Genomic DNA, 70,782 nt, shown 5'->3' on the forward strand with positions numbered 1-70,782 from the left:
TCACCTTGTTTCCTCTCCCCCTCTAGCTGGGTGTCCCTCACTCCTCACCCCCTCTAGCTGGGTGTTCCTCACTCCTCAACCCCTCTAGATGGGTGTCCCTCACTCCTCACGTTGTTTCCTCTCCCTCTAGCTGGGGGTCCCTCACTCCTCACCTTGTTTCCTCTCCCTCTAGCTGGGTGTCCCTCACTCCTCACCTTGTTTCCTCCCCCTCTAGCTGGGTGCCCCTCACTCCTCACCTTGTTTCCTCTCCCCCTCTAGCTGTGTGTCACTCACTCCTCACCTTGTTTCCTCTCCCTCTAGCTGGGTGTCCCTCACTCCTCACCTTGTTTCCTCCCCCTCTAGCTGGGTGCCCCTCACTCCTCACCTTGTTTCCTCTCCCCCTCTAGCTGTGTGTCCCTTACTCCTCACCTTGTTTCCTCTCCCCCTCTAGCTGGGTGTCCCTCACTCCTCACCTTGTTTCCTCTCCCCCTCTAGCTGGGTGTCCCTCACACCTCACCTTGTTTCCTCTCCCTCTACTTGGGTGTCCCTCACTCCTCACCTTTTTTCCTCTCCCCTTCTAGCTGTGTGTCCCTCACACCTCACCTTGTTTCCTCCACCTCTAGTTGGGTGTCCCTCACTCCTCACCTTGTTTCATCACCCCCTCTAGCTGGGTGTCCCTCACTCCTCACCTTGTTTCCTCTCCCCCTCTAGCTGGATGTCCCTCACTACTCACCTTGTTTCCTTTCCCCCTCTAGCTGGGTGTCCCTCACTCCTCACCCCATCTAATTGGGTGTTCCTCTCTCCTTACCTTGTTCCCTCTCCCCCTCTAGCTGGGTGTCCCTCACTCCTCACCCCCTCTAGCTGGGTGTCCCTCACTCCTCACCTTGTCTCCTCTCCCCCTCTAGCTGGGTATCCCTTACCCCTCACCTTGTTTCCTCACCCCCTCTAGCTGGGGGTCCCTCACTCCTCACCTTGTTTCCTCTCCCTCTAGCTGGGTGTCCCTCACTCCTCACCTTGTTTCCTCCCCCTCTAGCTGGGTGTCCCTCACTCCTCACCTTGTTTCCTCTCCCCCTCTAGCTATGTGTCCCTCACTCCTCACCTTGTTTCCTCTCCCCCTCTAGCTGGGTGTCCCTCACTCCTCACCTTGTTTCCTCTCCCCCTCTAGCTGGGTGTCCCTCACTACTCACCTTGTTTCCTTTCCCCCTCTAGCTGGGTGTCCCTCACTCCTCACCCCATCTAATTGGGTGTTCCTCTCTCCTTACCTTGTTCCCTCTCCCCCTCTAGCTGGGTGTCCCTCACTCCTCACCCCCTCTAGCTGGGTGTCCCTCACTCCTCACCTTGTCTCCTCTCCCCCTCTAGCTGGGTATCCCTTACCCCTCACCTTGTTTCCTCACCCCCTCTAGCTGGGGGTCCCTCACTCCTCACCTTGTTTCCTCTCCCTCTAGCTGGGTGTCCCTCACTCCTCACCTTGTTTCCTCCCCCTCTAGCTGGGTGTCCCTCACACCTCACCTTGTTCCCTCCCCCTCTAGCTGGGTTTCCCTCACAACTCACCTTGTTTCCTCTCCCTCTAGCTGGGTGTCCTTCACTCCTCACCTTGTTTCCTCTCCCTCACTCCTCACCTTGTTTCCTCACCCCCTCTAGCTGGGTGTCCCTCACTCCTCACCTTGTTTCCTCCCCCTCTAGCTGGGTGTTCCTCACACCTCACCTTGTTTCCTCTCCCTCTAGCTGGGTGTCCCTCACTCCTCACCTTGTTTCCTCTCCCTCTAGCTGTGTGTCCCTCACTCCTCACCTTGTTTCCCCCCCCTCTAGCTGGGTGTCCCTCACACCTCACCTTGTTTCCTCCCCCCCTCTAGCTGGGTGTCCCTCACTCCTCACCTTGGTTCCTCTCCCCCTCTAGCTGGGTGTCCCTCACTCCTCACCTTGTTTCCTCTCCCCCTCTAGCTGGGTGTCCCTCACTCCTCACCCCATCTAGCTGGGTGTCCCTCTCTCCTCACCTTGTTTCCTCTCCCCCTCTAGCTGGGTGTCCCTCACTCCTCACCCCCTCTAGCTGGGTGTTCCTCACTCCTCAACCCCTCTAGATGGGTGTCCCTCACTCCTCACGTTGTTTCCTCTCCCTCTAGCTGGGGGTCCCTCACTCCTCACCTTGTTTCCTCTCCCTCTAGCTGGGTGTCCCTCACTCCTCACCTTGTTTCCTCCCCCTCTAGCTGGGTGTCCCTCACTCCTCACCTTGTTTCCTCTCCCCCTCTAGCTATGTGTCCCTCACTCCTCACCTTGTTTCCTCTCCCCCTCTAGCTGGGGGTCCCTCACTCCTCACCTTGTTTCCTCTCCCCCTCTAGCTGGGTGTCCCTCACACATCACCTTGTTTCTTCTCCCTCTAGCTGGGTGTCCCTCACTCCTCACCTTGATTCCTCTCCCTCTAGCTGGGTGTCCCTCACTCCTCACCTTGTTTCCTCCCCCTCTAGCTGGGTGTCCCTCACACCTCACCTTGTTCCCTCCCCCTCTAGCTGGGTTTCCCTCACAACTCACCTTGTTTCCTCTCCCTCTAGCTGGGTGTCCTTCACTCCTCACCTTGTTTCCTCTCCCCCTCTAGCTGGGTGTCCCTCACACCTCACCTTGTTTCCTCCCCCTCTAGTTGGGTGTCCCTCACTCCTCACCTTGTTTCCTCCCTCTCTAGCTGGGTGTTCCTCACACCTCACCTTGTTTCCTCTCCCTCTAGCTGGGTGTCCCTCACTCCTCACCTTGTTTCCTCTCCCTCTAGCTGTGTGTCCCTCACTCCTCACCTTGTTTCCCCCCCCTCTAGCTGGGTGTCCCTCACACCTCACCTTGTTTCCTCCCCCCCTCTAGCTGGGTGTCCCTCACTCCTCACCTTGTTTCCTCTCCCCCTCTAGCTGGGTGTCCCTCACTCCTCACCTTGTTTCCTCTCCCCCTCTAGCTGGGTTTCCCTCACTCCTCACCCCATCTAGCTGGGTGTCCCTCTCTCCTCACCTTGTTTCCTCTCCCCCTCTAGCTGGGTGTCCCTCACTCCTCACCCCCTCTAGCTGGGTGTTCCTCACTCCTCAACCCCTCTAGATGGGTGTCCCTCACTCCTCACGTTGTTTCCTCTCCCCCTCTAGCTGGGTATCCCTCACTCCTCACCTTGTTTCCTCTCCCTCTAGCTGGGTGTCCCTCACTCCTCACCTTGTCCCCCCCCCCCCTCTAGCTGTGTGTCCTTCACTCCTCACCTTGTCTCCTCTCCCCCTCTAGCTGGGTATCCCTCACCCCTCACCTTGTTTCCTCTCCCCCTCTAGCTGGGTGTCCCTCACTCCTCACCTTGTTTCCTCCCCGTCTAGCTGGGTGTCCCTCACTCCTCACCTTGTTTCCTCACCCCCTCTAGCTTGGTGTCCCTCACTACTCACCTTGTTTCCTCTCCCTCTAGCTGGGTGTCCCTCACTCCTCACCTTGTTTCCTCTCCCCCTCTATCTGGGTGTCCCTCACACCTCACCTTGTTTCCTCCCCCTCTAGTTGGGTGTCCCTCACTCCTCACCTTTTTTCCTCACCCCCTCTAGCTGGGTGTCCCTCACTCCTCACCTTTTTTCCTCACCCCCTCTAGCTGGGTGTCCCTCACTCCTCACCTTGTTTCCTCTCCCCTCTAGCTGGGTATCACTCACTCCTCACCTTGTTTCCTCACCCCCTCTAGCTGGGTGTCCCTCACTCCTCACCTTGTTTCCTCTCCCTCTAGCTGGGTGTCCCTCAATCCTCACCTTGTTCCCTCCCCCTCTAGCTGGGTGTCCCTCACTCCTCACCTTGTTTCCTCTCCCCCTCTAGCTGGGTATCCCTCACTCCTCACCTTGTTTCCTCCCCCTCTAGCTGGATGTCCCTCACTCCTCACCTTGTTTCCTCTCCCCCTCTAGCTGGGTGTCCCTCACTCCTCACCCCATCTAGCTGGGTGTCCCTCTCTCCTCACCTTGTTTCCTCTCCCCCTCTAGCTGGGTGTCCCTCACTCCTCACCCCCTCTAGCTGGGTGTCCCTCACTCCTCACCCCCTCTAGCTGGGTGTCCCTCAGTCCTCACCTTGTTTCCTCACCCCCTCTAGCTGGGGGTCCCTCACTCCTCACCTTGTTTCCTCTCCCTCTAGCTGGGTGTCCCTCACACCTCACCTTGTTTCCTCTCCCTCTAGCTGGGTGTCCCTCACTCCTCACCTTGATTCCTCTCCCTCTAGCTGGGTGTCCCTCACTCCTCACCTTGTTTCCTCCCCCTCTACCTGGGTGTCCCTCACACCTCACCTTGTATCCTCCCCCTCTAGCTGGGTTTCCCTAACACCTCACCTTGTTTCCTCTCCCTCTAGCTGGGTGTCCCTCACTCCTCACCTTGTTTCCTCTCCCTCTAGCTGGGTGTCCCTCACACCTCACCTTGTTTCCTCTCCCTCTAGCTGGGTGTCCCTCACTCCTCACCTTGTCTCCTCCCCCTCTAGCTGGGTGTCCCTCACTACTCACCTTGTTTCCTCTCCCTCTAGCTGGGTGTCCCTCACACATCACCTTGTTTCCTCTCCCTCTAGCTGGGTGTCCCTCACTCATCACCTTGTTTCCTCTCCCCCTCTAGCTGGGTGTCCCTCACTCCTCACCTTTTTTCCTCACCCCATCTAGCTGGGTGTCCCTCTCTCCTCACATTGTTTCCTCTCCCCCTCTAGCTGGGTGTCCCTCACTCCTCACCCCCTCTAGCTGGGTGTTCCTCACTCCTCACCCCCTCTAGCTGGGTGTCCCTCACTCCTCACCTTGTTTCCTCTCCCCCTCTAGCTGGGTATCCCTCACTCCTCACCTTGTTTCCTCACCCCCTCTAGCTGGGGGTCCCTCACTCCTCACCTTGTTTCCTCTCCCTCTAGCTGGGTGTCCCTCACTCCTCACCTTGTTTCCTCCCCCTCTAGCTGGGTGTCCCTCACTCCTCACCTTGTTTCCTCTCCCCCTCTAGCTGGTTGTCCCTCACACCTCACCTTGTTTCCTCTCCTTATAGCTGGGTGTCCCTCCTCACCTTCTTTCCTCTCCCTTTAGCTGGGTGTCCCTCACTCCTCACCTTGTTTCCTCCCCCTCTAGCTGGGTGTCCCTCACACCTCACCTTGTTTCCTCCCCCTCTAGCTGGGTGTCCCTCACACCTCACCTTGTTTCCTCTCCCTCTAGCTGGGTGTCCCTCACTCCTCACCTTGTTTCCTCTCCCTTTAGCTGGGTGTCCCTCACTCCTCACCTTGTTTCCTCCCCCTCTAGCTGGGTGTCCCCCACACCTCACCTTGTTTCCTCCCCCTCTAGATGGGTGTCCCTCACACCTCACCTTGTTTCCTCCCCCTCTAGCTGGGTGTCCCTCACACCTCACATTGTTTTCTCTCCCTCTAGGTGGGTGTCCCTCACTCCTCACCTTGTTTCCTCCCCCTCTAGCTGGGTGTCCCTCACACCTCACCTTGTTTCCTCCCCCTCTAGTTGGGCGTCCCTCACACCTCACCTTGTTTCCTCTCTCCCTCTAGCTGGGTGTCCCTCACACCTCACCTTGTTTCCTCCCCCTCTAGTTGGGTGTCCCTCACACCTCACCTTGTTTCCTCTCTCCCTCTAGTTGGGTGTCCCTCACACCTCACCTAGTTTCCTCTCTCCCTCTAGCTGGGTGTCCCTCACACCTCACCTTGTTTCCTCCCCCTCTAGATGGGTGTCCCTCACACCTCACCTTGTTTCCCCCCCCTCTAGCTGGGTGTCCCTCACACCTCACCTTGTTTCCTCCCCCCCTCTAGCTGGGTGTCCCTCACTCCTCACCTTGTTTCCTCTCCCCCTCTAGCTGGGTGTCCCTCACTCCTCACCTTGTTTCCTCTCCCCCTCTAGCTGGGTTTCCCTCACTCCTCACCCCATCTAGCTGGGTGTCCCTCTCTCCTCACCTTGTTTCCTCTCCCCCTCTAGCTGGGTGTCCCTCACTCCTCACCCCCTCTAGCTGGGTGTTCCTCACTCCTCAACCCCTCTAGATGGGTGTCCCTCACTCCTCACGTTGTTTCCTCTCCCCCTCTAGCTGGGTATCCCTCACTCCTCACCTTGTTTCCACTCCCTCTAGCTGGGTGTCCCTCACTCCTCACCTTGTCTCCCCCCCCCCCCCTCTAGCTGTGTGTCCTTCACTCCTCACCTTGTCTCCTCTCCCCCTCTAGCTGGGTATCCCTCACCCCTCACCTTGTTTCCTCTCCCCCTCTAGCTGGGTGTCCCTCACTCCTCACCTTGTTTCCTCCCCGTCTAGCTGGGTGTCCCTCACTCCTCACCTTGTTTCCTCACCCCCTCTAGCTTGGTGTCCCTCACTACTCACCTTGTTTCCTCTCCCTCTAGCTGGGTGTCCCTCACTCCTCACCTTGTTTCCTCTCCCCCTCTATCTGGGTGTCCCTCACACCTCACCTTGTTTCCTCCCCCTCTAGTTGGGTGTCCCTCACTCCTCACCTTTTTTCCTCACCCCCTCTAGCTGGGTGTCCCTCACTCCTCACCTTTTTTCCTCACCCCCTCTAGCTGGATGTCCCTCACTCCTCACCTTGTTTCCTCTCCCCTCTAGCTGGGTATCACTCACTCCTCACCTTGTTTCCTCACCCCCTCTAGCTGGGTGTCCCTCACTCCTCACCTTGTTTCCTCTCCCTCTAGCTGGGTGTCCCTCAATCCTCACCTTGTTCCCTCCCCCTCTAGCTGGGTGTCCCTCACTCCTCACCTTGTTTCCTCTCCCTCTAGCTGGGTGTCCCTCACTCCTCACATTGTTTCCTCCCCCTCTAGCTGGATGTCCCTCACTCCTCACCTTGTTTCCTTCCCCTCTAGCTGGGTGTCCCTCACTCCTCACCTTGTTTCCTCCCCCTCTAGCTGGGTGTCCCTCACACCTCACCTTGTTTCCTCTCCCTCTAGCTGGGTGTCCCTCACTCCTCACCTTGTTTCCTCCCCCTCTAGCTGTGTGTCCCTCACACCTCACCTTGTTTCCTCCCCTCTAGTTGGGTGTCCCTCACTCCTCACCTTGTTTCCTCTCCCCCTCTAGCTGGGTATCCCTCACTCCTCACCTTGTTTCCTCCCCCTCTAGCTGGATGTCCCTCACTCCTCACCTTGTTTCCTCTCCCCCTCTAGCTGGGTGTCCCTCACTCCTCACCCCATCTAGCTGGGTGTCCCTCTCTCCTCACCTTGTTTCCTCTCCCCCTCTAGCTGGGTGTCCTTCACTCCTCACCCCCTCTAGCTGGGTGTCCCTCACTCCTCACCCCCTCTAGCTGGGTGTCCCTCAGTCCTCACCTTGTTTCCTCACCCCCTCTAGCTGGGGGTCCCTCACTCCTCACCTTGTTTCCTCTCCCTCTAGCTGGGTGTCCCTCACTCCTCACCTTGTTTCCTCCCCCTCTAGCTGGGTGTCCCTCACTCCTCACCTTGTTTCCTCTCCCCCTCTAGTTGTGTGTCCCTCACTCCTCGCCTTGTTTCCTCTCCCCCTCTAGCTGGGTGTCCCTCACTCCTCACCTTGTTTCCTCTCCCCCTCTAGCTGGGTGTCCCTCACACCTCACCTTGTTTCCTCTCCCTCTAGCTGGGTGTCCCTCACTCCTCTCCTTGATTCCTCTCCCTCTAGCTGGGTGTCCCTCACTCCTCACCTTGTTTCCTCCCCCTCTACCTGGGTGTCCCTCACACCTCACCTTGTATCCTCCCCCTCTAGCTGGGTTTCCCTAACACCTCACCTTGTTTCCTCTCCCTCTAGCTGGGTGTCCCTCACTCCTCACCTTGTTTCCTCTCCCTCTAGCTGGGTGTCCCTCACACCTCACCTTGTTTCCTCTCCCTCTAGCTGGGTGTCCCTCACTCCTCACCTTGTCTCCTCCCCCTCTAGCTGGGTGTCCCTCACTACTCACCTTGTTTCCTCTCCCTCTAGCTGGGTGTCCCTCACACATCACCTTGTTTCCTCTCCCTCTAGCTGGGTGTCCCTCACTCATCACCTTGTTTCCTCTCCCCCTCTAGCTGGGTGTCCCTCACTCCTCACCTTTTTTCCTCACCCCATCTAGCTGGGTGTCCCTCTCTCCTCACATTGTTTCCTCTCCCCCTCTAGCTGGGTGTCCCTCACTCCTCACCCCCTCTAGCTGGGTGTTCCTCACTCCTCACCCCCTCTAGCTGGGTGTCCCTCACTCCTCACCTTGTTTCCTCTCCCCCTCTAGCTGGGTATCCCTCACTCCTCACCTTGTTTCCTCACCCCCTCTAGCTGGGGGTCCCTCACTCCTCACCTTGTTTCCTCTCCCTCTAGCTGGGTGTCCCTCACTCCTCACCTTGTTTCCTCCCCCTCTAGCTGGGTGTCCCTCACTCCTCACCTTGTTTCCTCTCCCCCTCTAGCTGGTTGTCCCTCACACCTCACCTTGTTTCCTCTCCTTATAGCTGGGTGTCCCTCCTCACCTTCTTTCCTCTCCCTTTAGCTGGGTGTCCCTCACTCCTCACCTTGTTTCCTCCCCCTCTAGCTGGGTGTCCCTCACACCTCACCTTGTTTCCTCCCCCTCTAGCTGGGTGTCCCTCACACCTCACCTTGTTTCCTCTCCCTCTAGCTGGGTGTCCCTCACTCCTCACCTTGTTTCCTCTCCCTTTAGCTGGGTGTCCCTCACTCCTCACCTTGTTTCCTCCCCCTCTAGCTGGGTGTCCCCCACACCTCACCTTGTTTCCTCCCCCTCTAGATGGGTGTCCCTCACACCTCACCTTGTTTCCTCCCCCTCTAGCTGGGTGTCCCTCACACCTCACATTGTTTTCTCTCCCTCTAGGTGGGTGTCCCTCACTCCTCACCTTGTTTCCTCCCCCTCTAGCTGGGTGTCCCTCACACCTCACCTTGTTTCCTCCCCCTCTAGTTGGGCGTCCCTCACACCTCACCTTGTTTCCTCTCTCCCTCTAGCTGGGTGTCCCTCACACCTCACCTTGTTTCCTCCCCCTCTAGTTGGGTGTCCCTCACACCTCACCTTGTTTCCTCTCTCCCTCTAGTTGGGTGTCCCTCACACCTCACCTTGTTTCCTCTCTCCCTCTAGCTGGGTGTCCCTCACACCTCACCTTGTTTCCTCCCCCTCTAGATGGGTGTCCCTCACACCTCACCTTGTTTCCTCCCCCTCTAGTTGGGTGTCCCTCACACCTCACCTTGTTTCCTCTCTCCCTCTAGTTGGGTGTCCCTCACTCCTCACCTTGTTTCCTCTCTCCCTCTAGCTGGGTGTCCCTCACTCCTATCTGATGATGAGTTACCAGTACAAGTTCCAGGATGAGGACCAGACCAAGATCAAGGGATCGATCAAGTACGCACACCCTATTATACTACTCACCCAATCCCCCCCTTCCACAAAATATGTAAATATTGGTCTATAAATTGTGCCTTCCTTTATTATACTTATGCTAAAATGTTTGTTCTATTCTACTGAGCCATTTACTTTCTGTTCATATTCTTATCTTTTCTTATTTCTTATTGTTGTTACATTGTGGAGAAGGCACCTGGAAGTAAGCATTTGGTTGAATGATGTATACCATGCGTATCCCGTACTAATAAAACGTGAAACTACATGTGAATAGGTAAGGTGGAAGTCTGGCCCTTATTGGTGTTGTTGTGTGTGTGTTTGTGTGTGTCAGGACTGGATGGTTTGGTACAGTGGTGGAGTATGGAGCAGAGAGGAAGATCAGTCGGCACAGTGTCCTGGCTGCTACTGTCAGTGTCGGAGTGCCACAGGGAGTCACCCTCAAAATCAGGTACTACAACACAAATACAGTCTGTGTAATACAGTGTGTATGTGCAACGTGTAATACAGTTTAGTACAGTGTATAATACACTGTGTGTGTGCGTGGGTTTGTGCATGCATGTGTGTGTGTATGAGTGGCATGTCTATCTGTGTCTTGGCTACTAAATATTTTGCTTAGGGGGTTCAGGTTTACCCCAAAATCAGGTGATAGTATTATTACTTTTCATAGTACAGTATGTACTGTAGTTTGTTTCCTTCTCTCCCTAGGTTGGCTCGTGCCAATCAGACCTATCTATTCCCGGTCCACCTGACAGACCAGCTGCTGCCCAGTGCAGTGTTCTACGCCACTGTGGGGCCTCTACTAGTCTACATGGCCATACACAGACTGGTCATTATACCATACACATGCTCCCAGAAACAACAGTGAGCTTCTCTCTCTCTCTCTCTCTCTCTCTCTCTCTCTCTCTCTCTCTCTCTCTCTCTCTCTCTCTCTCTCTCTCTCTCTCTCTCTCTCTCACTCACTCACTCACTCACTCACTCACTCACTCACTCACTCACTCACTCACTCACTCACTCACTCACTCACTCACTCACTCACTCACTCACTCACTCACTCACTCACTCACTCACTCACTCACTCACTCACTCTCTCACACACACACACACACACACACACACACACACACACACACACACACACACACACACACACACACACACACGCCCTCTGCAAATTTACTTGGCAGTAGTTATTAGACCCAGGAAAACTCTCACATCTTGTTCTGTCTGTCTGTCTCTGTCTGTCCTTGTCTGCCTGTCTCTGTCTGTCCCTGTCTGTCCTTGTTTGTCTGTACCTGTTCTTGTCTGTCTGTCTGTCTCTGTCTGTCCCTGCCTGTCTGTCTCTGTCTGTCATTGTCTGTCTGTCCCTGTCTGTCTCTTCTGCCTGTCCCTGCCTGTCCCTGTTTGTCTCTGTCTGTACCTGTCTGTCCCTGTCTGTTCCTGCCTGTCCCTGTTTGTCTCTGTCTGTACCTGTCTGTCTGCCTGTCCCTGCCTGTCTATGTCCATCCCTGTCTGTCCCTGCCTGTCTCTGTCTATTCATGTCTGTCCTTGTCTGTCTGTCCCTGTCTGTCTGTCTGTCTGTCTGTCCATCTGTCTGTGTGTCTGTGTCTCTGTCTTTTCATGTCTTTCACTGTCTGTCTGCATGGCTGTCCCTACCTGTCTCTGTCTCACCCTGTCTGTCCCTGCCTGTCCCTGTCTGTTCCTGTCTGTCCCTGCCTGTCCCTGTCTGTCCCTACCTGTCTCTGTCTCACCCTGTCTGTCCCTGTCTGTTCCTGTCTGTCCCTGTCTGTCCTTGTTTGTCTGTCCCTGCCTGTCTGTCTGTCCCTACCTGTCTCTGTCTCACCCTGTCTTTCCCTGTCTGTCCTTGTTTGTCCGTTCCTGTCTTTCTCTATCTGTCTGTCTCTGTCTGTCTCTTTCTGTCTCTGTCTGTCCCTGCCTGTCCCGGTATGTCCCTGTCTGTCATTGTCTGTCCCTGTCTGTCCCTGCCTGTCCCGGTATGTCTCGGCCTGTCCCTGTTTGACCCTTTCTGTCCCTGTCTGTCCAACAGAGATCTGGAGCTACAGAGGAAGAGCTCAGAAGTAGACATGGTCAAGAAGAAACAAGAGGCGGAGTCAGCCGTGAGGAACATCCATACATACTACACACAAATCAAATCAAATCAAATTGTATTTGGCGCATCTGACTAATACAATAGGTGTAGACCTGACAGTGAAATGCTAACTTACGAGCCCCTAACCAGCAATGCAGTTTAAAAAAAAAATACGGATAACAATAAGAAATAAAAAGTAACAAGTAATTAAAGAGCAGCAGTAAAATCACAATAGCGAGACTGTATACAGGGGGGTACCGGTACAGAGTCAATGTGCGGGGGCACCTGTTAGTTGAGGTAATATAGGTAGAGTTATTAAAGTGACTATGCAGATGATAACAACAGAGAGTAACAGTGGTGTAAAAGGGGGCAATACAAAAACATTTTTTACCTTTATTTAACTAGGCAAGTCAGTTAACAACAAATCAAATCAAATGTATTTATATAGCCCTTCTTACATCAGCTGATATCTCAGTGCTGTACAGAAACCCAGCCTAAAACCCCAAACAGCAAGCAATGCAGGTGTAGAAGCACGGTGGCTAGGAAAAACTCCCTAGAAAGGCCAAAACCTAGGAAGAAACCTAGAGAGGAACCAGGCTATGAGGGGTGGCCAGTCCTCTTCTGGCTGTGCCGGGTGGAGACTATAACAGAACATGGCCAAGATGTTCAAATGTTCATAAATGACCAGCATGGTCAAATAATAATAATCACAGTAGTTGTCGAGGGTGCAGCAAGTCAGCACCTCAGGAGTAAATGTCAGTTGGCTTTTCATAGCCGATCATTAAGAGTATCTCTACCGCTCCTGCGGTCTCTAGAGAGTTGAAAACAGCAGGTCTGGGACAGGTAGCACGTCCGGTGAACAGGTCAGGGTTCCATAGCCGCAGGCAGAACAGTTGAAACTGGAGCAGCAGCACGGCCAGGTGGACTGGGGACAGCAAGGAGTCATCATGCCAGGCAGTCCTGAGGCATGGTCCTAGGGCTCAGGTCCTCCGAGAGAGAGAAAGAAAGAGAGAAAGAGAGAATTAGAGAGAGCATACTTAAATTCACACAGGACACCGGATAAGACAGGAGAAGTACTCCAGATATAACAAACTGACCCTAGCCCCCCAACACATAAACTACTGCAGCATAAATACTGGAGGCTGAGACAGGAGGGGTCAAGAGACACTGTGGCCCCATCCGATGATACCCCCGGACAGGGCCAAACAGGAAGGATATAACCCCACCCACTTTGCCAAAGCACAGCCCCCACACCACTAGAGGGATATCTTCAACCACCAACTTGCCATCCTGAGACAAGGCCGAGTATAGCCCACAAAGATCTTCGCCACGGCACAACCCAAGGGGGGGGGGGCGCCAACCCAGACAGGAAGATCACGTCAGTGACTCAACCCACTCAAGTGACGCACCCCTCCTAGGGACGGCATGAAAGAGCACCAGTAAGCCAGTGACTCAGCCCCTGTAATAGGGTTAGAGGCAGAGAATCCCAGTGGAGAGAGGGGAACCGGCCAGGCAGAGACAGCAAGGGCGGTTCGTTGCTCCAGAGCCTTTCCGTTCACCTTCACACTCCTGGGCCAGACTACACTCAATCATATGACCCACTGAAGAGATCTGAGTCTTCAGTAAAGACTTAAAAGTTGAGACCGAGTCTGCGTCTCTCACATGGATGGGTAGGCAGACCATTCCATAAAAATGGAGATCTATAGGAGAAAGCCCTGCCTCCAGCTGTTTGCTTAGAAATTCTAGGGACAATTAGGAGGCCTGCGTCTTGTGACCGTAGCGTACGTGTAGGTATGTACGGCAGGACCAAATCGGAAAGATAGGTAGGAGCAAGCCCATGTAATGTTTTGTAGGTTAGCAGTAAAACCTTGAAATCAGCCCTTGCTTTAACAGGAAGCCAGTGTAGGGAGGCTAGCACTGGAGTAATATGATCACATTTCTTGGTTCTAGTCAGGATTCTAGCAGCCGTATTTAGCACTAACTGAAGTTTATTTTGTGCTTTATCCGGGTAGCTGGAAAGTAGACCATTGCAGTAGTCTAACCTAAAAGTAACAAAAGCATGGATACATTTTTCTGCATCATTTTTGGACAGCAAGTTTCTGATTTTTGCAATGTTACGTAGTTGTAAAAAAGCTGTCCTTGAAACAGTCTTGATATGTTCGTCAAAAGAGAGATCAGGGTCCAGAGTAACGCCGAGGTCCTTCACAGTTTTATTTGAGACGACTTTACAACCATCAAGATTAATTGTCAGATTCAACAGAAGATCTCTTTGTTTCTTGGGACCTAGAACAAGAATCTCTGTTTTGTCCGAGTTTAAAAGTAGAAACTTTTCAGCCATCCACTTCCTTATGTCTGAAACACAGGCTTCTAGCGAGGGCAATTTTGGGGCTTCACCATGTTTCATTGAAATGTACAGCTGTGTGTCATCCGCATAGCAGTGAAAGTTAACATTATGTTTTCGAATGACATCCCCAAGAAGTAAAATATATAGTGAAAACAATAGTGGTCCTAAAACGGAACCTTGAGGAACACCGAAATGTACAGTTGATTTGTCAGAGGACAAACCATTCACAGAGACAAACTGATATCTTTCCGACAGATAAGATCTAAACCAGGCCAGAACTTGTCCGTGTAGACCAATTTGGGTTTCCAATCTCTCCAAAAGAATGTGGTGATCGATGGTATCAAAGGCAGCACTAAGGTCTAGGACCATGAGGACAGATGCAGAGCCTCGATCTGACGCCATTAAAAGGTAATTTACCACCTTCACAAGTGCAGTCTCAGTGCTATGATGGGGTCTAAAACCAGACTGAAGCATTTTGTATACATTGTTTGTCTTCAGGAAGGCAGTGAGTTGCTGCGCAACAGCTTTTTCAATTTTTTTTGAGAGGAATGGAAGATTCGATATAGGCCGATATTTTTTTATATTTTCTGGGTCAAGGTTTGGCTTTTTCAAGAGAGGCTTTATTACTGCCACTTTTAGTGAGTTTGGTACACATCCGGTAGATAGAGAGCTGTTTTTTATGTTCAACATAGGAGGGCCAAGCACAGGAAGCAGCTCTTTCAGTAGTTTAGTTGGAATAGGGTCCAGTATGCAGCTTGAAGGTTTAGAGGCCATGATTATTTTCATCATTGTGTCAAGAGATATAGTACTAAAACACATGAGTGTCTCTCTTGATCCTAGGTCCTGGCAGAGTTGTACAGACTCAGGACAGCTGAGCTTTGGAGGAATACGCAGATTTAAAGAGGAGTCCGTAATTTGCTTTCTAATGATCATGATCTTTTCCTCAAAGAAGTTCATGAATTTATTACTGCTGAAGTGAAAGCCATCCTCACTTGAGGAATGCTGCTTTTTAGTTAGCTTTGCGACAGTATCAAAAATAAATTTTGGATTATTCTTATTTTCCTCAATTAAGTTGGAAAAATAGGATGATCGAGCAGCAGTGAGGGCTCTTCGATACTGCACGGTACTGTCTTTCCAAGCTAGTCGGAAGACTTCCAGTTTGGTGTGGCGCCATTTCCGTTCCAATTTTCTGGAAGCTTGCTTCAGAGCTCAGGTATTTTCTGTATACCAGGGAGCTAGTTTCTTATGACAAATGTTTTTAGTTTTTAGGGGTGCAACTGCATCTAGGGTATTGCGCAAGGTTAAATTGAGTTCCTCAGTTAGGTGGTTAACAGATTTTTGTCCTCTGACGTCCTTGGGTAGGCAGAGGGAGTCTGGAAGGGCATCAAGGAATCTTTGTGTTGTCTGAGAATTTATAGCACGACTTTTGATGCTCCTTGGTTGGGGTCTGAGCAGATTATTTGTTGCGATTCCAAACGTAATAAAATGGTGGTCCGATAGTCCAGGATTATGAGGAAAAACATGAAGATCTACAACATTTATTCCATGTGACAAAACTAGGTCCAGAGTATGACTGTGGCAGTGAGTATGTCCAGAGACATGTTGGACCAAACCCACTGAGTCGATGATGGCTCCGAAAGCCTTTTGGAGTGGGTCTGTGGACTTTTCCATGTGAATATTAAAATCACCAAAAATTAGAATATTATCTGCTATGACTACAAGGTCCGATAGGAATTCAGGGAACTCAGTGAGGAACGCTGTATATGGCCCAGGAGGCCTGTAAACAGTAGCTATAAAAAACAGTAGCTATAAAATTCTTATTTTCAATGACGGCCTAGGAACAGTGGGTTAACTGCCTTGTTATGGGGCAGAACGACAGATTTTTACCTTGTCAGCTCGGGGATTCGATCTTGCAACCTTTCGGTTACTAGTCCAACGCTCTAACCACTAGGCTACCTGCTGCCCCAATTAGTCAGGGTAGCCATTTGATTAACTGTTAAAGAGTCTTATGGCTAGGGGATAGAAGCTGTTAAGAAGCCTTTTTGACCTAGACTTGGCGCTCCGGTACCACTTTCCGTGCGGTAGCAGAGGGAACAGTCTATGACTATGGTGGCTGTAGTCTTTGACTGTTAGGGCCTTCCTCTGACACCGCCTGGTATAGAGGTCCTGGATGGCAGGAAGCTTGGCCCCAGTGATATACTGGGCATACGCACTACCTTCTGTAGTGCCTTGCGGTCGGAGGCCGAGCAGTTGCCATACCAGGCAGTGATGCACCAGTCAGGATGCTCTCGATGGTGCAACTGTAGAACCTTTTGAGGATTTGAGGACCCATGCCAAATCTTTTCAGTCTCCTGAGGGGGAATAGGTTTTGTCGTGCCCTCTTCACGACTGTCTTGTTGTGCTTGGACAATGTTAGTTTGTTGGTGATGTGGACACCAAGGAACTTGGCTCTCAACCTGCTCCACTGCAGCCCTGTCGATGAGAGTGGGGACGTACTCAGTCCTCTTTTTTCCTGTAGTCCACTTCATCTCCTTTGTCTTGATCATGTTGAGGGAGAGGTTGTTGTCCTGGCACCACACGGCCAGGTCTCTGACCGCCTCCCTATAGGCTGTCTCGTCGTTGTCTGTGATCAGGCCTACCACTGTTGTGTTTTCAGCAAACTTAATGATGGTGTTGGAGTCGTGTCTGGCCGTGCAGTCATGAGTGAACAGGGAGTACAGGAGGGGACTGAGCACGCACCCCTGAGGGGCCACTGTGTTGAGGATCAGCGTGGCGGATGTGTTGTTACCTACCCTTACCACCTGGGGGCGGCCCGTCAGGAAGTCCAGGATCCAGTTGCAGAGGGAGGTGTTTAGTCCCAGGGTCCTTAGCTTATTGATGAGCTTTGAGGGCACTATGGTGTTGAACGCTGAGCTGTAGTCAATGAATAGCATTCTCACATAGGTGTTCCTTTTGTCCAGGTGGGAAAGGGCAGTGTGGAGTGCAATAGAGATTGCATCATCTGTGGATCTGTTGGGGCGGTATGCAAATGATGTGAGCCATGACCAGTCTTTCGAAGCACTTCATGGCTACAGACGTGAGTGCTACGTGTCGGTAGTCATTTAGGCATGTTACCTTAGTGTCTTTGGGCACAGGCACTATGGTGGTCTGCTTAAAACATGTTGGTATTCCAGACTCGGACAGGGAGAGGTTGAAAATGTCAGTGAAGACACTTGCCAGTTGGTCAGCGCATGCTCGCAGTACACATCCTGGTAATTCGTCTGGCCCTGCGGCCTTGTGAATTTTGACCTATTTTAAGAACTTACTCACATTGGCTGCGGAGTACGTAATCGCACAGTCTTCCAGAACAGCTTGTGCTCTCATGCATGTTTCAGTGTTATTTGCCTTGAAGCGAGCATAGAAGTAGTTTAGTTCGTCCGGTAGGCTCGTGTCACTGGGCAGCTCTCGGCTGTGCTTCCCTTTGTAGTCTGTAATGGTTTGCAAGCCATGCCACAGTCAGAGCCGGTGTAGTACGATTCGATCTTAGTCCTGTATTGACGCTTCGCCTGTTCAATGGTTCGTCGGAGGGCATAGCGGGATTTCTTATAAGCTTCCGGGTTAGAGTCCAGCTCCTTGAAGCGGCAGCTCGAGCCTTTAGCTCAGTGCGGATGTTGCCTGTAATCCATGGATTCTGGTTGGGGTATGTACGTACGGTCACTGTGGGGACGACGTCATCGATGCACTTATTGATGAAGCCAGTGACTGATGTGGTGTACTCCTCAATGCCATTGGAGGAATCCCGGAACATATTCCAGTCTGTGCTAGCAAAACAGTCCTGTACCTTAGCATCTGCTTCATCTGACCACTTTTTTATTGATCTAGTCACTGGTGCTTCCTGCTTTAATTTTTGCTTGTAAGCAGGAATCAGGAGGATAGAATTATGGTCAGATTTGCCAAATGGTGGAGGGAGAGCTTTGTATGCGTCTCTGTGTGTGGAGTAAAGGTGGTTCCGAGTTTTTTATCCGGTAGTTACATATTTAACATGCTGATAGAAATTTGGTAAAACAAATTTAAGTTTCCCTGCATTAAAGTCCTGGCTACTAGGAGCGCCGCCTCTGGGTGAGCGTTTTCTTCTTTGCTAATGGCGGAATACAGCTCCTTCAATGCTGTCTTAGTGCCAGCCTCTGACTGTGGTGGTACGTAAACAACAGACACACAGCATATTTACTTTATGCTCATTGATGATCATTGAGATCATTGTATGTTCAACCCCTTTCTCTTTCTTTCCTTCTTTCTCCCTGACAGGTTCTGCTGATGCAGGAGTCTGTGAGGAGAATCATCGAGGGAGAGGAGTCTAAGATGGGTGAGTAAGCACACTCACACGTATGCACGCCCACAAACGCTCTTGACCTATGTCTTGACTCAACACTGTTTATTCTGTGCGTTGTCTTTTCAATAATTCTGACTCAGCTGTGTGTGTGTGTCCCTCCTCCTGTTCCAGGTCTGATTATCCTGAATGCGTGGTATGGAAAGTTTGTGACAGACAACAGCGCGCGCCAAGAGAGAGCTCAGGTTATAGACGTTACTGTCCCTCTGCAGTGTCTGGTCAAGGACTCCAAACTCATACTCACTGAGGCATCAAAGGTAAGGGTGTGTGTGTGTGTGGGTGGAGGGTGGAATTTTTATATGACCTGTGTGTGTGTAACCAGCGCCCCCCCCCCCCCCCCCTCTTTCCTTATATATATATATATAGGCGGGGTTGCCAGGTTTCTATGACCCGTGTGTAGGAGAGGATAAGAGTCTGAAGCTGCTGTATCAGTTCAGGGGGGTGATGCACCAAGTCCTCTCAGCAGACACTGAGGCTCTACGGATACCTAAGCAGTGTAAGTATACAACCACAACACAACCACTGTATAACCACTGCTACTGTAACCACAACCATATCATAACCTGTTTACGACAAAAAATGCTCAACTCCATTACATTGAAATTGCAGATTAATTACAAAAGTACTACACTAAACTACATTTTCCCTGTATTTCTCAGCTCACAGAATCGATGCTGAGGCGTAGGAACCCTCTGTTATGGGAGCAACAAGGGGCAAGTGGAGACAGACAGATGCAGACAGACAGACATTGACAGAAGGACTGACAAACAGAGGTCGAGAGACAAACAAAGTGAATAGAAATTCTCTCTTTACACATCACATTTATGAATTCAGACATGAGTTCCTCTTCTCTCTCCGCTCTCAAAACCCACTAGATTCCTCTGTTTTAGCCATTGTAGTTTCCACTGTGTGTGTCTGTGTCTGTATGTGTGCGTATAAAATGTACTGAAATCTCCCTCCCTCATCTCCTCAGAAAGGTGCAATATGACTCACGGTGTACATATCAGTGAAGTCTGCTACAGTTAATATTGTATAACTAATATACCACTGTACTATACTAGTTGTACTCATGTTTTACACTACTAACTCATGCGTTACGGTTAGAACAGAACTATGCATGAAAACGTGTTCATCAGTACCACTATATTGACACCCACTTGAAGGCAAAACAAAATATTGTTTTGTTAATAATTTACATATTATTATTATGCCTTGGAAGCGATGTGTCTGCTTCTGTTGTTGTGTGGGGCAGGGTCTAATTATCTGGGTGCCAGTCATTCTAATAACACATAAGGGCACACCCATAAGGGTTGAAAAGAATTATGAGAATATTAACACTCGTCTATTTTTAAGGCACCCCCAGTAGCCAATGTGTGATTGGAGCCCTGGTAGGCTGGTTTGAGTTGATATGATTGAGATGGATGCTGGGGAAGCACTGCCTGAGCAACAGTGAAGAGTAGAGAGAAAGTCCAATGATGTCATTCAGTGCCTTCGGAAAGTATTCAGTATTTTCCACATTTTGTTACGTTACAGCCTTATTCTAAAATGTATTAAATAAATAAAGATCCTCAGCAATCTACACACAATACCCCATAATTACAAAGTGAAAACAGGTTTTTAGAAATGTTTGCAAATGTATTAAAAATAAAAAACAGAAATACCTTATTTACATAAGTATTCAGACCCTTGGCTATGAGACTCGAAATTGGGCTCAGGTGCATCCTGTTTCGATTGATCATGCTTGAGATGTTTCTACAACTTGATTGGAGTCCACCTGTGGTAAATCCAATTGATTGGACATGATTTTGAAAGGCCCACACCTGTCTATATAAGGTCCCACAGTTGACAGTGAATGTCAGAGCAAAAAACAAGCCATGAGGTTGAAGGAATTGTCCGTAGAGCTCACAACAGGATTGTGTCGAGGCACAGATCTGGGGAAGGGTACCAAAACATTTCTGGTCCCCAAGAACACAGTGGCCTTCATCATTCTTAAATGGAAGAAGTTTGGAACCACCAAAACTCTTCCTAGAGCTGGCCCCGTGGCCAAACTGAGCAATCGGGGGAGAAGGGCCTAGGTCAGGGAGGTGACCAAGAACCTGATGGTCACTCTGACAGAGCTCTACAGTTCCTCTGTGGAGATGTGAGAACCTTCCAGAAGGACAACCATCTCTGCAGCACTCCACCAATCAGGCCTTTATGGTAGTGGCCAGGCGGAAGCCACTCCTCAGTAAAAGGCACATGACAGCCCGCTTGGAGTTTGCTAAAAGGCACTTAAAGACTCTCAGACCATGAGAAACAAGATTGTCTGGTCTGATGAAACCAAGATTGAACTCTTTGGCCTGAATGCCAAGCATCACGTTTGGAGGAAACCTGGCACCATCCCTACAGTGAAGCATAGTGATGACAGCGTGGGGACTGGGAGACTAGTAAGGATTGAGGCAAAGACAAACGGAGCAAAGTACAGAGAGATCCTTGGTGAAAACCTGCTCCAGAGCACTCAGGACCTCAGACTGGGGCAAAGGTTCACCTTCCAACAGGACAACAACCCTAAGCACACAGCCAAGACAACGCAGGAGTGGCTTCGGAGGAGTGGCTCCAATCGAACATCTCTGGAGAGACCTGAAAATAGCTGTGCAGCAACGCTCCCCATCCAACCTGACAGCGCTTGAGATCTGCAGAGAAGAATGGGAGAAACTCCCCAAATACAGGTGTGCCAAGCTTGTACCGTCATACCCAAGAAGACTCTAGGCTGTAATCGCTGCCAAAGCTTAGTAAAGGGTCTAAATAATTATGTAAATTCTTAGAAATGTGCTAAAATGTCTAAAAACCTGTTTTTGCTTTGTCATTATGGGTTTTTGTGTGTAGATTGATGAGGGGGGAAAAATGATTGAATCAGTTTTAGAATAAGGCTGTAACGTAACCAAATGTGGAAAAAGTCAAGCGGTCTGAATACTTTCCGAATGCACTGTATACATCATGGTGTATATACATTATTTATATAACATTTATGAGAAAGCATCTGTATGTACATCTGTCACTGTCAATGGAAACATGCAAGTGGGATGCAGTGGGACTATTGTACTTTTATGTATACATTTATTTGTTAAGACCTGGTCAGATCATCAAAATTATGATGGTGATGAAGAGTATTCTAATTATTTGTCAGTCCTTTGTTATGTGCCATACCTTTAGTTTCCATGGTAATATTGTTTGTCCCTGTTGTCTTGTTTATATAGCTGTTTGTAATACTATAGATAGACCAAACAGACACTGTTCTACTTAACATTGACTGACAGTGTTGGTCCTTTCTGTCTCTCTCTGTGAAGGCAATATACTGTATAGGCTATTGATGAGTGACATAGTTGAACTCAAATCAGTAAATGTACTGTATGCATTTTTGTCAATGTATAGGCAAAGGTTAAAATAGTGTTTTTTCAGTGGTGGAAACTGGAGTTCTGTCAACACAGTTCTGTTCCATTTCCACTGTATGCTGTCCCCTATCCTACAGTGCTGAAACCCCATGTACAGGTCTGTGTAGTCAGCACACGGGATCTATTCTATGTCATGTATTTGAGCAGAAAGGGACCTACCCCCTCAGGTGTTTTGCCCTAGAGCGGAGTCAGGTTATCGGATTGTTAGTAACTGTACTTGTCTGTCTCTTCTTACCAGTTAAGATTTTGTGAACCTCATTTGTGAATGAGGTTGACTGACTCAAACACCCTTTACAGAATGAGGCAAGAACAAGCAAACATTCACCCCATTTGAGACATTAAACACGTTGCTGCCTCCATTAAGGATGTTTGCTCATCATGTCCCTTTCGCGTGCCGTTAGCCTCCATGTTAGTCGGCCCTGCCACTAGTCACCCACTCATCACTGTTCTTTCAGCCACTCTGGCACCACCCTGAGGTCAACAGAGAGACTACTCTCCACTGTTACATTCCTGCCCTGGCCATGACCCAAACTGTCTAAAATTGATGTGTGTGGAGCTAGTGGACTATGTAGTAATGTAAAGATATTACAATAAATAAAAAGATGAGCCACTGACTCGCGTATTTGTTTAAAAACAAGAGCTACATTAGTGATGTCAGAGCTTGGTCCCAGAACTGTTCATGCTTTTGCCTACTCCATTATTGTCAAGCCAAACACTTGTTTGGCATGCCAATTCCAAAAGGAGTTGGCAAGAGAGCAGAAACTGACTCGCACCCAGGATAGTGGTCAAGTACAGGAACAATGAGGAGACCTAGAAAGGTGAGGTTAAAATCTTCATTAAATCTTTATTTACAATACAGAGTTTCACAGAAACAGTTTGCACCAGACATCACACTCAGTAAGGGGTTTTCACAAAGCGGGATCAATGAGTTAGCGTTCTAACTTCCCTAAATATTTTTTTTTAAGAAAGAAATTGTTCTAGTATGACTGACTTATCAGTAACCCATATTCATCTTATTAACCGTAGTTAGTAATAACTAACCAACCCATTGCTCTTGCTTGCTAGAAAGCCCAGACAAGCATACAATAGGTGTATGTCTAACATCAGTCAGTCAGACAGTGACATCGATCTATGGCTTACAGTGCCTTCAGAAAGTATTCACACCCCTTGACTTTTTTCGACATTTTGGATTTAAAATAGATTACATTTAGATATGTTGTCACTGGTACACCCCCGCCCCATAATGTTAAAGTGGAATAGTTTAGAAAATGTTACCAATTCATTAAAAATGAAAAAATGAAATGTCTTGAGTCATTAAGTATTCAACCCCTTGTTATGGCAAGCCTAAATAAGTTAGAGTAAACATTTGTTTAACAAGTCACAATAAGTTGCATGGACTCTGTGTGCAATTATAGTGTTTAACAATTTTGAATGACAACCTCATCTCTGTACCCCACACATACAGATAATTGTAAGGTCCCTCAAAGTGAATTTCAAAACACATTTAACAAAAAAGACCAGGGATATTTTAAAATGCCGTGCAAAAGGGCACCTATCGGTAGATGGCAAAAAAAGAAGACAGACATTGAATATCCCTTTGATCATGGTGAAGTTATTAAATTACACTTTGGATGGCATATCAATACACCCAGTCACTAGAAACAGAGGTGTCCTTCCGAACTAAGTTGAGGAAGGAAACCGCTCAGGAATTTGACCGTGAGTCCAATAGTAACTAAAACAGTTACTGAGTTTAATAGCTGTGATAAGAGAAAACTGAGGATGGATCAACAACATTGTTGATCGTTACTCCACAATACTAACCTAATTGACAGAGTGAAAAGAAAGTAGCCTGTACAGCATAAAAATATTCAAAAACATGCATCCTGTTCACAAGGCACCAAAGTAATATTGCAGAAAATGTGGCAAAGCAATTACATTTTTGTCCTGAATACAAAGTGTTAAGTTTGGGGCAAAACCAATACAACACATTACAGAGTACCACTCTGCATATGTTAAAGCATAGTGGTGGCTGCATCATGTTATGGGTATGCTTGTAATCATTAAGGACTGGGGAGTTTTTCAGGATAGAAAAATAAAACAAAATAGAGCAAAGCATAGGCAAACTCCTAGAGGAAAACCTGGTTGTCTGCTTTCCACCAGACACTGGTAAATTAATTCACCTTTCAGCAGGACAATAACCTAAAACACAAAGCCCAATCTACACTGAAGTTCCTTGCCAACAGTGAATGTTGAGTGGCCGAGATACAATTTTAACTTGATCACCTATGGCAAGACTTGAACATTGTTGTCTAGCAGTGCTCAACTACCAATTTGACAGATCTTGAAGAATATGGGCAAATTTTGCACAATCCAGGTGTGGAAAGCTCTTAGAGACTTACCCAGAAATACTCTCAGCTGTAATCACTGCCAAAGATGCTTCTACAAAGTATTGACTCAGGAGTATGAATACTTATGTAAATGAAATTTCATTTTCAGTAACTGAGCAAAAATGTCTAAAAACATGTTTTCACTTTGTCATTATGGGGTATTGTGTGTAGAAGGGTGAGAAAAAAAAATGTTATACATTTTCAATTCAGGCTGTAACAACAAAAATGTGGACTACGTCAAGGGGTATGAATACATTCTGAAGGCACTATATATATATGATGTCGACAGAAACAACAATATGTACACATCAGCAAGCTTAGACTTGACAACTGGTGAAAACATGAATATTTGAAAAAGCTTAAATTCCGAACACGGTCAAAATGCAAACAGCTTGAAGGACACTTCTCCAGAAACGCCAAAATACATTATAAAACCCCAGCGAGCCTGGTAGTGATCATTATCAAACCCTGGCGAGCCTGGTAGTGATCATTATCAAACACTGGTAGTGATCAGGTGAGAGATTAAATACTGATTTGTGCAAATGAGTACACCAGGAGACGTGTAGGGTCAGGAGTTGTCCTGACCATGAAAAACTCTGGGTCCTCGTTATAGCCTATAAAACTTGTTTTGTGGTTGGGTCACATGGTCAGGAAAAGCTCAGGAAGCCAAACACACCCCATATATAGAGCCCTAAGACACTTGCGCAATGGTTTTGATAATGCATTGATTGATGGCTGAATAAATCCTACATTGGCCCCATTGCTCTCTAACCTATAGGACTAACCTGAGGGGCCGGAGAACCAAGGGGCAGAGACAATGTCTCGGTCCAGAAACAACCTCTGACCCCTGTTCCCAAGGGCACTGTACATGAAGTGCCTGGGGATAGGGGCTTGTTTCTGGACCGGACCAATGACATCACTTTACATGGCTGCGTATGCGCTTACCACACACGTTAATGCATTTTCTTCACCCACCAAAACCCGTCTCCACCCAGGGCTCTCTTCAAAGCCACATCAATGTGTACCCATTAACCCACTGGGGTCTGTTCAGGACCATTAAACTGTTCCCGACATGGTGGTGTTTGTGAGTGGAGCTTAATTCAATGATTGATTGTTTCCAACAGTTACCTGGCTCTATTGTGGAAAAATAATCTGAACTCTTCATAAAATGTAGAAGATGAAAAAACTGAAATGGCTTCTGGAAACAGCCTGGAACGTTTTTAAACAGGGAAATAATTCCCACAAATAGTTGTTCTTCAATGTTCTAACTGATGATAAAAGCTTTGATTGAAGAGGACGGCGGCAGGTACAGCCCCTGGTCTAGGAAAAAGAACTAATCTAATAATCTATTCGATGTTTCGTCACAATGTTGTTTTGAACGTTCGTTTCAGACTGAAGCCCGACTGAGCACTCTACTCGATGCATCGTCAAAGTGCTGATGATTTAATCAAAAAAGCAATACAGTGGCTTGGAAATACAATGACATTCAAATGGAGGCAAATAATTAGTAGAAACCCCCTTGCCATCAGTCTGATGTCGCCAGATTGATTTTAGATGCAGTACAACGTTAGCTAGCTAAAATTGAGGGTAGAATTGCTAGCTATTTTTGACAAACTTTGCTAGCTAATGACAACATTTCCATCTATCTAAAGTAAATTTGATGACATGACAATATTTCCTTCTAAATATCTGACTACTTTAGAAATATCAACTTCTTTTCCCAGGCGCTAGTGTCATTTAGGCAAAATAGTTGGCCTAGTGCAGAATGATTGGGTTTATCACCACTATGGCGCCGCCAGCAGAGGGCGGCTTTAGAACGTTCATAACAATGGCATGACAACCGAGTGACTGAAGTGCAACCTATGAACAGAAAAAGGGACCAGAAATTACGTCATATATACACGGTGTACAAAACATTAGGCACACATTCCTAATATTGAGTTGCACCCCACCTTTTTGCCCTATGAACAACCTCAATCGGCAGCTCCCGAGTGGCGCAGCGGTCTAAGTCACTGCATCTCAGTGCTAGAAGTGTCACTACAGACCCTGGTTCAATTCCAGGCTGTATCACAACTGGCCATGATTGGGAGTCCCATAGGTCAGCGCACAATTGGACCAGTGTCGTCCGGGTTAGGGTTTGGCCGGGGTAGGCAGTCATTGTAAATAAGAATTTGTTCTTAACTGACTTGCCTAGTTAAATAAAATAAATACAAAAAAATTGTCCGGGCCATGGACTCAACAAGGTGTCGAAAGCGTTCCATGTTGACGCCAATGCTTCCCACAGTTGTGACAAGTTGGCTGGATGGCAGTTCTTGACACACTCAAACTGGTGCACCTGGCACTTACTACGTTCAAAGGCACTTAAATATTTTGTCTTGCCCATCCACCCTCTGAATGGCACACAATCCATGTCTCAAGGCTTAAAGATTCATCTTTAACCTGTCTCTTCATCAACACAGGTTGAAGTGGTTTTAACAGGCGACATCTATAAGGGATCATAGCTTTCAACTGGATTCTCCCTAGTCTGTCATGGAAAGAGTGGTTTTGTACACTCAGTGTATGTGTGTATGTACAGTCGTGGCCAAAAGTTGAGAATGACACAAATATTAATTTTCACAAAGTCTGCTGCCTCAGTTTGTATGATGGCAATTTGCATATACTCCAGAATGTTATGAAGAATGATCAGATGAATTGCAAAATCCCTCTTTGCTATGCAAATGAACTGAATCCCCCAAAAACATTTCCACAGCATTTCAGCCCTGCCACAAAGGACCAGCTGACATCATGTCAGTGATTCTCTCATTAACACAGGTGTGAGTGTTGACGAGGACAAGGCTGGAGATCACTGTCATGCTGATTGAGTTCGAATAACAGACTGGAAGCTTCAAAAGGAGGATGGTGCTTGGAATCATTGTTCTTCCTCTGTCAACCATGGTTACCTGCAAGGAAACACGTGCCATCATTGCTTTGCACAAAAAGGGCTTCACAGGCAAGGATATTGCTGCAAGTAAGATTGCACCTAAATCAACCATTTATCAGATCATCAAGAACTTCAAGGAGAGCGGTTCAATTGTTGTGAAGGCTTCAGGGCGCCCAAGAAAGTCCAGCAAGTGCCAGGACCGTCTCCTAAAGTTGATTCAGCTGCAGGATCGGGGCACCACCAGTACAGAGCTTGCTCAGGAATGGCAGCAGGCAGGTGTGAGTGCATCTGCACGCACAGTGAGGCGAAGACTTTTGGAGGATGGCCTGGTGTCATGAAGGGCAGCAAAGAAGCCACTTCTCTCCAGGAAAAACATCAGGGACAGACTGATTTTCTGCAAAAGGAACAGGGATTGGACTGCTGAGGACTGGGGTAAAGTAATTTTCTCTGATGAATCTCCTTTCCGTTTGTTTGGGGCATCCGGAAAAAAAGCTTGCCCGGAGAAGACAAGGTGAGCGCTACCATCAGTCCTGTGTCATGCCAACAGTAAAGCATACTGAAACCATTCATGTGTGGGGTTGCTTCTCAGCCAAGGGAGTGGGCTCACTCACAATTCTGCCTAAGAACAGCCATGAATAAAGAATGGTACCAACACATCCTCCGAGAGCAACTTCTCCCAACCATCCAGGAACAGTTTGGTGACGAACAATGCCTTTTCCAGCATGATGGAGCACCTTGCCATAAGGCAAAAGTGATAACTAAGTTGCTCGGGGAACAAAACATCGATATTTTTGGGTCCATGGCCAGGAAACTCCCCAGACCTTAATCCAATTGAGAACTTGTGGTCAATCCTCAAGAGGCGGGTGGACAAACAAAAACCTACAAATTCTGACAAACTCCAAGCATCGATTATGCAAGAATGGGCTGCCATCAGTCAGGATGTGGCCCAGAAGTTAATTGACAGCATGCCAGGGCGGATTGCAGAGGTCTTGAAAAAGAAGGATCAACACTGCAAATATTGACTCTTTGCATCAACTTCATGTAATTGTCAATAAAAGCCTTTGACACTTATGAAATGCTTGTAATTACACTTCAGTATTCCATAGTAACATCTGACAAAAATATCTAAAGACTCTGAAGCAGCAAACTTTGTGGAAATTAATATTTGTGTCATTCTCAAAACTTTTGGCCACGACTGTAGGTTGTCTATGGCCAGCATTCACTTGATGGAGAAGTGTTGATATGAAACGCATCAAGTGATGCCTCTTTTACATCTTTGTAGTATGGGATAATTCCTTGGTGGTCTAGAGCACCATTTCAAGCTCTGTCTATTGAAAGAAAGAGTTGAACGCGTTCCGTTTATCTGTACTGAACAAAAATATAAATGCAACATGTGAAATGTTGGTCCTATGTTTCATGAGCTGAAATAAAATATCCCAAAAATGTTCCATACGCACAAAAAGCATATTTCTCTCAAATTTTGTCCACAAATTAATTTACATTCCGGTTAGTAAGCATTTCTCCTTTTCCAAGATAATACATCCACATGACAGATTAAACAGCATAATCATTACACAGGTGCACCTTGTGCCAGGGACAATAAAAGGCCACTAAAATGTGCCGTTTTGTCACAACGCAGTTTTGAGGGAGCATGCAATTGGCAAGCTGACTGCAGGAATGTCCACCAGAGCTGTTTCCAGATATTTGAATGTTAATTTCTCTGCCATAAGCCACCTCCAACGTAATTTCAGACAATTTAGCAGTACGTCCAACAGGCCTTGCAAACGGAGACCACATGTATGGTGTTGTGTGGGCGAGCGGTTTGCTGATGTCAAGGTTGTAAACAGAGTGCCCCATGGTGGCGGTGGGGTTATGGTATGGGCAGGCACAAAATACGGACAACAAACAATTGCATTTTATCGATGGTAATTTGAATGCACAGAGATACCGTGACAAAGCCCATTGTCGTGCCATTCATCACCTCATGTTTCAGCATGATAATGCACGGCCCCATGATCTGTACAAAATTCCTGGAAGCTGAAAATGTCCCACTTCTCCCATGGCCTGCACACTCAGACATGTCACCCATTGAGCATGTTTGGGATGCTCTGGATCGACATGTACGACAGAGCGTTCCAGTTCCCGCCAATATCCAGCAACTTCGAACAGCCATTGAATAGTAGTGGGACAACATTCCACAATCCACAGCCTGATCAACTATATGCGAAGGAGATGTGTTGCGCTGCATGAGGCAAATGGTGGTCACACCAGATACTAACTGGTTTTCTGATCCACGCCCCTACTTAAAAAAAAAAAAAAAAAAGTATCTGTGATTCCTATCTATATTCCCAGTCATGTGAAATCCATAGATTAGGGCCTAATTTATTTATTTCAATTGACAAATTTCCTTATATGAACTAACTCAGTGTGTTGCATTTATATTTTTGTTCAGTATAGAACTGGACATCATTATCTACAGACCCTCTGCTTGAGGCTTTAGACAAAGGCTTCCCTCAGACAGACAAACGTACCAACCACCTAGTTGAGAGGGTGGTTGAGGGAGGAGAAGGGGTTGGCAAGTCAACACACCCCTTTAACGCATGAAATAAGTACAAAAAGCCAACGTCCCAAAATGCACACTGTTGGGTGGCAGCTCTATAGGTCATTCTCCCCGACAGTTTAAGAGTGAAGACAGGTTTCCACTGTTCATGCGAGATGCGTAGCTAGTCTCTATCCAGTCTGAGCTAACCGGTCAGCCAGACTAGACTACGGAGTCCAACCCTACTGGTCAACTATTGTACTACAGACAGACAGACATTCAGTGATTGCCTTACGCACACAGAGTCCGGAAGGAAGCAGAGAGAAACTGTCAAATTTATAATAAATCTTAAATAGCACTCGGATTGGTTTAGTTTGGGGGTGTTGAAAACCCCGAGGGACGGCTACTAGGCTTAGTCGACGCAATAGGGGTGAGGAAAAGGACCTGGGGCATGGGGTAGGACTGGGGTCAGGGACAAAAGGAAAGGGCTGGCCTGGGGCATGGGTTACAGGACCGGGTTGGGGTTAGAACCGTATGCGGCATGGTCTAAATGCAGGTGAGAGGGGTGAAGGGGTTTGCAATGGGGTCAGTCAAGAAGGTGTCTGCGGGGGCCAATGCGTGAGCGGTATGAGCGGCGGGTGTCTGCCAGGCCCAGTGTGTCTCTGCAGCTCTGACACATATAAGTCTCAGGAACGTGGGACTTCCTGATCTTAGCACAGGACAGGTGGATCCACGTGTTACACTGGTTACACTCAATCATGGCCCGGCCTGCAAACGGCTTCATACAGAAACACGTCACCAGGTCCCACGAGTCATCATCTGAGAGAAAGAGAGGGGGTAACAAACAGAGTTCCATCACTAAAACATTTACATGGGATTAACTGTCAGACTGCTACTTTAAATAGGCAATGTCATCACAACAATAAGTTCTGTAACTTTTTTGCAGCATTTACATAACGTTTTCTCACCGGAGTCCACCATGATGTCCTCGTCCTCTCCGGAGCCATCCTCGTCTCGGAACACCACCTGTTTCCCCTGTCGGATCACCGTCCTGTTCCTAGTAAAACCCTCCACACTCTCCACCATGCCCTCCACCAGCCCCTGTCCCGCCCAGCACTCCCACTCCTCATTGTGCTCCTGCTTACAGGGGGAGGAGTTATTGAAGTGAGAGGGGCTGGGCAGGCGGTGAGGGGACGAAGGGTGGAGGGGGATGAAGAAGTCATCCTCAGGCTCGTCTTTGATTGGTCGTCCTTCCAGGGGCAGGGGGAACTGTGGCTCTGGGCTCATTGCGTAGGCCTGTTGTGCAGAGCTCGGCTCGCCGGCCTGGCTCTCCCAGTCCTTCCTCCTCTTCTTCAGTTTGTTGGCTTTCCTCCGGTCATCTGGGTGCAGGGAGGACGCTAAATGGCCATGCTGGAACAAAGGAATGAATTTAGGGTTAGGTAGTATGAGAAAGGGTTTTAAGGTTAGAATTAGTGGTTGAAATTGTGTGAGTGGATCAAAAGCACTCCATTTACATTTTTTATAACATGGCTGGATAGTGAGGCCCCAGGGTGGATTCCGGTGGGACGGGGTCGTTTCCTGTTCTTGTCCTGCGGGGGTATGGGGGGCCGCGGGGGGCAAGAGGAGGGGGGTTCAGGGACAGGGGTCCAGCCATCACTGTCTGCTGTACTGCCTGTACTGTTGGGGGGGCTGGAGCTACTACGCAGAGGAGAGTCCTGGAGAGGGGAAAAAGAGACATGGTGATAAAAGCCTGTATGTGTTTACACAAAAGTCAACTCTTAAAGAGGAGAATGGAGGTGGGCGTGAAGCTGTTGATACAATCCATTGACATTGGCCACAAACACCACACTGATCCAATACAAATCGGAGACCATTTTGCACCAAAACAGGCATCAACAGTAACTTCACAACACTTCCACAATAATATGGAACTGCATATTTTATACACGGCCTCAGTGACACCACGGCATATGGTCATAAGGATGAAAAATCACCCTGTCTTACTCTGAGGGGCTCGGTCAGACAGACAAAGCACAGAGTATTAGCACAGGTCTATGGATGAGGTACAGTACGGCCCTGGTTGAGCTTGTTTAGGGTGCTGGCGTTGGGTCGAGCTGCTCCTCTTGCCTGAGCTGAGGGGGTCAGGGGGCCCTGGTTCCATTCCAGCCCCTTCCCCTAGTTGTCTCTGCCCCATCAGGGATCCTAATCTCAGGGCTAGCTAGACAGCAACAGAAGCTCAATTTATCTTGTTGGAGGACTAGGTTAATTCTATCCAGTCCTTCCAAAACTATGAACACTACAGAGGCAAGGGTAAAGGGTCTAGGGGCCAAAGAAGCACAGGGCCAGGGATGAGTATGGAGAGACTTGTTGGCCCTCTTACCCTGGGAGAGGGGGCAGGGCTGTGTTAGGTGCGTGTCCCTTCAGGAGAGACAGCAGCAGATTGGCTAGCGAGGGACAAGGGGCGGGGCCCAGCAAGGAAGCTGCCAGAAGCCACGCCTCCTCCAGTTCTGTGGATCAAATAGAGGGTCAACACACCACACCGGGGAGGGAGGGGATAACTTCGATACAGTCAGCATGTCCAGGGTTGCATTCAGGAGGATGCAACGCGCTGAACGTTTCAGATAGAAATGTAATGCTTTATAGAGCTGCCATAACTCCTACATGACAGACACAGCATAACCTATTTCTATCCGAGAGTTCCACAACGTTGTAGCTTACTGAAGGAAAACAAAATGGCACTTTCATTGTGACTAAGTGAATGTGATGTTGACTGTATCTATATTCACAACACTAGTTAGGGGTGGCGGGTTAATACACACAGGGGGAATGGAGGGCAGTGGGACACCAACACACACAACAGTTGTGGAGAAAAAAGCAAAAGCTCGCAGTGGCCGCTCCATGATCCACAAACTACACACATCCGAGTCCCACCCCTGGTGTCTGGCCATTAACCTCAATACAATGCGTTACACACACACACGTCAAAATATAACCAGTCACAGTTCTGCCTAACTATTCAGAGCAAATAACCTTGACTGTCAACTACAAGGGACTGTTGATAAAAGGCATGCACCAACTGATGATTGGGTTTCCTTTACTCACCTCCTGGGGATATGGGATATAGCCTGCATATGCCAACACAAAGGTGCAGAACTTGTTGAAGTCCTCCACCGTCCGCCTCCTGTATGGTGGTCTGAGCCCCTGGCCCTGTAACACACGAATAACATCAGCATGAGGTCAAAGCTAGCTAAGACATTCTGAATTAAAGAAACATGTTGTGATGATTGCCCTCTTAGCAGTGGTTCACTTGTAAAATACATTGATAAAATGTTGCATATGAACGTACTAAAAAGGGAATATAAAAATTACATTTAAGTGCTAACACGCTGACGACTGAAATGACACACGAGATTCGGTTTAAACCAGTGCCATTTGACAGAAGCTTGATAGGAATTTTGCTAAAGTGAAGCTAACTAGCTACAGTAACGTTATAGCTAACGTAGCTCGCTAAATAAGTTAATTAATCAACAAATGCCAACACGCAGGACTACGTTTGGGCGCTAACGTTAGCGTTGAAGTTTTGATTTAGTTGAAAACACGAGAAGGACAGTTACTAACTAGCTAATTTGTTACCTACCTAGTAAAATACCTTATAACTGCGGTGCCAAGATGGCGATTGTTGCTGAGCTAGCTAACTAAGTTAACGGTGGCGTGGACAGAGTAGCTAGCCTGCTAACCTTGGCTAAACGTTACCTAACATTGGCAAACCTTGCCTAGCTAACTAACACTGCTTTTAGGTTACGTTAGCTAGATATGCAACCTCGTGTTTTCATCATAACAGATCTGTCATTACGTTAAAGACGAGTGAAAATGCATGCATATGTCAAGTTATATTACTAACGTTAACAGGTTGCGACTGTGTGATTATATTCAAACATAAAAACAAGATGAACCGTAAAACAATAGCTAGCTAGTTAACGTTATACTGTAATCGTGACAGTGGTTGTTTAATCAAGCCAAGGACAGGTAGCTAGCTGACTGCCTAACGGTATGATCATAAGCACTGCCTGTTTTCAGCAGTCAGTCGTATATACCATTAGTTAGTTAGCTATAAACAGTTCGTTAACTAGCTAGTTATCAATGGTTACTTAGCGAGCTAATATTTGCTAGCTACAGTAGGAAGTTAAATATATACAAGTTACAGTGAGCGCTAGCATTCTGATAACTGGCTAGCTAATAAAATACTTAACGTTAGCTAGGTTACCTCTGATTCATATGCATGGTGTGACGATGAAGTAACGTTGTCCATCTCTAAAAAGTAATACTTTTGGTATAATGTAGCTAAGTTACCTAAATTATATAATTAGCTAGCAATAAACGAAGGTATGCAGCAGTGCACAACTAATTATGGTGTCATCGACGTTCAAAACATTGCACTGTTGTTAGCTAGCCAACTGTTAGCTTACGATATTCTCGCAACAAACACACTGTCTGCAGATAATGTTTCGCCTATACCCCGGGAGATACTTAGTAATGCATTATAGTTAGAAGACAAATGTTGCCGTATCTCTTGAACAAAACGGGTTCGCTAGCTACACCGAGTCAATCTCGTCACGCTACACTGTCAGTGTCCCCGTTGCCATTAACTGCCTGGCTGTCACTCAAACTCAGACTAATCAAAGAAGGACTGGTCGAGGGAACCACCTCGAAAAAAAGAGAGCGCTGAAGTGAGGTTTAAAGGGATATTTTACTCAAAAACCATATTTGAATAGCTATTCTATTTTGTTAATAAATCCACTGTTGATATTGTCCACAAAATGTAGCTTGGATTTTAATTGGAGAGAGAGATAGTACAGGGAACCAGGGAACCATCAATACAAATATGTACGGTAGGCCTACTAGTGATCAACATTAGCAGCAGCACAAAAGTATAGCAAGACAATTTGCCTAATAAGTAAAGTGCTCTGTGCATTCTTAGATCCTCTCGTCAACAACATATCAACAATGTGCTGAAAAAAATACAAAAAACATCGTCTTCATCATCACCAACAACATATTACCATCATCATCATTTACATTTTTGTCATTTAGCAGACGATCTTATCGAGAGCGACATACAGGATGTGAAGGGTTGCGTCAATCAAATCTGGTATCAGGATAAAATGTGATTCAGAGTCACCGAATATACTTTAAGTATTTTTATTAAACTCAAGCAATAAATGGTAAATGCAATTTTCGTATATACGGGTTCACTGTATCACCACGCAGGGTAAAGCAGAGAACTCCCCATTCCTAACAAGATGCTTCTCAAATACTCTGACAGAAATAGTTCCCGTTTCTGAGCTGGCCTATCAGAGTAGAGACTGAGTGTGGTTTAAACTTACTCAGCCTATCGGTGGCGCGCAGGCTGGTCCCAGCCTCCAGGCGCTCCAGTTTGACAGAAATAGCTGTTGCTGTGCAAATTAACCATGCGATCGCACCCCAGAGACTGCGGCCGCAGGCCCAGTTCCTGTAGTTGTGTTCCAACCTAAAAATTGACTGTTTGCAACACTTCTTCTATGCATGTGTCAATGGCTCAAAATACTGTTTTCCGCTCAAGCTTAACCATGGCCTCTCAGCTAGTCACACTATGTTTGCACAATTCTAGCGCACACACACACAGACCAACAGTAACTAACATTCAATCACGTATGATATGGTATTGGGTTATAGCGCAACAAACACAGATCCTCACAAGGAGCACTAAAGGTTAAGCGCCTAGATCAAGGTCACATCAAGAGGGCCCTGTTTCAGAAAGCGGGTTTAGTGAAAACTCAAGAGTTAGTTGACTCAGAGTTGAAGGAAACTCTGGGTTTTCGGTTTTACAAAGCTATTTCAGTAACTATGGCAACATACTCCGTGAAAAAAACCTACCAGCGAACAGGTTTTCTTCAACTAACCCTGGCTGAGTTTCTCCTCCTCTTTAGCTGAAGCCTGCAGACTGAAGGAGGTGTCAGACATGGCGTGTCCTTTTCTTGAAGAGCCAGTTGATATTGCACAAAAACTCAGCAAAAATCTCAGTTGGGAGGTGATCAGACCCCGCTTGGATGTTTTATCATTCCCTGATGATTATCTGTTTGAGTGTTTCCGTTTTTCTGCACAATCGATCATTCATCTGAACAATATTCTCATATCGTTCATATGACACATCGTGGACATGTTCTCAGTTCGGAACAAATTCTTTGTGTTGCACTTCGTTTTTTTGCCAAAGGGAGTTTTCTATATAACATCAGTGACGCTGGGCATATTTCCAAGGCAACTGTGTCGGCTGTCAGAAATGTGACTCTTACACTGAAACGTTTACTGTACACTTTTGTGGTGTCTCCTAGTCACATACCCACAAGACCCATCAGAGAAGAATTCCACATAATTGCAGTTATCAGTCTAAGCAATAATGTATTTATTTAGTATGAAGCAAAGCACTAATCAGTTAATTTGATATATTTTGGGTTCCCAGGTGTGATTGGCTGCATAGATGGCACTCATATTCCTATCACAGCTCCTATATCCTATTATAATCAATATTTTGTTTCTATTGCAACTGAAAATGTAAACTGTATCCTCGTATTATCATAGGAGCGTTCGATAGTTACCTGCTCGGTGACAGAGGGTACCCCTGCCAGCCCTAATTGCTGACCCCTTCTTACCCTGATCCTGAGCCCGGCCCGTAGCAACGTTATAACTTGGCTCACTGCAGGACACGAGCCAGGGTAGAGATGACCATTGGGATGCTCAAGGCCCGGTTCCATTTCCTTCGTAGGCTCAGGGTCACCCCAGAAAGGGCATGTGACATTATTGTGGCATGTGTGATTCTCCACAACATTGCCACAATTAGAGGAGAACAATGTCCTACTCAACCCGTGAACGATCCTGACCACCCCGCTGACCCACGAGATGGAAGAGCAGTCAAAGACACAATATGCTTCCATCATTTCTGATTGACCCATCACCTCCCCAGTGTCAAATACAGACAATATGCCTTTCTTTTTATGAAGTCTTCTTTATTTCCTGCAAGTACAAATGTAGTACAGTAGTTAATATTTTTTTTATGTTGTTCAAACAAGTAAAATCATCCACCTGTGGGCACCCCACCCACCTTTAACTGATGTTCCAGCAGTTATTTTTATATTTCGCTTCTAAATTACATTTGTCAATTTGTTTCTCTAAGTACACATTGTACAGCTGTTTCACAGGGAGCTATAGGAACACAAAACATGTTTATTTCACAGTACCAGGTCTATGTAGTTTCATTGTAAGTCATGGGCTTGTAAGTCATGGGCTGAACAACTTGCTGAGGTAAGTTCTTACAATCTTACTGAGGTAAGTTGTGCTGTGGAGGTGAATGGACCCTCTTCCTCATTGTAATTTCCAGCATTGCTCTGTTAGAGAAAAGAAGGTGCAATTTTTTATTATGGTACAACATTATCATCAACTGTTAGATGTTATTTTTAAGGTGTAAACTTCAATAGGCCTCTGTATCTACCCTCTCTGTGGCAGCTGACAAGGTGTCTTCATCATCATCCTCCTGTAATGAAAATAAACAATTTTGGTGTTCTACTCCAACCCATTATGAAAAATCTGTGGAGTATTAAGAGTACTTACAACTGCATGGAGGTCTGTTATGGCAGAAGGCTCCACCAGACAGATAACACCATCAGTAACTGGTAGAAGATGAAGAAGATTAGACAGTTAAATTAGAACTTTGCCCAGAAAAGTGCCCCACCTAATTTGAAATTTGTTTTTACAACAGTGTGCAGGCCTCATCAATTTTTCAAATATATAACTCTGAGTCACCATAAAAGAGATTATGATGTCTGAAGGACAACTAAGAATCTGAAAAAGTAACAGCAGTCAATTACAAATAATTGTACCACTACAAGAAAATCAGTGTGCCAAGTTGTGTTTAAGATGGATGGTTGGCATCACTGAGGTAACACTGGCAAACAGATGAATGTACATATATCATTCATTTGAATAACTAAGCTCTTATGTAGGCCCTTGTGTCCTGGGGCGTGGCTGGGTCAGATGAGCTACCTCCAGAGATGCCTTCAGGAATAGGTCACCTACTGTTTTGAGTGAGGGCCATCTCTTCAGCCTCTGAGTGGTGTGATGGTGGACCCCCACCTGTTTTTGGCCCTCAGCCTTTTTTCTGTTGGCTAAAATGGAGGTGAAATTTGAACATGTCCAGTAAGCACAAATTTGGAGACTTGTATGTATAAAGGCATTTAGGTGTTACTTTCAAAATACAATATTAAATACTGGCAGTGTTGGGATGGCTGAAAATGTCTTTTTTTTTGCTTAGAAAATTCCACTAACTACTTAAATATATCACATGTTGAATGCAGCCACTGAATGCTGTTTAAATAGGTAGGGTAGGCTAAACAACATCACCATTTCTTGTAATGAAATTATACCTTACTTGTTTGAAGTATATTTTTATATTTCATCTTCAGTTGCTGCCATGTACGTTTTACACACACACACACACACACACACACACACACACACACACACACACACACACACACACACACACACACACACACACACACACACACACACAATATATAAATGTTGAATAAGTGGAACACTCGAGATAAAACTTTTCCTTTTTTTCAATTATCTGCCACGCCAGCTCACGTTATTTTGCTGCTGCTACTATATTGTTTTTTTTCTTAAATATATACTCACATTCTGCATACGCATTCACAGGTTCAAGCCTTTTTTTCTCCTGTTGCCATGATGAATCATGTTATCTGCGTTCCATTGATGAGGGCTTTTTATCTCCTCATGCACGTGCTTTACTCAGGGTTAACTTTACTCAGAGGTGATTGAACTAACTGTTGTGACCTGTTCTGAAACCGAAAACTCAAGAGTTTGACAGCTCAGAGTTAGTCAACCCAGAGTTCAGGTTTAAACTCAGAGTTTGTTAAACCTGCTTTCTGACACAGAGCCCAGGTTTGAACCTCTCTCTCGCACAGTTTGTGTGTGTATTCTGAATAACAGTCACTAGGAGCAGTGTGTGTGTTCACTATATAACCCTCACTATATAACCCACACAGGCAGGGCGGTGCTACCCTGCAGTGGAGCTCGAGTGTCAGAGAGATCTAGACGCAGCAGCTGAACAAAGAGAGAGAAAAAAGAGGGAGCGGGAGAGGTGGAAGACTGATCTTTCGTTTTCTGCCTGTGATTAAAAGGTACAGTCTCTTCGGTTGTGTTTTTCAACGAGGCAGAGTGTGCTATCATAGAGAATGTTGATAATTGCTGTCTGTATCTGAGACTGGATGTTCATTCTCAGTACAGTAGATGAGTCAGTAGTTTCTGCTTGTAGCTGTGACGAAGGAAAAGCAAGACAGCATTACATAGACACTGTGAGATCAGATTCCTGCACACTGTTATTCTTATTCCTCGAAAAGACCATTTGAGTTTGCTCATAGACTGTGTTTTTTTGCCAGTTTGGTTAAATTACTCTTTTGGCCTGAGTTGATCTTTGGCAGCGGATCTGCCCTGACGTTCTGTAACATGGTTGGTTGTCATTAGGTGGAAGTGTACTGTAAAAGGGGAACGATTTCTGACCAATTGGAAATCTATGCAGTGCCCATCTCCTTTACCCTCCATTTTAATGTAGGGTCCCGTGTTTATGAAGGTTACGCTATCACTTTATTACTGTATTCTCAACATAGCTCATTCTAATATTTCTGCTAATGTACATTGATTGCATTTTAGTTACACTGTGTATACAATCCGCATATTAATTTATATACTAGATTCTTGACATAGCTCACTCTAATATACTAAGAATGATATGTACAGCATTAGATATATCCTGTGTAAATTCATCCTGTGTATATACTGTACATATAGATTGCATTTGGATTACTGTTACAGTGCTTAATACCCTGTCAGCAGACAGGGTATTAAGTGAGCTATTCTGGGGCTGACTGGGTGCAATGGACCGGATCATTTTGATAAACCGGAATGGAGCACTGATAATGCTGGATTGGGATTTATAAATAACTTTTTCTAAACACTCAAAGCAGGGCTGAGGGTGTCACACGGCATCAATACATTTTTGTGTGTGGAATTTTCACTGTTGGGCATAAAAGACTGTAAAAACACCAGGAAATCAGCTCAAAGTGATTTTAAGAAATCTGTACACAAGTATTCCCATGCATAATAGAGACACGTTATCGTATGCAAGGCTTGAAATTATTATGTTTCAGTAAAACATTATATCCATTTGGGCTTTTAGCAGTCTACAAATTATTTGTAATTATGTTCCCGCCCCCCCGACCATCTGCTCAAGAAAAAATGATGATCCCTGGTCTAAGTGGTGTGCTGCTCTCCTGTTTTTCAGCTCTATTAGTGTGTTTTCAGACCAGTGCAGATAGTCAGTGCAAATGAGATGAGGAGAGGAAGCCACTTTAGACTATACGATATGAAAGTGACATGTCGTTTTCTTGGAAGTATCCTTTGTAGGCTTTTTGAGTGGTATTCAATGGGCAAAAACATATCACAATGGTCTTCAGCGCAAACACATAATAAAAGGCATCTGAGAAGTAAATTCATTCACAAACATTAATATATTTTTATAAATATTTTAAATGACCGTGTTTTCATGAATTTGATGATATAATTGTCAAGCCCATTCAAAAGATTAGGGGACAGGACCTGAAAGTAGGATCACATCGTATTGAGATAGTCCACATTTTTCCTGATCTAGACAGGGAGATAAAACAAAGGATATAAGATAGTATAGGAATCCAGTGTACAGTATAATTATTCTTTCTCTGGGAGAGGGGAAGGGGTGCTGCATAGACATTTTCAGTAGGTGGGTAGGGTGGATGAGTTTGGGGCGTGGTACTTTGTCTTTTGCTCTGCATCTCAATGGGCATCTGAGTCTTTACATACAGTACCGTGTCACTGGTACTCAGGGTGCGCCTCAGTAGTCTAAAGTGGTTTCATCTCATCTGCAATGGAACATGAGGAAAGGACACCACTTTACACTATTGAGATGCACTCTAGTTGTGTAAAGCCATGGTATTATACATCACTGTCCCCAAGTAAACTTTACTCCTCAACCATATGTCCAACTCCTACATCCCATCCCATTCCCTTCCCCATACACCCACAATCTATTCACTACATAGAATGTGCAGTGTACCATACTTGTAGAAGAATGGCTGCACAGTGTTTTCCTGTGAGAACCTCTGTCCAGTGAGATCTCCCAGGGCCTAACTCACAGCCCTCTATTCAAAGGACTATGCACAAACTGATCCCAACATAAAAGTTGCCCAGTGCTGGGTACCCAGGCAACCGCTCGCTCTGTGCCAGGGGCATCCGCAAAGAAGTGGCATACATTCACTGTAGAGGTTTGTATGTGAGAGAGAGGAAACAGTACTACTACCTTACCCCGATGCTGATCTGCTCACTCATGAGCGATAACAACATAGCTGGACGACTCGCATAATGACAAAGTTGTTGTGAAGATAGGGAGAGATACAGTACACCTTAGCCAAATACATTTAAACTCAGTTTTTCACAATTCCTGACATTTAATCCTCGTAAAAAGTCCCTGTCTTAGGTCAGTTAGGATCACCACTTTTTATTTTAAGAATGTGAAATGTCAGAATAATAGTAGAGAGAATGATTTATTTCAGCTTTTATTTCTTTCATCACATTCCCAGTGGGTCAGAAGTTTACATACCCTCAATTAGTATTTTGTAGCATTGCCTTTACATTCTTTAACTTGGGTCAAACGTTTCGGGTAGCCTTCCACAAGCTTCCCACAATAAGTTGGGGGAATTTTGGCCCATTCCTCCAGACAGAGCTCGTGTAACTGAGTCAGGTTTGTAGGCCTCCTTGCTCGCACACGCTTTTTCAGTTCTGCCCACAAATGTTCTATAGGATTGAGGTCAGGGCTTTATGATGGCCACACCAATACCTTGACTCTGTTGTCCTTAAGCCATTTTGCCCAAACTTTGGAAGTATGCTTGGGGTCATTGTCCATTTGGAAGACCCATTTGCGACCAAGCTTTAACTTCCTGACTGATGTCTTGAGATGTTGCTTCAATATATCCACATAATTTCCCTACCTCATGATGCCATCTATTTTGTGAAGTGCAACAGTCCCTCCTGCAGCAAAGCACCCCCACAACATGATGCTGCCACCCCGTGCTTCACGGTTGGGATGGTGTTCTTTGGCTTGCAAGCCTCCCCCTTTTTCATCCAAACATAACAATGGTCATTATGGCCAAACAGTTCTATTTTTGTTTCATCAGACCAGAGGACATTTCTCCAAAAAGTACGATCTTTGTCCCCATGTGCAGTTGCAAACCGTATTCTGGCTTTTTTATGCCGGTTTTGGTGCAGTGGCTTCTTCCGTGCTGAGCAGCCTTTCAGGTTATGTCGATATAGGACTCGTTTTACTGTGGATTCCTCCAGCATCTTCACAAGGTCTTTTGCTGTTGTTCTGGGATTGATTTCCACTTTTCGCACCAAAGTACGTTAATCTCTAGGAGACAGAACGCGTCTCCTTCCTGAGTGGCATGACGGCTGCGTGGTCCCATGGTGTTCATACTTGCATACTATTGTTTGTACAGATGAACGTGGTACCTTCAGGCATTTGGAAATTGCTCCCAAGGATGAACCAGACTTGTGGAGGTCTACAATTTTTTTTTTCTGAGGTCTTGGCTGATTTTCCCATGATGTCAAGCAAAGAGGCACTGAGTTTGAAGGCAAGACTTGAACTACATCCACAGGTACACTTCCAATTGACTCAAATGATGTCAATTAGCCTATCAGAAGCTTCTAAAGCCACGATATAGTTTTCTGGAATTTTCCAAGCTGTTTAAAGGCACAGTCAACATAATGTATGTAAACGTCTGACCAACTGGAATTGTGATACAGTAAATTATAAGTGAAATAATCTGTAAACAATTGTTGGAAAAATTACTTGTCATGCACAAAGTAGATGTCCTAACCGACTTGCCAAAACTATAGTTTGTTAACAAGAAATTTGTGGAGTGGGTGATAAACGAGTTTTAATGACTCCAACCTAAGTGTATGCGAACTTCCGACTTCAACTGTATGTCTCTTATAAAAAGATGTTTTGAGTTTTTGACACATCAACTGTACTAGTTGTTCAGGTCCTGGTCTTGTCCCGTCTTGATTTCTGTCCGGTAATATGTTCAAGTGCAGCAAAGCAAGATCTAGAAAACAGAGCAGCATTGTAAATTCTTATTTACAATGACAGCTTGCCCCAGCTAGACCTGGACGACGCTGGGCCAATTGTGCGCCGCCCTATGGGACACCCAATCAATGCCGGATGGGATTCAGCCAGGAATCAAACCAGGGACTTTAATGACACCTCTTGCACTGAGATGCAGTGCCTTAGACGGCTGCACCACTCAGGAGCCCTACAGAACCAACATCAACAACATGCCAGTCTTTCTTAGAGGGCTGATGAGGTTAACTGCATCTCTTCTAGTTTTATGAGAAATATTACTATGAAGAAAATGTCAGATTGTCTGCATAATCAAATAACATTCAGCTCAAACACCCATACATTTCCCAGAAGACATGCCTTCAGGGGTCTCATCACAGTCCCCAAGTCCAAAGCTAATTCACGGCAACGCACAGTAAAATTACCTTTAAAAAACGGATTAAACATCTCATGGAACAGCGGTGACTGTGAGGAGACAAACACACACAAACACATTGTTTTAGTTGTATTGATTGTATTTGTTTGTATTTTAAATTTGTGTGACTATCCTTGTCTATCAGTGTTTTGTTGTCATATTTTTTATTTTTTGTGGACCCCAGGAATAGTATCAAAACATTTGCTGCAATTCTGCACATTTTCCCATAGGCTGGAAGCAAATGTTTGCAGTTTTTAATATGATAACTGATGATCAATGGGCCCAACCCACGGCGACCATGCTTACATCAAGTTTAGATTGATAGGTTAGCTGGCCGCTAGAGTATTTAAAAAGGTTCTGCTGACCTGGGCTAATTGAGTGACTGATGATGCACAACCACATTTCAAAATTGCACTTTGTGTATTCTATCATTCTAACTCTCAACAGTACCGTAAGTTGAGAACCCAACTGAGTTCCAAAACAATTGGTCCTTAAGTCTACAAAAGGGGGGCCGCCAGGTGCCCATCCCTGGTCTAGACCAATCTTTGTCTTCAATATTGACCCTAAATGATACGGCTGAGAGACCTAGTACCTTTTACATGTCAACCTAAATCAAACTGGCTTTATACAAAATAGACAAACTCAATATAATAAGAACCCTCCATATCATGATTACTATAGACATAGAAAATATATTTCTAGTAAGCCTCAATGCGGAGAAAGCATGACTCTAAACTGGGACTTCTTTATGCCACAAATGTGGCTTTAACGAATCAAGTAGAATCATCCTAACTCTATACTGCAAATCTCATGCTAAAGTGGAAGTAAATGGACAACTATCAAATCAAATAAACCTAGAAAGGAGAGCAAGACAAGGTTGCCTACTATCCCCACTCCTCATTTCCCTCTACATCAAATCATCGAACCCCTTGCCCAATCCACAAAACAAAATGGACATTAGGGGTGAACAGAACAAAACTGTGTATATCAAATTTTATTAGTCACATGCGCCAAATACAACAGGTGTAGACCTTACAGTGAAATGCTTACTCACTAGCCCCTAACCAACAATGTAGTTTAAAAAAATATGTATAAGAATAACAAATAAAAGTAAAGTGTGTGTGTATTTCCCTGTCATGCAGACACTGCCTCCACAGCCACCCCACCCACTCCAGTCATGGCCAGGAATCTACTGAAGAACCCAGCTGGGGAAGGTATAAGAACACATCGGCCTGTCTGTCTGTCTGTCTGTCTGTCTGTAGGGATAGGTGAAAGCACATTTCCAATAGGCATTCTTCATAGTGCTTTCAGAGGAGTGACTCTCGTTTGACTGTTGAGATGGTGTCGGCAGAGAGTGACTCAACACTTTCCTCCCAGAGCAGATGGAATTCTGGGAGCTGACAGAGAACGGCGGGAGCCAATGGCAGGTGGAAGAGATGCCAGGAGACTGTGGCTACAACTTCGGTGATGATGGAGTGACCAAATACTTCAGCACCTCCTTTGAGTGAGTAACTGAACATGGTCACAAAATGGGGCCTGTGTATAGACTGCTGTCCAATTCACAATCCTCCTCTCTGAAGTGTGCAATCGTTCATGGATAAAAAAGGATTGGAGTAGTGCAGGAAATATGGTGGAAACTCCCTTACACCAATCAGTGCTTTTAAAACCATTGTGGGGTGTGTTTCTCTCTCTGTGTGTTAGGCTGTGTCTAAAGAGGCAGGTGGTTGACCTAGTGGCAGAGGGCTACGCTCCTGATGACCTCGATGCCCAGCCAGCTGTCAGTGTGGAAGACTGGTGAGACATACACACAAAGCACACAGACATGCACATATCGTTTAGGACAGCCGTTTCAGCTCAGCTAACACCAGCAAGAAATATGTGTGTGTGTGTGTGTGTATATGTAGGTACAGTGGGAGGACAGACTGTGGGTGCACCTACCAGTTGACAGTGTGTCTGTTGGATGAGAATGAGGAAATTCTTCAGGAATTTAAACCAGAATCAGTCACCCTGGACCCAGATTGTGATGACTGCTCCTGGAAACAGGTATTGTGGGAAAGCTCAAAATAGCATAATATGATCACTTCTCGTCACATCCATTTCTCATTTTTGTCTTATTTCCAGGTGAACCACACTTTCTCTGATTACGGTCCTGGCCTGCGCTTCATCTCGTTTGAACATGGAGGACAGGACACCAAGTACTGGGACGGCTGGTTTGGAGTTCGAGTCACTGGGAGCTCTGTTATTGTAGAGGCCTGAGAGGGGAAGGGGGCGGCAGGTATGGTGAGGAGGAGAGAGGGAAATTGAGGACAAAAAGAACGAGAACAAGAGAAAGGAGTTGAGGGGACCAGCAATCCTTACATAGCAGTAAATAAAAAGTCAAGCATAAAAATGTATGCCTAAGATACAGTAGTATCCACTCAATAGCTGCTTCAGAAACGTATGGCATGAGCAAGACCTGCAAGCTTGGACCCTTAGTGCTCAATAACACTGTAGAAACCATTATAGTATACAGATGAAATATTCTCCCAGTGTAGCTTTATAAACAGTTATGAATGAGTTATAAATGACTAACACTAAATGAGATGGGGTGAGTGAGGGTCTACTAACTGCTACCTATGGATAGATAGTTTGTTCTGGTGGTCTTATCAGCTAGGTTTCTTTTCTAGGTTAAGTGGTGTGTAAGGGCTCATTGCAGAGTGATCACTGATCATACATACAGAGGTTGTAACCAATGATTAGAATGAAATGTTAAAACCATCACAGATTATGATTGTAACATATGCATTGTTTTGATCTGAACTGTATCAAATTCACACTAACCAGGTTCACTTCAGGTTATTCACAATGCAAATGAGAGCCAAATAAAATCAATCAATCAAGGATTTGCCTAGTCTGTTCCTATATTACATTTAACTGAACATCCATGTTGGTAAATCATAAAGCCGTCATAGCATGTTTTAATTTGCCATAAGATGTACTTCTATTGTAAGGAGTTTTGCAATCTGATCTCTCCTTTCAGGATCAACACTGTCACATACGCAAACACGCTTGCACAGAATCTGTCTGTGTGGAACACGTTGGTATGTATGCGTGCATCTCTGTCTCTACATGTATGTGTTTGCGTGACATGATGGAGTCATTATTGGAGAAGAGGCATTTATAGAGCTCTGTAAAGCTGTCATCATGAAGGGGAACAGGAGTGATGAGAGGGGTTACAGAGAAAGGGGTGATAACTGATTCCACTGGCAGACACTACAGAGAAAGAAAGCTTATTCTCATAACACCCAGGTCTGACCCACCCCAGAGACCGCTGTCTGTATGGAGTGAGATCATGCACATCTATAGCAGAGGAGAGATACAGTTGAAGTTTACATACACGTAAGACAAATACATCTAAACTCAGTTTTTCACAATTCCTGAGATTTAATCCTCGTAAAAAGTCCCTGTCTTAGGTCAGTTAGGATCCCCACTTTATTTTAAGAATGTGAAATGTCAGAATAATAATTGAGAATTATTTATTTCAGCTTTTATTTCTTTCATCACATTCCCAGTGGGTCAGAAGTTTACATACTCAATTAGTATTTGGTAGCATTGCCTTAATTCTTTAACTTGGGTCAAACGTTTCGGGTAGGCTTCCCACAATAAGTTGGGTGAATTCTGGCCCATTCCTCCTGACAGAGCTGGTGTAACTGAGTCAGGTTTGTAGGCCTCTTTGCTCGCACACGCTTTTTCAGTTCTGCCCACAAATGTTCTATAGGATTGAGGTCAGGGCTTTATGATGGCCACTCCAATACCTTGACATTGTTGTCCTTAAGCCATTTTGCCACAACTTTGGAAGTATGCTTGGGGTCATTGTCCATTTGGAAGACCCATTTGCGACCAAGCTTTAACTTCCTGACTGATGTCTTGATGTTGCTTCAATATATCCACATCATTTTCCTTCCTTGATGCCATCTATTTTGTGACGTGCAGTCCCTCTTGCAGCAAAGCACCCCCACAACATGATGCTGCCACTCCCGTGCTTCACGATTGGGATGATGTTCTCCGGCTTGCAAGCCTCCAACTTTTTCCTGCAAGCATAACAGTGGTCATTATGGCCAAACAGTTCTATTTTTGTTTCATCAGACCAGAGGACATTTCTCCAAAAAGTACAATCTTTGTCCCCATGTGCAGTTGCAAACCGTATTCTGGCTTTTTTATGGCAGTTTTGGAGCAGTGGCTTCTTCCTTGCTGAGCAGTCTTTCAGGTTATGTCGATTTATAAGACTTGTTTTACTGTGGATATAGATACTTTTGTACCTGTTCGCCCCAGCATCTTCACAAGGTCCTTTGTTATGGGATTGATTTGCACCAAAGTATGTTCATCTCTAGGAGACAGAACGCTTCTCCTTCCTGAGCAGTATGACGGCTGCGTGGTCCCACGGTGTTTATACTTGCATACTATTGTTTGTACAGATGAACGTGGTACCTTCAGCCATTTGGAAATTGCTCCCAAGGATGAACCAGACTTAAGGTCTACAATTTTTTTTCTGAAGTCTTGGCTGATTTCTTTTGATTTTCCCATGTCAAGCAAAGAGGCTGAGTTTGAAGGTAGACCTTGGAAGCCTATCGGAAGCTTCTAAAGCAATGACATTTTCTGGAATTTTCCAAGCTGTTTAAAGGCACAGTCAACATAATGTATGTAAACTTCTGACCAACTGGAATTGTGATACAGTGAAATCTGTCTGTAAACAATTGTTGGAAAAATTACTTGTGTCATGCAAAGTAGATGTCCTAACCGACTTGCCAAAACTATAGTTTAACAAGAAATTTGTGGAGTGGTTGAAAAACGAGTTAATGACTCCAACCTAAGTGTATGTAAACTTCCGACTTCAACTGTAGGAGACAGGGGATGGGTGTTTTTGATATGATCACGCACATTGCTGGCTGTCAATAGCAGTCCTGTTATGCTCACTTCTTGGGGCAGGTATCGTTTCAGTCAAGTCTAATTAACCACATTAAGGAGTCAAGTGTTAGTTGTGTAGATATCTAGTTTAAATTGGTTGGAATCAAACACCCATTGCACATTTTCAAATCACCATAAGATTTATTAAAACCATGCTTTAAAAACAGAACGACAGTGTATCAACAGAACAATAAAGGTGGTAGGCTTACAGTTAAGATTTCCACGCTGTTATAGTGACAGTGAACAGCTTAAACTAGGATACCGTAATTTTGACAGAACTGTATCAGTGACATATTAGCCTGTTTTATACAGATTGCTGTAGTCATTGTAGTACAAACAATAGGCTACTCTAAAAATGTGTGTTTAAAACCAAGCAGTAACCATAAGCACCATTAATATTGACATATTGTAAATTATGAGTTAGATGGAAGAATATTATAGTTTGCACTGTGGACATTCACTTTAGGACTCCACAAGAGATTAACATTAAATCTTTCAATCTTGGTCATGATTTGTCTTTTAGGCAATATGGGGAGAAGGGTGATGTTAAGCTTTGGCTTGGAGTGTAACAGTGGTAGCACCTCAGATCCATAACATCCATTCTTATGAATAGATTACACCAACGGGTGGGCATATCTAGTCCTGTAGGGCCGCAAATAAGCCTGGCCATCCCATGTGGCCCTCTGGGACTGGAACTGAACACCTCTAAATTACACAGTCCTTCTCTTTATATAAACTCAGCAAAAAAAGAAATGTCCCTTTTTCAGGACCCTGTCTTCAAAGATAATTCGTAAAAATCCAAATAACTTCACAGATCTTCATTGTAAAGGGTTTAAACACTGTTCCCCATGCTTGTTCAATGAACCATAAACAATTAATGAACATGCACCTGTACATGCACATGCACTTAGGACACTAGAGAGGCCTTTCTACTGACTCTGAAAAACACCAAAAGAAAGATGCCCAGGGTCCCTGCTCATCTGCGTGAACGTGCCTTAGGCATGCTGCAAGGAGGCATGAGGACTGCAGATGTGGCCAGGGCAATAAATTGCAAATGTCCGTACTGTGAGACGCCCAAGACAGCGCTACAGGGAGACAGGACGGACAGCTGATCGTCCTCGCAGTGGCAGACCACGTGTAACAACACCTACACAGGATCGGTACATCCAAACATCACACCTGCGGGACAGGTACAGGATGGCAACAACTGCCCGAGTTACACCAGGAATGCACAATCCCGCCATCAGTGCTCAGACTGCCCGCAATAGGCTGAGAGAGGCTGGACTGAGGGCTTGTAGGCCTGTTGTAAGGCAGGTCCTCACCAGACATCACTGGCAACAACGTCGCCTATGGGCACAAACCCACCGTCGCTGGACCAGACAGGACTGGAAAAAAGAGGTTGTCATCTCACCAGGGGTGATGGTCGGATTCGCGTTTATCGTCGAAGGAATGAGCGTTACACCGAGGCCTGTACTCTGGAGCGGAATGAATTTGGAGGTGGAGAGTCCGTCATGGTCTGGGGCGGTGTGTCACAGCATCATCGGACTGAGCTTGTTGTCATTGCAGGCAATCGCAACGCTATGCGTTACAGGGAAGACATCCTCCTCCCTTATGTGGTACCCTTCCTGCAGGCTCATCCTGACATGACCCTCCAGCATGACAATGTCACCAGCCATACTGCTCGTTCTGTGCGTGATTTCCTGCAAAACAGGAATGTCAGTGTTCTGCCATGGCCAGCAAAGAGGCCGGATCTCAATCCCATTGAGCACGTCTGGGACCTGTTGGATCAGAGGGTGACGGCTAAGGCCATTCCACCCAGAAATGTCCGTGCCTTGGTGGAAGAATGGGGTAACATCTCACAGGAAGAACTGGCAAATCTGGTGCAGTCCATGAGGAGATGCACTGCAGTACTTAATGCAGCTGGTGGCCACACCAGATACTGACTGTTACTTTTGACCCCCTCTTTGTTCAGGGATACACTATTACATCTCTGTTAGTCACATGTCTGTGGAACTTGTTCAGTTTATGTCTCAGTTGTTGAGTCATATGTTCATACAAATATTTACACATGTTAAGTTTGCTGAAAATAAGCGCAGTTGACAGAGGACGTTTCTTTTTTTGTTTAGAATATGCCATTAATCTTGTCTTGTTACATTCACAATGCAACGCATGTCCACTTATGACAACATATGGAGCATGTTGATAACCAATGGCTGTATCCCCAGAGTGTTTGAGTCTGTCTGCGTGTTATTGTCCTTATACTCCATGCACTAAAACTGTTTTGACTGGCACAGTGACAACATTCCACATACCAGAAAACACAACCGTTTCAGCGCATGAGGACAGGAGAGGCAATAGGAGAGAACACCACCAGTGATCCACATGATTCTTATCATGTCTATGGCGACCACTGCATAACAGGACCAGGATGGAAATATCCCTCAGCAAATGATTCACAGTTAGTGCTAAACAAGGAGTGCTTTTTGAGGTCGTTTCAGGTTCGGTTTGATTATAAAAAAAATAATCAAGGTTTTGGATTTCGGTTTTGATTATTTGGGTTGAATGCTGTAATACAGAATAAAACAATGAATCAAAGTCCCATGATGGTAGTAACTGCTCATTACTGCTTATCACTTAATAACCATTTATTCACAATTTCAGTTGTGTATATTACATTTGTTTTATGACTTATTTAATTCCAAGTCAACAGCTCATCTTTATAGAGCTGCTGCATATGCTTTCTGACAAAATCTCTATTTTGTAGTTCTTCAAAGGAAATAAGGCATACTTTTATGACTGCTGAATACCAACTATCAATCACTTAGAATAGATAATTTATTTTCAGGTAGAGATACCTCGGAAAGTAACAACTGCTCTCTATATCCCCCTCATGATTGTGCATTCTTCTGCCTCTTTTGTAGCAGGCGTAAAAGAAAGACCGTACAAGTAAATGCGCAATGGATTATGGTCATTGTAGTTAATTACGTTTTATGCGCTAAACTAAGTAGAATATTGGCCTGTTGGAAACTACAACTCCCTACTACATTGCACAGTTCAAACAGGATCTGATATATCTCTAGAGAAACTGTGCAATGTGCACAGAAAACAGAAAAATAGAATTCAAAATAATTGAACCTAAGTAGGTCAATTTGTTGTTTAAAAAAACGTTAAATAACTGACCCCTCGGTTAATCGCTCAGCAATATTCACAGCTCAACGTCTGTATGATATGTAAGAAATACTCTTGTTTTACTGGTTGAGACTGTAGTTGAACTGTGGGACAGGGCTGCTGAAGGTTAGGGTTTATGGTCCTGGGCTGCCATTGGGAGGTTGTCAGTCACTCTCCCTGGGACTGCATCTGCTTACAGAAGGCCTCAAACTGCTGCTGCTCCAGCTCTGTCATCACCTTATTCAGGGCGTAGATCTAAAATACACACAACAATGAAGATCAGCCAACTAGCAGTGGCATCATAAAGTAGGGGCAAAGGTTGTGTGTAGGGTAAGTATTGTAGGTTATCCTTATCACTGAAACATGTCATTTGACCTCTGCAGAAGCTTGAGCAGTTTGAACTAATGCAACCATCCATGGAATTGCAGCCAGTTATAGCCTGTGTACTGTCGAATGACATGTTTGACAGACGTGGGAAAAGACTGACCATTTAACCAAATCTTGTCAGTTAGCTAGTTTGAAAGAAACTGCCACCCAAGCAAGCCATTGTTGTGACTTTACCTCTGACCGTTGTCGTTGTTTCAGTTCCTGCTGGGCGGATTTCTGCTTGGCCCTGTCGCCGCGAGTAGGAGTGGAGTTCAACTTCGCTTTGTCTTTGCGACAGGTGGGCTCCATGGTTACTGACTGACAGCCACCACAGCACAACGACTCGATCAACTCGACCTGAAGTAAGATTGAAAGCATAATCAAAGTAATCACGTGAACATTAACAAATAACAAATGGACAGTGCGATCAACAATTCATACTACTGTGTCCACAAACAAAGACACGGTAAGCTGCCGTCTTTGCTACCTAACCTAGCTAAATTTGCTACTGTAGCTAGCATTCCACTTCTAACGTTAGCAACTGACGTTAGTCAGAGAGCACTTAAACTCGCCAGCTAGCTAGCCACAGCTTTAGCACAAAAACATAAACACAGACAATCAAATTACGTTTATTTGAAAGGTATCTGGTATTAAAAACACTCACGTTCAATAAGAGCTCAGATTGTCAACATAGAAAGTGCAGACAACAACAGTCGGCTGTTCAAACACTGAAGTGTAAAACAGCTGTTTGGAAGGAAATTGTGTAACCAGAAAATAACCCCGGAATCGTTCAGTCATAAAACGTACCAACGTTGGTTCCTACCTGAGATTGCTGTTATTTCCATTAAAGTTAACGGCAAAATAACGTCGGTATTTAGTTGTATTTATTCACATTAGAATAACCACTTAACGTGTCCAGTTTTTAATCACATAAATCTAATGAGCTGTTGCAGTTTATACCAGAGGACAAACGTCTATACAGATGACTAATAATCGACCAAAAGATGTCGCTCTTGTCCCACTGATAAAACAGTATATTTTATTTGGGTGAAAGTGGATGTCACATGATGTATACATATACATACATACATACATACATACATACATACAGGTAACTGCCAAAATAATGGAAAGACTTGAGTAAATGAGAGATACAAAATATATTGAAATCAGGTGCTTCCACACATGTGTGGTTCCTGAGTTAATTAAGCAGTTAACGGCGCATTATGCTAGGGTCATGTATAAAAATGCTGGGCAAGCCATCATTTTGGCTACGCACCTATAGGATGAGAAGGGGGGGGGGGGGGGTCGTGTGTGTTTTGTAGTGAACCTATAGAAGTTGGTATGTGTGTCCTCTTGCAAGGCTGTGTCAGTGAGATTTATCACGCTGCATTCCCATGGAAGTCCAGTGGAATTCCGATGGCATTCCGATGGTTTACCTGGATTTCATCCCCAAACTCAAAAGAAGTGCTCACCCTGGAATAATACAATATCCTGAAAGGAACAACTGATCCCAAACACAGACACAAGCGCACACACACACAGTGGGATTCTGTTGGTAGAAATGTGGAGGAGTGAGTAAGTAAAGAGGAAGAGAGAGGAGGGGTAGAGAGAGGAGGGGTAGAGCAGAAGAGAGAGGAGGGGTAGAGCGGTAGAGAGAGGAGGGGTAGAGCGGAAGAGAGAGGAGGGGTAGAGAGGAAGAGAGGAAGTGTAGAGGAAGAGAGAGGAAGGGTAAGAGGAGAGGTAAAGAGAGGAGGGAGGTAGAGAGGCGGAGGTAGAGAGGCAAGGTAGAGAAGGGGTATTAGCTGATGAGTTCATAAACTCCACTGTTATGTCATCCTGTCTGAGCTGACAAAACTTTTGAGTGGGGGAAAACCCAGCAGCGTTGCAGTTTCAATTGTTTCAAGGCTTAAAAATAATTATTTAACCTGTCTCCTCTCCTTCATCTACACTGATTGAAGTGGATTTAACAGGTGACATCAATAAGAGATCATAGATTTTAACTGGATTCACCTGGTCAGTCTATGTCAGGGCTGCCCAACCCTCTTCCTGGAGATCTACTGTCCTATTGGTTTTCGGTCCAACCCTAATTTATCATATCTGATTCAGTTAGTTCAGGTCTTGTTGAGCAGCTAATTTAGTAGAGTCAGGTGTGTTAAATTAGGGTTAGACTGAAAACCAAAAAGAGGGTAGATCTCCAGGAAGAGGGTTGGGCAGCCCTGGTCTATGTCATGGAAAGAGCATATGTTCCTAATGTTTTGTACACTCACAAAACTCGGTTTCATGCTGTGAAATATTTTACAGTTCACAGATCACCTCATTCACAGCTCTGTACATCTGTGGTGTGGATGCCTGTGCGTATTAGGAGGAGAAAGCTGCAGGCCTCTGTGTGGATATTTTTTTTCTCTATTCGATTATATTCTTCCTTCCAAATGCATGGGAAAGTTAAGCATCAACTATACATTTTCTATGAGTGTGTGATCAGTGAAGTGAGGAATGTGGATAGGAGAGATTCTGTGAACAAGCAGATAGCTTCTTCCTGAAGCTGGGACAGTTTAATGCCTTACTGAACTCAGCTTTGATTACTTAGGTGACATCATTCAATAACTTAATTTGGGGGCTGTTTGGTAGGTGTTTATCTTTGTGAAGGAGGAGGAGATGAGTGTGTATATGTGTGTGTATGCGTAAATATGTGTTTAATTGGAGAGTGGCTTGACTGAGAGTATGCCTCAGACTGGGAGCCTTTGTTATCCCTGGAGATTCAATGTGTTCATGAGTCTACTGTCACCACGGAGACAGGCATACTCACAAATACACCCCCACGGACCACCCAGACTCACCTGTCTTGCACGCGCGCACGCACACACACACACCCACCCACCCACCCACCCACCCACCCACCCACCCACCCACACACACACACACGGGGGTGGCCCAGTATAGGTTCATCACCATGGCAACACGAACATCCATTATTGTATAGAACAGAGTATCACAAAGACACTGAGTCTTATGGGAGAATATTCTGAGAACACATTTCTCGTCATAAATGTCCACGTAGAATTGATGATATCACTGACGGTAAGGCTGGGGGGGGGGTCGTGTGTGTTTTGTAGTGAACCTATAGAAGTTGGTATGTGTGTCCTCTTGCAAGGCTGTGTCAGTGAGATTTATCACGCTGCATTCCCATGGAAGTCCAGTGGAATTCCGATGGCATTCCGATGGTTTACCTGGATTTCATCCCCAAACTCAAAAGAAGTGCTCACCCTGGAATAATACAATATCCTGAAAGGAACAACTGATCCCAAACACAGACACAAGCGCACACACACACAGTGGGATTCTGTTGGTAGAAATGTGGAGGAGTGAGTAAGTAAAGAGGAAGAGAGAGGAGGGGTAGAGAGAGGAGGGGTAGAGCGGAAGAGAGAGGAGGGGTAGAGAGGTAGAGAGAGGAGGGGTAGAGCGGAAGAGAGAGGAGGGGTAGAGAGGTAGAGAGAGGAGGGGTAGAGCGGAAGAGAGAGGAGGGGTAGAGAGGAAGAGAGGAAGAGGGAGGAAGAGTAAAGAGAGGAGGGAGGTAGAGAGGCAAGGTAGAGAAGGGGTATTAGCTGATGAGTTCATAAACTACACTGTTATGTCATCCTGTCTGAGCTGACAAGGTAAAGATACAACTTCATGCATTGGAGTGTGAGATGAGGTGGAAAGAGGAGAGATGTATAGAGGACGGAGGTAGAGAGGCGGAGGTAGAGAGGCGAGGTAGAGAAGGGGTATTATGGGGTGAGGAGCAGAGGAGGGGTAGATAAATTAAATGTATGGAGGAGGAGGGTATAGGGGTGTGACTCTGTTAGGAGCTTTGTTGATCTATCACAAATTCAGGGAAAGCGTCACTCTGACGGCTCTTTCACACAACCTACACAGCCACCTTCCACCATCCACATACACTGCCTTACCACAGCCTCCCAAGCCAGCCAGTCTGCTCTGATGCCAACACACACATACACAAGCAAGCACAAACAGATGTAGGATCTTAATTTGAGCGAGTTTGCTACAGCAGGAAAATAATCCTGCAGCAACAGGAAATGTGAATTATTATGTGGATTATATATCATGGAGATTTTTGTAGAGGTTTATACATTTTGAAACTTCAAATACACTACAAGTTTGCATTTCCTGCTTTTGAATCTGTAGGTATACATACACACGCTGTCATTCAGCACAACACACACTCAGTCCATCAACCCTAAAAATAACTTACTGGGTTGACTGTGCCTAAAATAACTTTCTAACTGAGCCTCTCTCTCTCCCTCTCTCTCTCATGCATGCACGCACATAGACATGGAGTTGCTCCCTCTCCACACCTGCCCCGCGAACAGAGCGAGATGTGTCGCCATCACAAACAGCGCAGCACCAGCCGGCAGGAAATGGGTTAGGAACGACCTCACGAGCCGGGGTCAGCTCGCTTCTGCCAGCTCTGTCAGGGTGGATATTAGACTGCATTGCCACACACACACATTCTCCCATATACTGTCAGTATATTACTCTCTCACTTTCTCTCTCTCACATTCTCTCTCACACACACACACACACACACACACACACACACACACACACACACACACACACACACACACACACACACACACACACACACACACACACACACACACACACACACACACACACACACACACACACACCCCTGTCAGTATGGGTATGAGGGGTAATGATCAGATTTGATAAACACTAGCCAGGACAGTAAACACCTGGATAAAGCCCACAGAGGGACATACAGCTCATAGGAAACCCAGGGTGGAGTGTGAACACACGTACAAGCGTTCAAAGACACTAATGTTAATGTAACTTAGCACAGGTGGTTCAGAGATGCTTGCGCGATGACAACCTCAAGTGTTGTGTGTGCTCCCCTAGCTAATGCCTAGGCTTAAGCTCAGTAAGGTAGGCTAGCACAGTCATGTTGCAGACAAGCCAGGTTCGATATTTGGTAGGTGAATGGTATTTATTTACAATGTAAGAGATGATTCTGGATCTAGAGGTTGTATTTACAAAAATATACACATGATGAAAATAATATCAATAATTGATCACATTGATATTGCGCCTTTCCAGATGCTCTAAGCGATGTAAGGGGGGGTGGAAATTCACCACATCCACCACCAATGTGTAGCACCCACTTGGGTGATGCACAGCAACCATTTGTGCCAGAACACTCACCACATATCAGCTATCAGGTAGAGAGGTGAGGAGTGATATAAGACAATTAGGAATGATGGGGATGATTAGGTGGCCATGATGGAAATGTGGCAAGGTTGGGAATTTAGCCAGGACAGCAGTGTTGTTGGTCCGATTGTGTGGGAATGGTGCTTTGCTCTGGCTGCAGCTAGACAGTTGTTTCTGTTCTGGCAGTTGTCTACTGCTGTAATGGTTTTGGAGTGCCAGGTTGATCGGGAGGAGGTGATGGCTGTGAGTTGGCTGGGCTGGATATTGCAGAACTTAAGATTGTGTTTAAGGTTGTCTTTGAAGCGCTTTTTGGGTCGGCCTGTCTTCCCGTGCTGTAGCTCGCCAAAGAAGATCCTTCTTGGGAGACGGTGTTGGGGCATCCTGATGGTGTGGTTGGTCTATCGGAGCTGTGCCTTAATGATCTTAGCCTCAATGCTGGTGTTGTTAGCTATCTGCAGTACCTCCCAGGTTGGAGACCTTGTCTTGTCACCAGATACCCATAATAGATCTTAGAGATTGTGTGTGGAATATCTGTTGGTGCTTGACAGGAAGTTGGCTTTAAGTTGCACAGCCATACAGCACAGTTGTGATCACTACAGCATGATATATTTTCATCTCTGTGGAAAGAGTGAGGGTGTATGGTTAAGTATCCTGTTCCTCAGCCTTCCCAATGACTGGCTTGCTTTCTGGATTCTGCTTATTATTTATTGTTTGAGTGAGCCGTCCTTGGAGATGGTGCTCCCCAGATATGTGTAGTGGTCTACATTCTGGAGCTCAGATCTACTGAGGTGGATGCTGGGGGGGTCACTGGGTTGGACATGGGTGATAGTTGACTGAGGACTACAGTTTTTTCCAAGCTGATGGTAAAACCAAAACTCTTGCAAGCTTTATCAAAGAAGTCTGCCGAAGACTGGAGGTCTACCCCTGTGTGCATGAGGAGGGCACAGTCATTGGTGAAGAGGTTCTCACATTTAAGATGTTCTTGTATTTTGGTTTTTGCTCGAAGCCCGCGCAGGTTGTAGATTGAACCATCATCCCTGTATCTGATGTAGATTCCTTTTTTGAGGTCCTTAGTAGCGTGGATGAGGACGGCAGTGGAAAATATGTTAAAGAGCACCGGGCCCAAGATACATCCTTGCTTGATACTGTTGGAGATGGGAAGGCTTCAGAGATGTCACCACCACAGCGGACCTGGCCTTGCATTCAATGGAGCTGAGTAATAAACAGAGTGGTTTCTGTTTTCTTCCTAGAATTGTGACTCTAACTTTTTAATGGTTTAAGCTACAAAATATTTTGACCCCATATGTGTCTTCTGTTTCCCTCAGAACCCCTTAGAACAGAGTGGACAGGACCAGGCAGTAAATCAGACTGGCTTAAGAAGAACATTATCAATGATGATGTTCTTTTCTACACAGAAGATCATTCACAATTTTTGCCTAATGTTGTCCTGAACTTCCCAATACCTTTCAGATGCATTTTAAGCTATATTTCCTTCAGATTGAAATATTATTACAAATCAGTCTAAAACTATTTTTGACACAGAGAGGTTAGTTCGTAAGCCAAACCGTTTGGACACTACAGACGGCCACCTTCCATCACAGATGGGGAAGACCGCAGTTGGCAGATGTGGAGATGCAGCCCATTACATATCTCAACCAGAAGCCATAGATTACAGCCTACATCTGCACTGAGCTAAATTCTAGAGCGGCTGCTTTCAAGGAGAGGGACACTAATCCGAACGCTTATAAGAAATCCTGCTATGCACTCCGACGAACCATCAAACAGGCAAAGCGTCAATACAGGACTAAGACAGAATACTAATATACCGGCTCTGACGATTCGGCTCTGCCGAATGTGAGCTGCCCAGTGACGGGAGCCTACCAGAAGAGCTAAATGCCTTCAATGCTCGCTTCGAGGAAAACAGCACTGAACAATGCATGAGCTTACCAGCTGTTCCGGACGAGTGTGTGATCACGCTCTCCGTAGCCGATGTGAATAAGGACCTTTAAACAGGTCAACATTCAAAAAGCCCTGGGGCCAGATGGATTACCAGGATGCATACTCAGCGCATGCGCTGACCAACTGGCAAGTGTCTTCACTAACATTTTCAACCTCTCCCTGATCCAGTCTGTTATACCTACATGTTTCAAGCAGACCACCATAGTCCCTGTGCCCAGGAATTCCAGGGTAACCTGTATAAATGACTTTTGCCTCACACCTATCGCCATGAAATGCTTTGTAAGGCTGGTCATGGCTCACATCAACACCATCATCCTAGACACCCTGAACCCACACCAGTTCGCATATCACCCCAACAGATCCACAGATGATGCAATCTCTATTGAACTCCACACTGCCCTTTCCTAAAAAGAGGAACACCTATGTGAGAATGCTGTTCATTGAATAGAGCTCAGCATTCAACACCATAGTGCCCTCTAAGCTCATTACTAAGCTAAAGACCCTGGGACTGAACACCTCTATCTACAACTGAATCCTGGACTTCCTGACGGGCCGCCCTCATGTAGTGACGGTAGGCTACAGCACATCCGATGGCAGTCGACATGACGTGTTAGGTCTGATCACCAACGACGAGACAGCCTATAGGGAGGAGGTCAGAGACCTGGCAGTGGGGTGCCAGGACAATAATCTCTCCCTCAATGTCAGCAAGACAAAGGAGCAGATTGTGGACTACAGGAAACCGAGCACGGCCCCATTCACATTGACAGGGCTGTAATGGAGTGGGTCAACAGCTTCAAGTTCCTCGGTGTCCACATCACTAAGTATCTATCTCGGTCCACACACACCAACACAGTCGCGAAGAGGGTACGACAATTGCTCTTCCCCCTCAGGACGCTGAAAAGATTCCTCAAAAAGTTCTACAGCTGCACCATTGAGAGCATCTTGATTGGCTGCATCACAACTTAGTATGGCAACTGCTTGGCATCCGACTGCAAGGCGCTATGGAGGGTAGTGTGTGAGGCCCAGTACCACAGTGGGGCTGAGCTTCCTGCCATCCAGGACCTCTATACCAGGCGGTGTCAGAGAAAGGTCCTAAAATTGTAAAAGACACCAGCCACCCTAATCTACCGCACGGCAAGCAGTACCAATGCACCAAGTCTGGAACCAACAGGACCCTGAACAACCCCCAAGCCATAAGACTGCTAAATAGTTAGTCCAGATAGCTATTTGGTTAACTATATAACTATCTGCATCTACCCCTTTTGCACTAAAGTTTTTGAGTCATTACATAAGCTGCTGCTGTTTATTATCTTTCACTTTATTCCTAGTTATATGTACATATCTACCTCAATGACCTCGTACCCCTGCACATCAACTTGGTACTGGTACCCCGTGTATATAGCCAAGCTATCGTTAGTCATTGTGTTTTATTACAGGTAGCTTAGCGGTTAAGAGCATTGGGCCAGTAACCGAAAAGTTGCTGGTTAGAATCCCCAAGCTGACTACGTGAAAAGAAATCAGTCTGTGCCCTTGAGCACTTAACCCTAATTGCTCCTTTAAGTTGCTCTGAATAAGAACGTCTGCTAAATGACAAAAATATAAAATTATTACTTTTATTATTACGTGTTTTTCTTTTCTATTATTTCTCTATTTGCTTTCTCTCTACATTGTTGGGAAGGGCCAGTAAGTAAACATTTCACTGTTAGTCCACACCTGTTGTTAACGAAGCATGTGACGAATACAATTTGATTTGACTTTTCCATTCATATGAATGCTCACAGCGAGGGCATGTCTGCATGATGCTAATGAGGGCCCCCTTGCTGGACTTCTCTATGCTGTATGTTCGGCTGCAAACAGAATATCTCTCGCACAACTTCAGCAGGCAATCGTATGAGGTGGTGTGGACCGGGAGGGGGCTGTGACAGGGTGACAGCCCCCTCCTTTTTTCTCTGAAGAAAGGACAAAGCTTTTTGCTAATGCACTTCACATCCAAAATGACTCTACTAGTTGTATCTGCTTGGCTGGGAAGTCTGGTATTTTTTAATACAACTTTTCACATTTCACATTGCACACATTAGCTGTCGTTGTTGATGAAGCCGTCTGTGTTCTCAGGGCAGTAACTCAAGTCACTATCAGAGGCCTCATTATGGTGTGTCCTTTCATAGGAGTCGAGGGAGACTGGCAACAACGGAAGAGGTGTCACAAGGCTACTTGTGTCACATGACACACTTTTATTCTGAGGTCTTGCCTGACAAGCTGTGAAAATAGTGAACAGTGAATTCAATAATTTTTTTGGGGGGGGGGGGGGGGGTTGTTAAACCATTGCAATCACATTGCTGGACATGTTATGGTAACCACCTTTGCTCATTCTGGTAGGTTCCGACATCCATTCATGACCAGGGGATCAGTCTGGCACCCAACTGTGCACTTTGTCTAACAGAAAAACAGGGTCAATGATTATCATCATGCCTCAATTATAAATATAGCTCGAGAAATAACAATATCTCGTTTGGAAGCTAATTCTATGCTTTAGAGATGTAGACTGACTGGCTCCAGATTGGATTAGATTCAGGTTGGTTTGAGTTTGTTACTGCTAGTCAGACATGAGTTAGTTAGTACCACCTTAGCTGAATCCAATATTTATTTGTGCCCTAGATATGGGTTGCACCTCGTAGGCTAATGTGACTGTTTCGTCTAAATTACACTAACTTAGAGTGGCATGGAAATATGATGACATTGCTAAAGTAGACAAATAATTAGAAGCAAACAATTTTGCTGTCACGCCCTGACCTTAGAGAGCCTTTTTATGTCTCTATTTGGTTTGGTCAGGGTGTGATTTGGGGTGGACATTCTATGATTTTGTATTTCTATGTTTTGGCCGGGTATGGTTCTCAATCAGGGACATCTGTCTATCGTTGTCTCTGATTGGGAACCATACTTAGGTATCCCTTTTTCCCCTCCTTTCGTTGTGGGAAGTTAACTTTGTTTGTGGCACAATAGCCCTTAAGCTTCACGGTTGTATTGTTTATTGTTTTTGTCGGCGTCTTCCTAAATAAAAAGGAATATGTACGTTCACCACGCTGCGCTTTGGTCCGCTTCTTACGACAGCCGTGACATTTGCCATATTATGATGTCGTCAAATTTACTCTAGGGAGATGGCAATGTTGCCATTACCGTTACTAACAAAGTTCGTAAAAAGTTAAAATACGGTGGTCCCCTCAATCTTAGTTAGCTTGCAGTTAGTTAAACTGCATCTAAAGTCAATAAGGTGACATCATGACATTCTTTAGAAATGTTATTGTTTTTCCAAGCCAAATCCAAGTTGTATTAAGGTAGGCTAACATGTTAGCCAGCTAGCTAGCTAGGTAGATAGCTAGTTGGTAGCTAGCTAGCTAATGTCAGCTATGCTAGTGATGATAGTGATAATGATTACCAAAATATACTTATACCATTGCATTGTTGAATACTTGTTTCTGATTGGCTTGAAGGGCATTCTAAAGTGTGCATTATTTCCTTATAGCGCACTGTATATTTGCATGGTAGAATTCAATGCCTATAGTTAATTCTTACATGTTCTATATTTGATCTGCTTTTGAAAGCAAAAGTCAAATTGAAAACATTATTGTCATTGTTGAATTCAATTTTCATAATAGCAAACCAGGACTGTTGGTTTGGTTAGCTAATCTAGCTTGTCTGTTTGTTTAGTTACCAAGGCAACTACAGTCACTATCTAGGTAACTTGGTAGCTACTTCCGTAGATGTTGAACACATTTCTAGTGGTAAATGTGTTAAATTATAGCCATGGTATAAAAGGCATAATCAACTCGGGGCTCTATGTGTTCTCTGGAAAATAATGCACCTCCGTGGAAGGTCAGTTCCACTCCGCTAGAGAGTTGTGGAACACACCTTCCATGTCATTCATTTTTTTCCCAGAGAACGCATACCCCCTCGTTGATTATCTCTTACATAACCAGACACACATCCAGTGGTCTATGGTCTAGCTACCGGTATACTCAGCACCACTGGACCAACGACATCAAAACCACCTGTTCCGCATGCAAACAAACCATAGTTGTTGGCTGTACATCCTGCTGGAAGCATGCATTGTGTAGGGCTTTTCAGTCTCAAACGGCTGTGATCCTTTGAACGCCGGTGGTTGGGGACGGCGAAACAACGGAGCCCCATTCAATGAAAGGAAGCGACGTGAGCGGAGGGGCGATTTGCACGTGGAGCTTGGCAAAAGGGGGCATGATTTGTTGATATAATTGTTATCCAAACCCAACCTTCATTTACTCCTTGTGATGGACGGCAGTTCCAAGCTCTGTTTTAGAGGAGACTGACTTTATGACCAAAATTATCCTATTTACACTTTGTAGTCAATTATTAAACTAGAATAAATGTCAGAAGTTACATCGATACCACATATGCCATTTTCAAATGGATTAGTTGGTTTTAAGGGGCAGTCACTCTTTAATTAACATTTCTAAATAATTTCAATAATATGATAACCAGACTAAGGTGTTTGAGTTCACGCAATATACTGTATAAAGCACAATGTTTGATGGGACTAGCGAAAGCGTAGTTCATTTAGCAGGCAATGCGTGTACCAAACAGTCAGTCTGTTTGTGTGGGGAGAAATGGAGGGCAATGTCTGACCGGATATTTAGCAGGCACATGATGTCGAAGCTATTTACATGAGCAGCTTTTCAGCTCAGCCAGTATGAGGCTCATTCAGTTAAAGGGTCACTCTTATCTGGACTGACTTAAGGAGGAGGTTCTTCTGTTTTCTGTCTCTTTCTCCATCTCTCACACCGCTCCCCTCTACCCTTTTTTTCATTCCCTGTGTCTGTCTCGTCTGTCTGTCTGTTTCTTTCTCTTCTCTCTCTCCTCTCTCTCCTCCTTCCGCCCCTATTCTCTCTCTCTCTCTCTCTCTCTCTCTCTCTCTCTCTCTCTCTCTCTCTCTCTCTCTCTTCCTCTCTCTCTCTTCCTCTCTCTCTCTGTCTGTCTCTGTCTCTGTCTCTGTTAAAATAGGAGTGGTAGCCAGGCAGGCAGGCTGGATTGTCCTGGAGACTGAGAGACTTTAGACCCTAATCTCCCGTCTCCTCTTCCCCTGTACACACACAAACACGACTCACCCACCCCCAACCATGGCTGTGTGTGTGTTTAAAAAAAATATGATATTGTATTTTATGTGGTCTCCCCTCTGGTGTTTGGTTAATGCATCTTGTGTATGCTATACTGCCTGTATATTTATGATAATGTATGTTACTCACAGACAAACACATCGACAAACCTCTGGTGATCACAGAGCACACAGCAGGCTTTTATAATGTTTTATCTCCATTGTTGGTTCACAATCAAGTACAACAATTAAGTTGTACTTTTCAGAATTAGCTACAGTTCTCTCTCTCTCTTTCACACTTTCACACACACACACACACTTTCACACACACACACACACACACACACACACACACACACACACACACACACACACACACACACACACACACACACACACACACACACACACACACACACACACACACACACACACACAGTCCCTGTGTATAGGACACACTCCACTGGTTTCCTGATACAAGACCTGTTTGTAAATTGTGATGCCCCTAACCCATACCATATCAACCCCTAACCTTATCAACCTTGCTCCTTACACCCCCTCATCTACCCCTCTCACACTTTAACTCCTGCGCTGTCTGGTGTGGGGTGGAAGAGGTTGGAGGGGTGGAGAGGTGGAGATGGGGGGTGAACAGGCCTCTCTTTAAGCCTGTGTGGGAGACAGCAGGGCCAGTGTGTTTGGGCTGGCGAGCCCCAGGCTTCAGCCCCGGCCTCCTCTCTTCCCCAGGAGCTGCTTCTCATTAGAGCTGTTTGTTTTGGCAGCGGCCTGGTGGCACTTAGCAGCTCCACGCACACACATGCATGCACACATATGCATGCCCATACTCAAGCACACACACAAACACACACGTGACGTACACGCGTGCACACTATTTGTTTTGGCAGTGGCCAGGTGGCACTTAGCGGAGCTGCGCCACATTAGCAATCAGGCTAACACACCACCATGTTTATGTTTGCAGAGCCCGGACAAAACACACACCTTTTTCTCTATCTCCCTTAGCTCTCTCCAAACTCTACTCACACACACGCATGCACACGCATGCACACGCACAGACACACACACACAGGCCAGCATGCCCCACTGTGTTTTTATGTTTGCTGAACACTGACACCCGCTTGGTTTAGATAGAATTGACACTAAAAAGAGCCTGTGTCTCGTGCCAGGAGAAAAACACACTACACTACACTTCACACACACACGCACACGCAACACTACACGCAACACTACACGCATACGAAACACACAGTGTAGGAAACAAACTCATTGTTCTCTCCTCTCCCAGAGTGTTATTTGGACACTAACCCTCCCAATTTTCTGTCTGGGACAGCTTGTGGACAGCGTTAAGGTCGGTGTTAGGGATTCGGTTTCTCTGGCTGTTTCTCTACACACACCAGGAATGTGATAAACAATACACACATTCTTGGGAGCTGGCACACACACACACACACACACACACACATTTGGCTGACTCTGTCCAAATGAATACACACTCAGTTTTACATGAGGAATTCTCCAGTTTCCCAAATAGAGGGTCAGGATCCACCGATGGTTTTTGGATTGTGGGCAGAAACATTGGTTTTGTTTATCGATGGGTCACTGGAAAATTTCAAATGCTTTTAACGGCTGGCACAGTATTAAAAGTTTGAGAACCAGCTTTAGTCACATGGATGCAAGGAAGCTTGATAACTAAAAGTGCCATTAAGGGTCATTGTGAAAACTGTCATGGTAGGATGTTGCTGGCACGTATCTAAATCCTATCCACAATAGTATTCCCCATAAACCATGGCCTCGAGGGCATTATGGTGATTTGGATGTGGTTCATTAGCAGATACGTGTGTATTAGCCTTGTATATGAGTTTGTCAAAACGAGGTGTGAGGTCAGAGGGTCAGTGTTCGAAGGGACGACTGAGGACCCTGTTTTACCCAGCATTCTCCAGTCAGACCCAGCTGTGAAAACACATATACATACACTCACAGGGGAGCCAGGTGTCTCTGCATGAATAACCTCAGTGTCCTACCTACATACACACGCACGCACGCACACACACCTGTCCATCACCTCATACAGCACACACAGTAAAGCTGCTCAGCCACTCAGCCAATTAGCCTCAACTGTCATCTGCTGGCTGGCTCTCGAGGGAGCAGTGGGTTAGTCGATGCCGTAGCGTTGTTAACACCAAACACTCCAAATTGAAGAAGATGCTTACAGGCCTTCGTCTGTGTGTGTGTGTGTGTGTGTGTGTGTGTGTGTGTGTGTGTGTGTGTGTGTGTGTGTGTGTGTGTGTGTGTGTGTGTGTGTGTGTGTGTGTGTGTGTGTGTGTGTGTGTGTGTGTGTGTGTGTGTGTGTGTGCGCATGCATTTTAACAGTGCAAACCCTGGTAGACAGTCAGGCAGGGTCCCATTGGGACAGGACCTCTATAGGGTCTAAACAAAAATTTACCTGAGCTAATGAAATAACAACATTCAATTTCGTTATCCATTTGAAAAGGGTCCGCTCATTTTTCTACCTACTGTGCAACAGTCTCTGAATGTCTCTGTCCTGAATGCAGTTGGGTTGGTAGCAGCCCAGTTTCTGGGGTGGATTATTTTACTTACTCTGAGTCTGCAGCCAACTATGTGTCCCAATCTGACATTGATCTGTGCTAGGGTTGAATGGCGGTTACCGAGATTTACCAGGATTTACGGCCCACAACCACTCCCTTTTCCTGGGATAAATAACTGCGAGAAACCGGTAAATTATAGTAAATTATTTATATGAACAGCATGGCATGACATGGAACTTAAATTATATGCAATGTCTAAATCTGGCTTCTCTACGGTCTCTGCATGATGAATCAATGATCAGGTTGGGGACAGACCATCTCAGTATGGAGCTCAGTTCACAATCCATGTAGACCTATCATCTCATCATGGTAACTTTTTCTTGTGACAGGTAGGCCTACATTTTCTGCATCATAGTCTATGCTACAGAAATATAAAGACTGAATGCGCGTCTTATTTACCCATCTCCCATCTGGCTTTCGGGGGTCAACATGTTTTTAATTGTAAAGATTTAAAAAATAATAATTGGATGGGAACAGCCTATCACTCGAATATCTTTGCTATAAATCAGTGCACGCGCGAGCACTCTCTTGCAGTCTCTCTCTCTTTCCATCAACTCCATTCAAATTGCATCCAAAATAGATGATCCTGTTCCAGATTGATATATATTCCTATATATAGATGTTCTAGCCTACCGCTTTCGGGTAATAAATTCAATGCAGTATTAGCCTTATATTTAACTAATTAATGATGAGTTATGCATAATAAGCTTCTAACTTATAGCCTCTGTTTCTTGCGCAATATGCAAGCACCTGTGCCTCGCTGGCCTCTCTCCTTAAGAAATGCTCCTTAGCTCTTGGAGTCCCATGCAGGAAAAGCTAGACTAGAATAGCTTGCTGGACATTATTTTTACTTACATTTCTTATATCAATAGACTATTCGAAGAGGGACGCAAGCTCTTTTTTGCTGAATGTTAAATACAGCAGCCAATAGAACTCAAGGGTAGTTTGAAAGAAGCGCTAACGTGTGATGGCGGTGACCTATAGCAGTTGTTTATTCAGACCAATAACCATTCAATCTTTGTGAAGGGAAGTGAAAACCTTTTGCATCTAATTCTAGTCCTATATTATTCAAGGATGTGATTTGAATGATGAAGATAAGGAGAATGAAATGTTTTTAATTTAACTGTTGAAAGCGAGGAAGGAATAAAGCAACAATAGAGAGATAAAAGGGAGGTAGCCTAATAACATTAGGGGAAATGTATATATGCATCAGCCTACTAATTATACAAATAGGCCCTATTATATTTCAAAATCAAATTCGCTAGCCTATAGCCTAAATTTGTAGGCTGCATGTGCTGCCCCAGAATCACATGTTCTCTTCTGCTTCATCATGGTTTGATTTGGTGTGTAATTCTAGTCCAAATAATACAGTATAATACAATACAGTATTACAGTTCACACTGAAAAAGATTAGCCTACTGAAGCTAGTTTCAGTTATTTACTCAAGAGAGCAAATAGCTAACTACATCTATGGGCTTTTCAGTTTTTCTGTTACGCTTAATGTGCTTTAGCCTATATCATATAGCCTATGTATTGGATAATGGCACAATCATTTGGGCTTTTTTGGGCTTGGGCTCATTAAATGTCATTAACGTAGGGCTCATTACATGTCATTAACGTAGGGTTCATTAAATGTCATTAACGTAGGGCTCATTACATGTCATTAACGTAGGGTTCATTAAATGTCATTAACGTAGGGCTCATTAAATGTCATTAACGTAGGGCTCATTAAATGTCATTAACGTAGGGCTCATTAAATGTTCTTAACGTAGGGCTCATTAAATGTCATTAACGTAGGCCTCATTAAATTACGTTAAAATAGGGCTCATTAAATGTCGTTAACGTAGAGCTCATTAAATGTCGTTAACGTAGAGCTCATTAAATGTGGTTAACGTAGGGCTCATTAAATATCGTTAACGTAGAGCTCATTAAATGCTGTTAACGTAGGGCACATTAAATGTTCTTAACGTAGGACTCATTAAATGTCGTTAAAGTAGGGCTCATTAAATGCTGTTAACGTAGAGCTCATTAAATGTCATTAACGTAGGGCTCACTAAATGTCGTTAACGTAGGGCACATTAAATGTTCTTAACGTAGGACTCATTAAATGTCGTTAACGTAGGGCACATTAAATGTTCTTAACGTAGGACTCATTAAATGTCGTTAACGTAGGGCTCATTAAATGTCGTTAACGTAGGGCTCATTAAATGTCGTTAACGTAGGGCTCATTAAATGTCGTTAACGTAGGGCTCATTAAATGTCGTTAACGTAGGGCTCATTAAATGTCGTTAACGTAGGGCTCATTAAATGTCGTTAACGTAGGGCTCATTAAATGTCGTTAACGTTGGGCTCATTAAATGTTGTTAACGTAGGGCTCATTAAATGTTGTTAATGTAGGGCTCATTAAATGTTGTTAACGTAGGGCTCATTAAATGTTGTTAACGTAGGGCTCATTAAATGTTGTTAACGTAGGGCTCATTAAATGTTGTTAACGTAGGGCTCATTAAATGTTGTTAACGTAGGGCTCATTAAATGTCGTTAACGTAGTGCTCATTAAATGTCATTAACGTTGTGCTCATAAAATGTATGTAATATATGGCTCATCAGGCATCAGGTTTGAATTTTCATGCTGATCAAAGCTCTAATCAAATCCAGACATATATACTTTATAATGCTCTTGAATGACACTTCCGGTTTTGGCATTAAATACCGGGTTACCTGGGAGAAAAGTGATTTATTCTCGGGATGGAACATTTGTAAAATACTGGGAAAATATTCAACCCTAGTGTGTCTGTGTGTGTGTGTCTGTGTATGAGTGTGTGTGTGTGTAAGCGTGATGCTGAGTGTCAGTGGCGTTAAACAGTGTCAGTGGCGCTGAGTGTCAGTGGCGTTAAACAGGCAAGTGCTGCAGGTGTTGCAGATCTGCTTAAGGCCGTTTTGCTCTCTGAGCTGCGTTCAATGCGGGCGCTGTAAGTAATTGCTTGATTTGACTCTTTCAGCTGTTTTCCTCAGTGATTACGCCAGAGGAGTTTGCTTAAGGCTGGGAGCGTGACAGGTTCTGGAATTTCTCTCCCCGGAGCGAGAGAATCTGTCTTGGGTCACCAAGAGACTCCAGTTACAGAAGAGTAGCCCCTTCAGAAGGTGATCCACCTTATCAAAACCCCTCACACACACACATACATGCACACTCAAACACACGAACACACACACACCTGTACACAGACACACACACATCTCCTGTTACAGAGTTCTGCCTGTCAGTAAAACCCAGCAGCTTCATTCTGATAGCAGAAAGGTAGCTAGAGGATGGAAAAGACATTATAAACATTATGCATACAGTAAAGGTGGTGTTACATTGTTTCCACTAAGTGAACTCTAGCTAACCAGTCAGTGATCTCCATCATTACTACCCTCTTTATCATCAACGCAACAGTCTGATGCTCATAAAATGTCTGCGTTTTAGTCTGTCAATGTCTCCGTCTTCCAGTCTGTCCATCTGTCCGTCAGTTGGTCATATATTCTGATGCTAGGTGGTTTCAATTAGTCTCTCTCACTCTCTCTCTCTCTTTCTCTCCAAGTTAGCATGCATTACTCTTGGCAACACTTCCTGCTGGGCTGAGCTGTGATTGGATGGTCAGGAGAACTGGCTGTGGCCGGAAATCAAGACTTTGGTCATGCTATGCTGCGTGTATCCACTCTGTACTCAACACAAACGCGTAAAATGGATTGTTGATGGTCTTTGGTTCAACATTATAGGGTAAAGGTGTTTCTGTGTGTTTCTGCTGAGTCTGCAACAAGCTGGGCCATGGGAGAGAGCATAACCTAAACTGGGAGAACGCCAGACAGAAAAACAGCAGATGAGGGGTGAAGAGTGACTGATAAAGTGAAGTAGCTTTGGCATGAGTCTGGTGCCCTCAGCTCCTAGTGCCATGCATGCACATAAACAAACATACACACTCATTCAGACTCGCACAAGCATGCGCGCTCACAAACACACACACACACGCACTGAGTGAGTGTGAGCAATTTCATGGGACTATACCCTCAGCCCCTAGTGCTGCGCTCAAACTCCCGAAGATAAAAGCCTTGAGGGCCCCTCTAATCTCCATACACCACCGGTGGTTGGGGCCACAAGGTGTGTGTGTTTAGCCCACAGGGAAAAGATGAGTGGGCAGGGGTTGTAGGTAGCCACTGACAAGCATCAACAAACACACACAACAACAGTCAAGCGCCAAGCCATCCACAGACCAGAAAGAATAACCTCCTGCTCACTGCACTGAAGTCCCACAGAGGCACATCAATACGCAGAGCCACATCTTAGTCCCTAAATTAACTGGAGATTTCATCTGGCCTAAGTCATAGGGGACCCAACAGCAGGAGAGTCTGTGACACAGTA

At 45.4% G+C, this 70,782-nt stretch overlaps 4 protein-coding genes and 1 long non-coding RNA gene across 6 annotated transcripts in view; 2 read left to right on the forward strand and 3 right to left on the reverse strand.

The window, feature by feature from the left end:
* LOC120064688 (dnaJ homolog subfamily C member 11) overlaps positions 1 to 18,908 on the forward strand; it is a 28,678-nt gene extending 9,770 nt beyond the window's left edge. Inside the window, exons 9-16 of the mRNA XM_039015309.1 lie at positions 9,140 to 9,225; positions 9,554 to 9,670; positions 9,928 to 10,083; positions 11,267 to 11,336; positions 17,937 to 17,994; positions 18,133 to 18,275; positions 18,385 to 18,514; positions 18,678 to 18,908. Of these exons, the coding sequence (XP_038871237.1) occupies positions 9,140 to 9,225; positions 9,554 to 9,670; positions 9,928 to 10,083; positions 11,267 to 11,336; positions 17,937 to 17,994; positions 18,133 to 18,275; positions 18,385 to 18,514; positions 18,678 to 18,703 (786 nt within the window). The 3' untranslated portion in view covers positions 18,704 to 18,908. The remainder of the gene's footprint in view (positions 1 to 9,139; positions 9,226 to 9,553; positions 9,671 to 9,927; positions 10,084 to 11,266; positions 11,337 to 17,936; positions 17,995 to 18,132; positions 18,276 to 18,384; positions 18,515 to 18,677) is intronic.
* A 10,238-nt stretch (positions 18,909 to 29,146) lies between these two features.
* phf13 (PHD finger protein 13) lies at positions 29,147 to 33,936 on the reverse strand. The gene is made up of 5 exons (XM_039016811.1): positions 33,560 to 33,936; positions 32,398 to 32,502; positions 30,810 to 31,010; positions 30,264 to 30,705; positions 29,147 to 30,114 (listed from the first exon to the last, which is right to left on the reverse strand). The coding sequence occupies exons 1-5, from the start codon at positions 33,602 to 33,604 to the stop codon at positions 29,882 to 29,884; spliced, it is 1,026 nt and encodes a 341-aa protein (XP_038872739.1). The 5' UTR covers positions 33,605 to 33,936; the 3' UTR covers positions 29,147 to 29,881.
* A 2,474-nt stretch (positions 33,937 to 36,410) lies between these two features.
* LOC120065150 lies at positions 36,411 to 38,449 on the reverse strand. Of its 2 annotated transcripts, XR_005478648.1 has the most exons (6): positions 38,026 to 38,449; positions 37,754 to 37,790; positions 37,402 to 37,490; positions 36,937 to 36,995; positions 36,818 to 36,859; positions 36,411 to 36,713 (listed from the first exon to the last, which is right to left on the reverse strand). It is a non-coding gene; the product is annotated as an uncharacterized LOC120065150 (long non-coding RNA). The 2 variants fall into 2 exon arrangements; XR_005478647.1 differs by lacking the exon at positions 37,754 to 37,790.
* On the forward strand, positions 38,388 to 45,856 carry fbxo2 (F-box protein 2). The gene is made up of 6 exons (XM_039015922.1): positions 38,388 to 38,531; positions 44,117 to 44,188; positions 44,352 to 44,478; positions 44,676 to 44,768; positions 44,879 to 45,017; positions 45,096 to 45,856. Exons 2-6 carry the CDS (start codon positions 44,152 to 44,154, stop codon positions 45,228 to 45,230), a joined length of 531 nt encoding a protein of 176 aa, XP_038871850.1. The 5' UTR covers positions 38,388 to 38,531; positions 44,117 to 44,151; the 3' UTR covers positions 45,231 to 45,856.
* A 4,689-nt stretch (positions 45,857 to 50,545) lies between these two features.
* Positions 50,546 to 52,216, reverse strand: LOC120065723 (small vasohibin binding protein). The gene is made up of 3 exons (XM_039016812.1): positions 52,117 to 52,216; positions 51,648 to 51,809; positions 50,546 to 51,341 (listed from the first exon to the last, which is right to left on the reverse strand). The coding sequence occupies exons 2-3, from the start codon at positions 51,759 to 51,761 to the stop codon at positions 51,255 to 51,257; spliced, it is 201 nt and encodes a 66-aa protein (XP_038872740.1). The 5' UTR covers positions 51,762 to 51,809; positions 52,117 to 52,216; the 3' UTR covers positions 50,546 to 51,254.
* Between the last annotated feature and the right edge of the window lie 18,566 nt (positions 52,217 to 70,782).

This window comes from Salvelinus namaycush, chromosome 20 (assembly GCF_016432855.1).
Source record: "Salvelinus namaycush isolate Seneca chromosome 20, SaNama_1.0, whole genome shotgun sequence".
Classification (NCBI taxonomy): Eukaryota; Metazoa; Chordata; class Actinopteri; order Salmoniformes; family Salmonidae; genus Salvelinus; species Salvelinus namaycush.

What these genes read in the sequence shown, in the direction of transcription:
- phf13 (XM_039016811.1), bottom strand. Translation starts at nt 33,604, where the DNA reads ATGGACAACGTTACTTCATCGTCACACCATGCATATGAATCAGAG. An exon ending in ACCATGCATATGAATCAGAG is followed by an intron (nt 32,503 to 33,559) that starts GTAACCTAGCTA and finishes CGTGTGTTACAG; the next exon opens with GGCCAGGGGCTCAGACCACC. An exon ending in CCAGCCATGTTATAAAAAAT is followed by an intron (nt 30,706 to 30,809) that starts GTAAATGGAGTG and finishes CCTTTGTTCCAG; the next exon opens with CATGGCCATTTAGCGTCCTC.
- fbxo2 (XM_039015922.1), top strand. Translation starts at nt 44,152, where the DNA reads ATGGCCAGGAATCTACTGAAGAACCCAGCTGGGGAAG. An exon ending in GAAGAACCCAGCTGGGGAAG is followed by an intron (nt 44,189 to 44,351) that starts GTATAAGAACAC and finishes CTTTCCTCCCAG; the next exon opens with AGCAGATGGAATTCTGGGAG. An exon ending in GCTGTCAGTGTGGAAGACTG is followed by an intron (nt 44,769 to 44,878) that starts GTGAGACATACA and finishes GTGTATATGTAG; the next exon opens with GTACAGTGGGAGGACAGACT.
- LOC120065723 (XM_039016812.1), bottom strand. Translation starts at nt 51,761, where the DNA reads ATGGAGCCCACCTGTCGCAAAGACAAAGCGAAGTTGAACTCCACTCCT. An exon ending in AACAACGACAACGGTCAGAG is followed by an intron (nt 51,342 to 51,647) that starts GTAAAGTCACAA and finishes TGTGTATTTTAG; the next exon opens with ATCTACGCCCTGAATAAGGT.